The 72,089-nt window shown below is 37.3% G+C and overlaps 1 protein-coding gene across 1 annotated transcript; it reads left to right on the top strand.

The window, feature by feature from the left end:
* Nucleotides 1-18,084: 18,084 nt before the first annotated feature.
* On the top strand, nucleotides 18,085-64,746 carry LOC149791075 (uncharacterized). Its single transcript, XM_089973001.1, has 11 exons — nucleotides 18,085-18,286; nucleotides 19,179-19,221; nucleotides 26,388-26,543; nucleotides 48,530-48,645; nucleotides 49,800-49,926; nucleotides 51,811-51,986; nucleotides 53,290-53,340; nucleotides 55,573-55,684; nucleotides 59,573-59,725; nucleotides 60,092-60,163; nucleotides 62,737-64,746. Exons 1-11 carry the CDS (start codon nucleotides 18,176-18,178, stop codon nucleotides 64,023-64,025), a joined length of 2,406 nt encoding a protein of 801 aa, XP_089829127.1. The 5' UTR covers nucleotides 18,085-18,175; the 3' UTR covers nucleotides 64,026-64,746.
* Nucleotides 64,747-72,089: the final 7,343 nt, after the last annotated feature.

Raw genomic sequence — 72,089 nt, 5'->3', positions numbered from 1 at the left:
TACCAACCACCGCTAAACAAATTCACTTTGCACATTTTAATGTTAGTGTGCCAATGAAGTTCACCAAGCTGATATATTATTTCTGCCACACGATACTATTAAAATCCGAAGACGTCAAAACACATGCAAGTACGCCTTAACTGTAGTTGATGTTGCAAGTAGATACAAAGATGCGGAACCGTTAACGACAAAAGCAACATCTGAAGTAGCCAGTGCTTTTGAACGAATTTATCAACGAGGACTTCTACGATGGCCAAATCTATTACAGGTTGATCCTGGTAAAGAATTTCAGGGTGCAGTATCATCACTGATGAAACAACATAACGTCACCATCAGACGAGGGCATACTGAAATTCATCGTGATCAGGCAATGGTTGAACGATTTAATCGAACACTTGCTGAGCGGTTATTTGGATATCAAGACGAGAAGGAATTCATTCAAGATTAAAGATCACGCGAATAGGTCGCAAGATTACAAGGTGTGATAGCTGCATTAAATAATGAGATTACTCGAACAACCAACATGAAACCTATTAACGCAATTACCAAAAACATATACCACAACGACGTGATTCTTCAGCACAACCAATACTGCGTGATGTCACTGTAAGATATTTACATGAACCAGGTGAACTTGAAAAGGGTAAAAAAAGAGCGACTGACCCTATTTGGAGTGTTACCACACACAAGATAGCTAATATAACTAGATCTACTGGTAGACCAGCAATCTACAGACTCGATTCAACTGCTCCTCAACGTGGTTTTTTACACGTGAGCAATTACAAGTAATTCCCGAGGATACACAATTACCGCCTAAATCACTTAACTAGCACCACGACTTCGATTACACTCAAGACAGGTCAGCATCACATTTTCTCGTGTATGACCAAGACGATTATCTTTTCTATCTACAGTAAATTGTCTTGGATGTTTATCCGAATACTGCCATAACAGCATACAATTACAGCTTGCACAATGATTATTCTGCTGTTGTTTCAGTGTCATGATAAATTCAACATCAAGATCAAAATTGCGATTATTTTTTTTGTCACTCTGTTTATAACCGGTTAGTTATTTTCTGATTATATCGCTGTTGTTCTCATTATTAATTTCATCAGCCATTAACTCATCCAAAACAATCCTTCGCATTTGAGATATTCTTCTGACTCTGGACACAGCCAAATAAACTAAGTTTGACCACTCGATACGATCATCAATGATCCAAGCAACTGTATCAGAGATAGTTAGTCCTTGAGATGAATGAATCGTTATTGCGTATCCTAGCGTCCACGGGGATTTGTTCATTTTTAATGCATCTTCAATAACATTAACATCAACAGTAACAATATCATTTAATACTAAATTCTGTTTCTCAGTCTGTCCTGGTATATCAATGTCAATATTCTGTCGTGGTGTATCAACTGGTCTATAACACAATGGCACTGGCAGTGTTGGAAATTTCTCTTTGTGTAATCGAAATAACTGCCGTTGAAGTGTATCTCTGACTATCTTTCTACTTGCTAATATCAAATCGTTTGGTCTCCACGTTTTCCAAAAGTCGCTCAAAGAAGTTTCTGAAATCACCTCGCGCATAATTTCACACTGAATTTTATTCGGTTGCAGTCTGATTAATGTTTTAAATTCTTTTAATTCTGCATCGAGAGATCTATGATCATCAGTCACTACTTCGTAATAATCAACAAAATTCTTTGACCAATCGTGTGGGGATGGTCCAACAAACGGAGGTGGTTGACCGTGATCACCGCACATAACCACAACTGTATTTTTCAATAACAACCAATCGAGAAATGTTTTTAATGTTTCTAACGGCACTGTACATATTTCATCCCAAATAATAACTTTTGGAATATATTTCTCTCCCATTCGATCTGGAGTCCACACACCACCGCTGTATTTGACAAAACTATGATAAGTACTAGAATTAACTCCTCGTTGTTTCATCTCCCTGGAAAGTCTGTGTGTTGGTGTTAGTACGATTATATCCGATTTTCCACGAAATAATTCGATTACTCGAGTGGTCTTACCAGAACCCCCCACCCCGTTCAAGTAAACGGTTTTGTGTCTGGATACTTGATCATACACAGATGGTGCACTCAACATTTCTGATAATTCTGATTTACAATAACTCTCTTTAATCTCAACATCTGCGGATTCACAATAGCAGTGTAACATTTCTTTTTTTATTCTCCATGAACTCCATGATTCGTCATTGCTTGTGAAGCGAGTCAGTAATTCTGAATATTTTTTATCGATATAAAATGAATCCGTAGCAACTCTAACTGCAGTGTCAGGAAATCTATTTATCATCAATAGTAAATTTATAGAAACATAAGCGAGCATCGAAGATCTTAAATGAGTGTATTGAGGTGATTCTCCTTCGATGTAACTAACAATTGTACCCAATTTTGTTCCCTCAGACAAGTAAGCATCTTCCCGATTACAAAGTATATCTCTCGCAGTGGCATCATTAATTATAAAATCCAACTCAGCATCATCCATAATCAGTCGTGAGTGATGTCGTTTATGATCATATGCACCACCTTGAGTAAATTTACCGATTATTCTTCTACCGAGATCTTTTGCTGTTTTTCACTGTCGTTGAGTTTAATCTTAAAAATATCAACAATGATATCCGCGGATAAATCTGGATATTCTCGTGCACATTCTTCGAGACTGATACGCTCCGGTGTTGGTAACCAAACAGAAGTTTGTTTTCGGTACGATATAATTGCTTCACTGACAACCAACGATATTAATATTTTACTGTCAAGCATATATCGTAATAACACTATTGATGCCCAACGTTTCTCCGAGAAATGTCTGCCAAACCAAATATAAAAAATCGGATGAAGATTCATAGTGAATTCAAACGACGTTACACGAGCAAATCCTGTCAAATCAAAATCAGGTAATGGACCATTAATTGATGCTCTGACCATCTCATGACAAGGATGACCAAACCTCGCAAAATATCCGGCGCACTCACCCCTCCCAAGAAAACTTCCAGGATAACACGCGGTCATGTCTACGGAAATCATCTTGCTAGTATTATATTCGGTGTTCCACAAACCGCCGTGTCCATATTCGATACAGCTATCCTGGATATCTTCAAGGAACTCAGCGTGTGTCGGTCTCCATTAATTTTTTTCTTGAGCGGCATGGGCAGCAATTGACGGGATTGTAAAACTATTGGTTAATAACTGCTCAGTATGTTCTGAATATTTCTGTGCGAGTTTTCTCATTTCTTCGTGAAGAGGCTTTTTACGATATAATTCGCCGTTAGGTCTTACAAATTGATCATACTTACCTTCTTCGGAACTTTTAAACAACCACACTGACACAGGGTCGTTTTTGCTTATCTAATAGCATCAAATATTCCACCCCAAAAACTCTCTGACGAGTAATATCTCACAACACGATTTCGTGGAAATATTGTGACTGCGGAGGTCCAAGCGTGAGAGTTATGGTCAATAATTTCAATTGGCGTTCCATTTCGATTATATTTTGATTTATATAATACTTCCCCTGTTATCGTTGCAACGGTTATCGGAAATCAATGTTTTTTCTAACTCAGCAACATCGTTTATTGACGCTCCTGTGTCCTTAACCGATTCAGCCCATTTGTTTATTTTTTCACGTCGCAGATCAGTTAAACCGTTTCCACGCTTCGCATTTGTAAAATATTCTATTACTCGTTCGGCCACACAATTTAGCTTTTACAAAGTCAAGGATGAAAATCTCATCGGGGTAAGTTTATTAATGTTGGTTTTTTTTTATCGGATAAATTCCATAAATGACCGCTGTTACAGGATACGCTCGAACGTAATATGGTCTGTCAATTCCAGTCAGCATTCCTGGTTTGGAATCTTTACTTAACAGAGCGGTTTTTCCATCAGCAAGGACAGGGTCACGTTTGTCACGAATAATCCAAGTATCATCATCCGAGCGCACAATAAACTTTATTCTGAAAAAATATTTCTGATTGTCTTGATGAATATCAAGGTAATCGATGATTGTTTTCGCTCGTGCATCATTCATTATAGCATCAATGACTTCGTCGACAGAGTCAGTGTCAGGTATAATTTTGAATGTGGACCACACATGAGATGCTCCATCTTTACGAAATTCGTCTTTTGCATCTCTGATAATATCAAATAGATCAGTTAAAGCTCGTCTTCGCGAATCAAGGGTTAGTCTGTCAAGATCAAATCTAAAAGCTTTTCTAGGCTTGATTGCAGATAATCTCTCAAACTCCTCCATATTAAAAAAAATAAAATTCATATATCTGATGACTTAAATCCTGAAAAAATCATGTCTGATTTTGAAGCGTTATATGAAGCCACATTAGAAGGTCTTTATATTTTACCTGCTCAGTATAAATTTATAAAGAGAATACAAACAGCCTTGTATAAATCACTAGCAACGATACAAGAACAGCAACTAGATGAATTTGTCTTTCTGTCCCGTGCCTTGGAAAAAATCAGGTTAGTGTTATCTCAAGAGTACGAGCACAGAAAAATAATCGGTACGCGGGTAAGGCAGCTAAAAAAATTATGTCAAACCGTGAGTTAAATTCCTTTGATGAACTCAAGGATGAAATTACTGGGAAATGAGGTCAGGTACGCGGAAATGAAATTGAAAGTAGGCCTGGTACGTGGAAATGAAATCGAAAGTAGAAGTGTTGTACTGACAGAAAAAAATAATATTTTATCCGTATTTTTTTTTTTTACCCACATTAATCTGACTTGTATCAATCCGATAGGTTATTTTCACTAATATCCTCTGCATCTGGATTTGGATTAATTTGATCCTTGATTTCATCAAGAGGGTTAAATAGAATTTCTTTAAGCTAACTAAGTGTAATGCACGAATGCGCGTAATTTAAAATCTGATCTCTGTCACATGTGATCATACAAATACGTTTTTGCTGTAGTTCATCGAACTGTTCCTGCGTTAATAAAAAATCTTCATTACCAAACATATCAATCACCAAATCAACCGTGCTGACCCGGAATTGTACAAACACCTACTTGATGTATTTTTGAAGCGCTTGTTTGTCGTGAATAAAAACTTTCACATGCTAGTACATATATGATACTCGTTTGATTAATTAGAAATCAGGATCTGTCAGGAATACAATTCTTCACAGGTATTTTTCTTTTTTACTGAATTTGTGCAGCGGATGATTTTTATGATTCTGTCAGGGTAATTACCTTACGGAATTGAAAAATTGGATAATTTTTCATGATTTTGATAGGCATATTACCCTACGGAATGGAGAAATTGGATGATTTTCATGATTTTGATCGGTATATTACCCTTTCGCGTAGCAAAATCGGACAATTTTTCAGTAAAAAATAAATATCTTATAACTTTGTCAGGATTTTTTTAGGTGAAAATCTTTAAGATAAAAGTCTTAAGACTTTACAAGCAGATTAATATGCAGAGTTTCGTGTCTTAAATCCAGAAGATGGCCAGACTGGTCTGTTAGTTTGAAATTTATTCTTGATAACAGTGGATTATAACACTGCAGATAAACCTGATTGATCGGCTCTTGCACAATCAAATATCCAGGCGGGTCTTTCGGGGTGAATGAATAAAGAACAAATCCTTGCTGGGCTTGATTTGATACTGTGGTGTCTGTGCTGTAACTGCCATCGATGACATCACACACAAGATTGACCGCGACCACTTCGGTTATATTTACGATGCCCGGAGACACATGCCGGCCTGTCCCTTCTGAGTCATTATTGTGCCGGAGAATAGTTGCTGGTGGTAGTGTTTTTCTGTACTGTGCAAGTATGTCAGGAAAATATTCATCAATGATATCGCAGATTGATTTTTTTTGTTCGGGAATATTATACCCGGGAAATTTAAAATTCGGTAGTGTAACTCCTGTCAACCCGTATGTAGTTAAAAATTGTCGTTTAGAATTATTTTTATCGCTGTCAACATGATCGATTATCGCTTGAATTAATCGCTGGTTAAACTATTCCACATCGAATATAATCTGATTTAATATCTCAATTTGTTTAATGATTTCGCTGCGTGAACCAGTTATATCAAAAAGATGTTCTTGGAAATACTGCCGTAGTCGCCGCCGTTGAGTTTGATGATCCTGATCAGCAACCATAAAATATCGATCGATCACATTCAGGTTAATATTAAATCCCTGTCGATCGTGTTCATTAACAAAGAACCATTGGAAACCAGAACCACGAAGTCCAAATGTACTACCTAACGTTCCTTGTTGTAAATAATATAAAAACCCCTCGTATAATGGTTGAAATCCGTGATATGACTTATTATCCGTGATATAATCAGACTTTTCCGGTTCTGGCGGTATTGGTGGTGCCGGTGGTGGGTTTTCAGGCCATCCTAATACTGTTCTGATCGAACTCTGATATATATATCCACATCATAGTCTGGGGTGCTTATTTCCATCGTAGAAGAAAGGGTTGGTTCATGAGCAGTTATTTTAATCTTGGATTCTTTTCCTGTGATATTTTTTTATCCGACGCTGTAATTCCTCATTGATTTCTTCGATTTGATAAGACCCAGTTGGTATCCCAATGACATCCTAGTCGGGTGTACCATCGGATTTATTTTTATGTGCAAACACAAACGAATTATTCGCTGGTAATCCACCAAACGATTTTGATCTGATATTGGGCCAACTGTGATATACTCGTAATTGTGCAAGTTCGATTTCTTTTACGGGAATTGCAGTTGGAAAATTAATACTAAATTCAGGGTTAGTCGAACTTACCGTTATCATCGAAATTCTCTCCGGTTTTGTATTTTCGACTATATCGAGCAGAGCTCGATGAAGTAATTCTGTCATTATTGTTTTTGGTTGTTTTTAAAAGACGAGTGCAGTCTTCGTATATCTTAACCATTAACGCGAATTCGGAATCTGATATTGTTGTATGATCGATACTTGACGATATCAGCGACGATAATTTTGAGTATGCGGTTGTAGCTGTGTTTAATTGCATGACATAATCGTGGTATTTTCTGCTCGTGCACGAGGATATTTTTTTTCGCGATTATATTAAAAACTCCTGCAATGGCAGATGATGAAGAGACAATTGTTACTACGATTGTTACTGGTGTTAACGCTGATCATACTACTCCGGTGGATGCAACTAACGCGGATACAGAGTATACTAACGCATCAACGATGACTGCTCGTCGTTTATATTTTTTTACTTTTAGGTTGTATTTGTCGATGAGGGTTTTTAACTCTGATTGCCATTCCCGCACTTGATTGTATCTATATTGTTGCGCATCTAATGTTGTCGTTGATGCTGTTAAGGATGTCATTTATTATCTTACGCAATAGCCAATTGAGGTGTTTCAGCTACGAATTCCAAACACCACCAGTAAGATGTTGAGTTTATTGTCTTATCGTCTGCTTCTAGTATAAATTCCTCTTCGGTTCCCTTGTCTAATATGATAGTCACAACCCCGGAAAACTTATCGGTGGAATGTCTCCAGGGATACTTTGTAAATATCTCAAATTTTGCAGCACTGAACACAGAAAACCTATACACGCCAGTGACTGTTGCGGTGTATTTGATAGTATTAGTTTGTTTAGACCATGTTGCAAAATCAGATGATACCGTGTATACTATATTTTTAAAATGCCCGGGAGTAACTTCAAGTGGGATTTTAATCAAACTGGTTTTATTAACAATTTCAGGAATTCCCGCTTCGATGTTTTGCTGTGTTTGTTTGATCGTGTCAATGTTGGTTTTGATATCTTGTTGTGTTTGTTTGATCGTGTCAATGTTGGTTTTGGTATCAGAAAGATTTATGTCAACGGTGTGCGGAGTGCCGAAGAATCCTTCTGTAGTTTCATTAACTTTTTGAAAGTTTCTACGAAGTCTTGAAAACGAGTTTACGTGAACGTCAAAATCGACCCGTAACGTGGATATTTTATAGTCAACGACGCCGTAATTAACGTCAACATATTTTTTCGTTGCAGCATCTTCGTCGGATGTTGGATCCCTTAAAACAACTATTTTGTTCCCGTTCATGCTGAGTTCACCTGTCATTGTATCACCGGTATTTTTTAAGCGATTTGCTACAACTTTTTTCATCTCGTCTCTGATGGTTGTAAACGAAACACTTGAATCCCTGATTTTTCCGCTGTCAGTAAACACAGGGATGTTATCCGGGGTAGCTCCAAGAACCCTGCGAACTATGTCATTCCATTTGATATTACTGGTTTTTAGTTTTCCGTATCGGTCCTGAAAAATAACAACCTCATCTGGGTCTAACCAGGTTAACGTTAAAATATTGTCAATTTCATCTTTGGTCGCATATTCTGATAAATCTATATCAGTGAGTTTCATTTTTCTGTTGAGAAGAGATCTTCCGTAAATATCTACCATTATTCTCTTAAGGATTATTTAAATCGACTCGCGGTATACTCATGCACGACCTTGTGAGGTGGTTTGATTGATTTTGATATCGCAGTGAGAACATTTAATACTTCACGACCACATATCGGTGGATCGGTCAGTGTTTGTGTGGGTAGCGTTGAATACCAGACTGGGGTTAGAATACTTTGCACATATTTCAGGAATTCTACTGGCGGTGCTAACCCATACGAATCGAAATAGATAATTCCACGTGGATCGATCACGTAAGCAACCCAGTGAGTTCCTGGACCATCACTATTATCGAGATTAATAATTCCGGTTTCTGGATCATTTGGTTGTTGTGGTAGTTGGTCTCGCATAAAGACGCCTTTGAAATTTTTTATATTTAATTGTTTAGCAGCATCGAGCAAATCAAAATTTGACATCGGTGAAAAACCAGTGGTTTTCAAAACCGTTTTGGGTGCCATGAAGGCGGAGTTCCTGGAAGTCTGAGACCTCGTCCTTTTTTTTGTATCCTTTTCCAGTGGCTTTCTTTAATGCCATTCCAGCAGCTGTTCCAACAGCTCTCAACGCGGCTGCTTTAGCGACAGCTGGGGCAGCAGCAGCTATTAGCGCTGGTATCGCGGCCAGAAGAGGAAATATACCACCTGATTTTATCATATCCTTGATAGCGTTTGGAGCGAAATCAAGTTGAACTCCAGCTTTTGCTTGCTTCGCTTTATTGAAATGTTTTAGTTGGGTTTTAGTCAGCGATAACTTGTTTGGACAACCATTAGCGATTTCATCGTTTTTCAATGTTATCGTTGCCACACATACTTTTGCGTTTTTTGGATTGTAATTTCTTTATCTGACCAGAAGTCAAACTGACATTAACGTGACTATATGACATTTTATAATAGACGCGATTGATTTAATTGTCTTTGAAAACTACATGTTTTCTACTGGTGCATCAACGACTCTCATTCGGCCACTAATACCTTCAAGTATCATTGATTTATCACTGAGCATAACAGCAATTGCTCTGTAGTTTTCATTTGAATTTACCATAGCTTTAAAATGCACATCAACGACAGATTGCTTAACTAAATCGAGATGTTCCAGCGAAAAGTAATAAATTGGGTACAGCCTTGTAAAATCTTGTTGTGATATTTGCAATCCAGTATCTATGTTTTGATCGCGCCCCATAAATGTCATCAAGCGATGATATGCACGTGCTACTTGATTGTTTTCAAAATTCAATGCTATATCCTCAGATGGTTCTTGATGCCCGTTTATTCTTAAAGACGCTTCAGAGACGTTAATATTGTCAAATACCATTGGATTATGTTCTTGACTGTTTAATCAGTTAGTCAGCTGAAAAGCAACGAAGATATGTCTTGGGGCAGAAGCACCTTGCTGTGATGATATATGCCAGGTGAATAAACCGTTGACAAAATTTTGATTACTGACGGTAGTTACTGTTAACCACGACAATAATGATTTACCACCTTGATCCATAAAAGAAAGTAGACGCTGTTCCTCAGTGATTGATGGAGTCATTACCGGCATCCATAACGCGAGTTTAAATAATATTACTTTACCATCAGCGCCAGCTCCTCGCCAAATAGCATCATTATCATTTTCTTTTCGATGAAGAACAACTGTGTGTTTGGTTCCAAAAATAGCTTTTCTGACATATCTGCAAAATCCAAAGATATGAGATAGTGGAATTGCACATGAAAATCTTCTACGATTACCCTTTAACGCTAGTTTACGTGTAGCAAAACCTAAGTTGTAATTTGGATTGGCATCATAAGGCATCAAAAAATCAGCACCTGGTCTAGCTACCCCTCCAGCAGGTTGTGGGTCAACTGCGGTATTTTGTGTCACTAGTATCCCACGAAACGGATTGATATCAGGATGGTTAGAATTATACTTAGTAAACATCATGGTTGGACCAGCTGATCTGATGTAATCATCTGAATACCTTGCTAGGAATATAATCGTTGTAGCAATATCAACATTATCCTGAATTGTCTCAATTTCTTTTCCATCAATCATATAGGCGGCATTTTTAAATAACGCCATGATACCATTATTAACAAATCCAACGATAACATCAGCTCCGTATTCGGTATTAGCGACAACGTTTGTTACAAGTTCACCTGTGACTTCGATGAATGCTTCTGCGGGCAAGAAATACCTACTTGTATCCTGAACTCGTAATTCAATTCGTCCCCGTTGATTTGGCGATACTGCCTCATAAGAATAATACTGATAATCACGTTCTGACTCATCCTTGAGTACTGGTGCGTCCATGTCGAACGCTGGGTCAGATTGACGTTTAAACATTTTATTATAATCTATTATCGTCTAAAACGAAGACCACTTCCTGATATAAAACTTGTATTTTGTTCAACCCCTTGATTTATCAACTCTGCTAGTTTTTGATTTGCGGCTTGATTTATTACTTTGCTGACATTTGCAGGCATCACTTCGGTGCTTGGTAATTTCACCGGCGGTGGCTGGACCGCTTTTGGCCTGCGTATTAATCGTGCTAGACTGTCCTTGATTGCCAACAGCACTTTACTAGCAACGTTACCAACAGCACCAGCAGCTTTATCACGAACAACGTCAACAGCTTTCATTGATAATTGTTTTACGATCGGTATTGCTTTAGGAGCTATCCTCGCGAATAAACCCTGAACAACATCACCAAATCCATCTCCGTAAGTTATTTTGTATACTGGCAATCGTGAATTTACCACCCTGACCCTAACTGGTCTACGATGGGATTCGTGTATGATCATTTTATTTAATTATTCATTTATCTAACAACTAATCACTGTGATAGTCATCAGCTAGTTCATTAATAAGTTCTCGGTAGATACCAGTATCCATAATACCACCTTGAAATAATCGTCTGCAAATATCAGCTGCTTCATTAATTATTTCTGGTGAGTTATTTCCAGCTCGCTTTCCTCCTATGAGAACTTCTAGCCGTTGAACATCATTGATGATATTGTTAGGACAGTCAATAAAACCATTTCCTGAGAAACCCTCACCGGATTTTTTACCCGGGTCGGGTGACTTTTGTCGTCGTCTCCGTGATCGAGTTTTCATTGACGGTGTTTCAACCCCTTTTATTTTATTAACTTGATGAACAAAATCATCAAATTCTTGCTTTTGTTCTTTAGTGATGATTTTTGGAATATCGTTAAACTCACGAAATACTCTTGCGTTCCACTCGTGTTCTGGAGTATTAATAAATTGTGGCTTCAGTAGCTGACTTCTTAGTTGATATCCCACCGCCGCGAAATTAACAGGATCCTCTAGTATTTTCTTGTAAGCATCCTGAGTAAAATATCTAGTTTTTATTTCTGATGTAGGTAGTTGATCGACAATATTTTTAACATCATCGATTTCGGCGCGTGTTTGATTAGCAGCTTCTATAGCTTCAGCAATTTGGATTGGCAGGGTTTTGATAACATCTTGCGATGCCGCCGTAGCCTCCGCAGTTTTCTTTGATAATTGTAAAAGACACTCTTTGTCAGCCTCTCCCACGATACCCGTCACAGTTTTACTAGTGACTTTTGTAATGGGTTTAAATAATTGTTCCGTACTTTCTGTAAACTCAACTTGAGCTTCTTGTCTTGCTCGAAGTTTTTCCTTGACAGAATCTCTCACAGGAAGAAATTTTTCAAAATGGCTTTTAACCGCTCTCGAGCTAACTTGACGGAATGAGCTTCTCCGATATCAACCATTATTGGTTACAGAAATTTTTAATTGAGCAGCAGGGAGGGCGACGACAATGAATTTGGTTCATTTCGTAAATCGAAACGCCATTAATGAATTTTTCAACCAGAAACCGTATTTAGACTAACTTAGGAGGACCTCCTGGGAGGTTTTTCCCTCCAAAAGTTCCTCTTGAAACATAGTCGACGGTTTAGTTCTAGTTGAAACCCTTTTTTTGGAGGGTTTATTTTGACATTCGGAACCCTATAAAAGTTGTAGGATTCGCCCTCCCTGCTGCTTGTCTAGTTTTCGTCGATATCACACTGGGGTTGGTCAAGGAAACAGACTAACTTCACATGGTGTATTTTAAACACTATATTCAACCAAATGCCAATAACCAGCAAAACTTTTGCATATACTTTATAGCATGGTTTGTATGATGTCCATTGAGTAAAAACATGTTGCACTTGAAGGGGACAATCAACCTCTTAACAAATCCAAATACGTGGGGCACAAAGATAGAAAACAACATTCAGATATCAAAAGAGTTTACAAATGCTAATGAACATTTCTGCAAATGGACCAGAGCTTGGGGACTTTAACCCATACACAGCTATCAACTGCTGGCTTAGTACTGGTGCAGGTGGCAGACATATACATGGACATATTTTCAAATCCATCAGCTAAAACATATATACATGAACCTGAAGAAGCCAAATGTATAACAACCAATGTTTTTGAAAAATTAAATTCTTTTAAGAAATAATTATGTTGTATATCGGTTTTTTTTCCTATGGATTAAGCACTGTCGTCTCATCAAATCTCGGCAAGTGATTACCATTTTGGGACCAGTGAAAAATAAGGTGGAACTAGTGACGAGTAAGGTAGGACTAGTGAAGAGAAAGGTGGGACTAGTGAATTTTCTGAAACCACTTGTCCTGGACTAGAGGTTAAAAAAAAAATTTGCTCAGCCCTGTTGGTACAGGTATAATGATTCTTCAAAGTGTAAATGAACTTTTAATCACACTTACATCGTTTATGAAGTATTCCGCGATTTGCTTAGGGCTCAGAAACATACCGGAGGATATACTGGAGTGATTTGAGTAACAAGACGTGCCGGACAATGACGTGAAGATTCAATCAGAAACAGATGCAGATATCATTCTCTATGCTGTGTGGAACTAACATATAACCTTTAGCCTCACCGAGGGTATCGTAGCTAGGAAGGGTCAGAACAAACTCAGATTTGGGAGAATTGACGCAAGCCCGATTAAATTCCAATTTTCACTGGTTGCCATGGAGCAGGCCGGCGTGAATATTTGCAAGAAAAGAAGAAAAGTAGGCTATACACACAGTGGTTCAAAACCATTTTTGTCTGTGAATCTAAGTAAAAATGTATAGTTATATCCATCACATCGTGCTTTTCAGTGCCACAATACCAATCTACAGCTATTAACTGAGTACTGATACATAATACAAAGTGATTTAAGTATAATCTTACAAATGCGCAATCGGTAATCATTTGTGTGATTAAAGTAAAATTAAAAACAAATTAGTTGTGGTATTAACTCATTTTCTATATTCATTCAGTGAAGCAATGTTTGTCTTTTGACCATTTGTATTATAGGGGAAACAAAGACCTCAAGCCAGATGGATGCACATTGTAGTATTCGACAGTAATTATTGTGAATCGATCTAATTAATTAGCAATTGACGCAGAAAATTTAAGATTTTAAGAGTAACATTTAATTTCAACTTGTTTAGGAGATTCGGGAATATAGCATTCGAAACAAAACTATTGGGTCTGGGTGCTTGATAATGCTCTCAAAGACTTCAGAAATACATGGAATACAAACCAGTCAATTTATTCTTAAAGCTGAATGTTAACAAAACAATTATATATAACCATATTTAACAGATGAGATACCTTAAGATCTAGAGCTTGAACAACGTGCCTAAATACCACTAGTACAAACGGTAAACGGTGTGTGTGTTTGAATGCTTCGAGAGTATTTATTTAAAAAAATAGCATACTGATGAGACAATATTTTGATCTGCACACTCAAAATATGTAGAAAACAATACATTTCATATTTCTTATAATTCGAAAATAAATTAGCGCCTGTTGCTTGCTCATAATTTAAAAAAAAATTATCTGTCAGATTGTGCCAACCCGAATTGATTTAATTTTTAGTCTTTTTATCTCTCTCTGCAAAAACGATTTTGTTAAATAGACATATTTTTCATTTACATTAAACTGTAGACAATTTTACAAAAGCCATGGAATAGTGAATTGTATTCACTAGATAGGAGATATTGGGGCCAATTGCCAATTTCAGCATAGCTCTACAAGGGTAAAAGTAATATAATAAATCGAAATTAATATTGCAGTATAATCGTATGCGTAGGTTTCCACCATGGAGTTCCCTTTGAGTTCTTTGATTGTAATGGAGAATGCTTCTCTAAGAATGTAATGGAGAAAGGCCAGTTTGCGCCATGCTGTCAGGGAACCGGTTGCTGTCATTTTATTGGCTGTATTCAAAGTATGGTCACTGATTGCTATTTTATATTTATTCATGCACGGCTAGACGAGGTTAGCATGATTTATGTAAGACGCCTTTTAAAGTAATTGTAATTATTTTGTCTTTACAAGACGAAAAATGTGATCGTAAAGATTAACCAATTTATTTATGTACGTATATTTATGTGTGACCTGAAAAAAACATTGTGCAAACGTAGTGTATAGTTATACAGCGTTTTTCCGAGAGTACTTGAAGGAATAAATGACGAACAGAACTGATATCTTGCAGAATATATATATATATATATATATATATATATATATATATATATATATATATATATATATATATATATATATATCTGAAGATACCGCGATACGTACCAAGGTGTGCCACAATTATATTAGTGACACACTAAACTGGGAGTTTTTATTTTTATGTTCACATTTCCGGCTCTCAAATAGCTTGAAAAATATCTTATTCCAATTTAAAGCAAAGTAACAACATAATATCTCCAATATTTCAAAACAATATAATCATCTTGAGATAAAGGAAAGTAGAATAAATCGACAAAAACGAAATTGCAGCTCCCCGCCCCCAAAAATGAATGGTCAGTACTTCACACGTACAGTGGATGAATTTCCTATGTCTATGTTAATTGTCTCATAAGATGTAATCTAAAAACTGTAACTAAAAAGGCATAATTGATGCTGACACTATAACTGATGCCCTATGAAAGACCTTGTGTTTACATTAGAGTGTTTGTTTATATTATAAAAGTGTGTTGATACTGAAGTTAACACTTTACTAGTTTAAATTATTGATATAATAGGCAGAAGAAAAAAAACTTTGAGTGGGATGCTACCACATGAGACAAAACTTTAGCAGAGAGAGAGAGAGAGAGAGAAAGAGAGAGACTCAACAGTGACTAAACAACAACAAGCGATAAAATATTTACTAGAGTGGAGAAATTAGGTAAAGTTCAAACAACTGAAAATTTAAGATAGTTTATGGTCTCACAAAGGAATGCACACACACACACACACACACAAACACACACACACACTAACACTCGTTAATAAATAACGGCCATCAAGTTGGCATATTTGGCATTTGTTAAACATGTTATTAAATGTTTAAATATAATTATATTTGTAATTTTGAAAATAATTTGTGAAAAATACAACTATCTGTATTAAAAATGAATACGTTTTGGAATTATTTTGTCATGAGAAATGGTAAAATGCTTTTATCATAGTTCAATTTGTAACAAGATTACACGGAAATTTCCGTACTGAGGGAAACTATCAATGTACCGGTACAGTGAAAAAGTACTCTGGTACGCAGGATCAGAAATAAATACTGCGATAAACCGGTATACCCGTATTCTGCGCAGCTCTAATCTCTGTCTCTGAGAGAGAGAGAGAGAGAGAGAGAGAGAGAGAGAGAGAGAGATTTGTACCAAACAGCATCTTAATTTCAAACCTAAAAGAGACACATTTACATTTGTTTTAGTATGACCATCTTTTTATAAGACATTGTTGTTTTTAGGATAGACACACACGACGAAGGACGAATACGAAAATTATGCTTAATCCGTGAACATAGCACACTGACTACTGGCTAATGAGCGTCCGACAAACACTTGCATTCACCGGAACACTTCGGAAATGTTTATCAGATTCACGATTAACATACATCCTTTGTTTAGCCGGATAAAATCTATTACGAAAGCTCTTTAGTCGAAGTTAAGGAGTCTTTCCGGACACTGTCACATGTTATAAATTGGTCCTAAAACTGAGAGCTTCGTTACTGAATGTGGCCGCTATATCGACTTCTACAATAAATTCACAATAAATATACCATGCCGTTGTAGAATTTATGACGCTCTGTCCTTTCCTAACATGCATGAGTATATTGGAGCCGGTTTCAAAAATGTATTGAATGTATTGAAAGCCTTTAAAAATACTGTAGCGTTAAAAGTCTGCATCATTTACCGTAATTTTTAAACGTGTATACATATTACATTACTTCCGTTTAATTAACACGCTCATCGTAATCAGCATATTGGGCTAACAGCTGACTGCTATTTATATCTTAGGGCCGTACTTATATAACGTCACGATTTGTGTGACGATGATGGGGGGAAGAGATTTTGAAAGATGCGACGCCACAAAAACAACACCATCGCCATCTAAAGGAGAAAATGTGAAGCAGGAAGCATCGTATTATCACCATTGGCGGAAGAGAACATTGAGAAATAAATTCAAACGAGATGTGTGCAGTTTTATCCCTTAGATCCATAATTTTTCTTTTTGGTATAGCTTACTCGGATTTATCAAGGTATTTTATTTTAAAACAACGTATTAAATAACTCACAATGCAGTGTCGATTGTTTCGTGTTTTTATATACAAAGTGATTTCATACCAATTACATTTTCGAAAAATTGTATTTGAGTTGGGGGTGGGATGAGTTTTGTGACGAAACGTGATGATGGGGTGGAAGTAAGTCGTTAAAATTTTAAAAATTTTAGGAATGGCCCCTAAGCCACCGAATAAAGAAAATGAAGGTTAACGTATTGATTGCAAATGATAGCTGATTGATGAAACTGACTTAGAAAGCAATATTCGAATCTATATACGTCTATTATCTACACATGCTCAATTTTACCAATTGCAAACCATTTCACGAAACTCACACGTCCTCGAGGATTAGATTTATTTCACAAATGCGCACAATTTTTAAAATCAGTTAGTACCACCTCATTTCTTATAGTACGTTACCACAATGGCATCTACGAATATGTGCCATATGAACATAATGGTGCTTAATTGTGGCTATCTGGCTTTCCCAAGGACACGCTGAGGCGGCAGACTAAGACCAGCCTAGGCGGATACAGAACCAGCTATCTCAGGACACTCAGCCAGTGAAGTTAAATGTGGCTTCCGGCGGATGAGATGTATATCACAACGTGATTATTCACCCAGGTTTGGCGACGCACACTTTTTAAAAAAAAAAGAATATAAAGAATTCCCCAATTTGAAAACAACATCATTATAATTAATCCTTTTTGTTTTACCCTGCCCCCGACACAAAATTTAGATTTGTCGAAATTAAGTTAGTAAGATAATCAGAGTCAAAGGAGGCTATGAATACCTTTCAATAGAATGGATCGCACACAACTAACAACACTTGCTCAAGAAATTGGTCGTAGATTTGGAGTTCGCTTGTTCGAACATTTATGTCTGTCTGCCATTATCTCAATGTTAAAAGATTTTATCACATATGTTAGAGATAAGCGCAAATTTCGTCCATGCATATACACTTTAGTTTCCGTACCTTTCAATGTAATGTCCCGATATGTGTTCTGTGTGGGATTATTTTGCCACTTAACTACGTCGTACGTTAAGTCTCAAGTATAAACCACTTTACTGGCCTACATACATGACCTCCTTTGTACTACTGATGCAGCGGACAGCCAACAAATCGTATAAAGAGTCAGCATGGTGGCAGACGATACCTGACGTATGGATAAGCCAGGCATGAAAATATTAACTTTCATCGTATTTTTACATACGATGGTGAGTTTTGGCGACATGCCAGTAGGAGTACTAAATGGAAGTGATTGCTCAAGTCAAGTGAGTATAATTAAGTCTAATTAAGTGATAACAGATATATTTTCTTTCTTTTACTTTTATATGACAATAACTCGTGTGTACAGTGTAACATTACCACTAGATCTTCTGTATTCCACAAACGATTTTACTACTAGTCATTTGTTCTTTCTTTTATAATATTCTAGCTATGTTTTTTTTTTTTTTTTAAAACACACAAGGTATATTCCTGTCAAGAGTATCGGACATGTATTCATTCGGATGCTATACTTCATCTTGTGTCACACGCAATTACTTAAAATACAATGGAGACTCTTTGTAACGTATATGCCTAATCTCATCCATGCGATTAATAAAATATCTTACAAAAATAAAATACGTATAAAATCACCTCCTTAAATCAAGTTGACCACATGTATTGACTGTTCCGCACTTTATGCTTTTTTCGTTTTATTGATAGATATATTGGCGAATAACACAATGTGCGGTATTTCAATGAGCTAAATGTACATTGTTAAACAGAACATTACTTAATTTCCTTTAAAAATGTCTTGACCAATTTGAACATCTTGAAGGATGAATTACTTAAAAAATGCTTCGAAAAATGTGCAAAGTTTATCTACATAATTGTATATCTGAAGTAATTCGGTTGATGGATCAAATCATAAGGGAGTTTATATCAATGTATAAAAATCCTAAAATAACCATGTTGCAATTTCTTCAAAAATCACGAAGTTAGAACCACTTTCTAAGAATTATTTTGCAGCATTTTTATTAAGGGAAACGAAATCCTCGGAAACAATAGCTGTCATGAAATGTCTCCTTTACAATGAAGTCGATCGACTTGAATCGGTTTGAGTTTAGAAATTAGAACCGATTCTCTAAATGATTCGGTTCATCCTTTTTGTATTTCCAGGCAGCCGGTCTACCATGCGTTGCCTACAGAATGGAAGGTGCAGGTAAATATGTAATTAGAAGTTTGATAAATGGCTATTTAGATTACATTATGGTGGTACAAGTTTTGTAAGTACACAGCATTTCATCAGTATGTTCAATGATATATATTGTGCATGCCCAAATAGCTCTGCTTTTACCTACTTTGTCGTTGGCAAATAACCATGACTGTTGTTATTCTGACTTAGCTTGTATTCGTATTTTGTGAAGTGTACAAGAGTACATTTTGTGTCGTTGATAGCAATGAATCAAAACTAAAGTACTTGAGATGTTGATTGAACAAGTGATTTGCTGTTAAGAACATGAGAATTCTAGCGAGTAGACCCTAGTTTATTTTAGGAATTTGTCTTTACACCAACCACTCGTGAAGACTGTTTATAGTGCGGAATTATTCAGCATAGAACATTGATGCAATGAGCAAGTTAAAATCATAGCATGATTTCAAGCTGCATGATATATCGTAGTACACGGAAAAGGTGGCACGATGCCCAAGTTAAAATTCTAAGATAATTGGACTTGAATTCTACGTCACAATAAACAGAAGCAGCAACCAGTACAGTAGTGAAAATTATATATGATATTATTGTCGTGTTCACTAGGTCACAATGTTACAAAACTATGATGAAATACACATTTCACAAAAATAGCGACATAATTGTAAGCACAAAATAGTGAAGTGAAAAACAAACATAACTGAAGCAGAATTATAACAAAAGACTAATTAACGTAATAATAATGACAATAAGTATATAATTCACGGCAGCAGCTGTCACGGTTACGGTTTGTAGATTTCATTTTTAATGATACTGTACCATGTTTGAAGAAGCTCTCAATATACAAAATAGAGGGGCAATGGATAAACGACGTTATACATATCAGATTTGATCAGAAAAAAAGCAAACGCATAATATGTTCAATATGACTGAATATTTAATATTGTATATACGTACGTAGGAACCACTCAGATGTACTCCGTATATAGATTTGCCTGAATGGTTTGCTAAACAAATTAATTTATTGATTTGTTTTTCATTTTTTCTTTTGTGGAATCACTTTTTAAAACTTCCAAGTGAAGATTATTATGCATCTTCACATTAAGAATTAGACGTAAATTTTTGGAACAGATAATGTATCCGTAAATGTCCATGAAATATCTAACGGGGGGAAATGTATCCGTAAATGTCCATGAAATATCAAAGGGGGGAAATGTATCCGTAAATGTCCATGAAATATCAAAGGGGGGAAATGTATCCGTAAATGTCCATGAAATATCAAAGGGGGGAAATGTATCCGTAAATGTCCATGAAATATCAAAGGGGGAAAATGTATCCGTAAATGTCCATGAAATATCAAAGGGGGAAAATGTATCCGTAAATGTCCATGAAATATCAAAGGGGGAAAATGTATCAATGGAAATTGAGAGAAAGGACATGAAATTTGTTAGAAAAACTAGAATAAGCATTTGTCAATGCTGTAGTTCAACCCGCGTCCAAGATAGAATGTACAATTACAATACACTAAGCATATGTTCAGATTTTTCACGTCGGATAATCAAACGTTACGGAGGAAACTATTGTGTGAAAGAATTGTCCAGTTTTTCTAAACAGCAGACAAGGTATGAGAATACAAACCACGCTGTAAGTAATTGGACATATCTTTGGCAAGAAGTGGGTTCTGTTTTAAGGAACATAAACTTTCAGCATCAATTAAAAGTTGCCTATTGTATTATTGTGTTTGTCGGTAGGTTGTTTTGTTGTTTGTTTGGTTGGTTGGTTGGTTGGTTAGTTTTATCAGCACTTTTTAACGCACTATTGACTAGGAAATGACAGCTAAGATCTTTTGAAACAAATAACTCAGAGTTTACACGGCATGTATTGAACGCTCGACCCTTGAATGTTTACCTATAGAATGAGGACATAGAGGAAAACCATGCAATAACAACAAGACTTGGAAATAAAATGGATTTAAAATAAAAAGCAAAATTCTATTGTGAAAAGTCCGATGGTAAAACAGTTCAAATAGTAAGGAAAAGGCTAATACGAATAATGCGGACACCAAGCACTTGAGTAGACTAGACTGGAGCGGAGATGTTACTCACGCTGGATTGGACAAAACAAGGTAATTAATGAGTGCTACCTGTCGACGAGACGTTTCATATATATCGATTTGAACCTACTGCTGTTTAAAGTCAGCCAATAAAAGTAATCCAAGAATTAGAAATGGAAACAGTAGACCATAAGGAGCTGTTTTATGTGTAACTACTCTAGGGTCTTAAGCTACTGTTATATATATATATATATATATATATATATATATATATATATATATATATATATATATATATATATATATATATATATATATATATATGGTAATTATTGGTACCTGATTTAATTTATTTGTTAAACTTTATTTCATGGTTGTAAATTGTACAGAAATAGATTGATTTTGCCTAATTGACCTGAGCTTGTTAAGAGCATAAAAATTACACAGGATCAATAAATAGATGCTTACTTATGTGTTGACAAATTACATATATTGATTTTAATAATAAGACTTAATGGCGCAATTGGATTAGTTTTTCATATGCTTATGGGGTTTCTGAGTTTCTAGAATAATTCAGTAACTTCCCATTGGTCGGGCTAGGTCATATAAATAGGCAAGTTTGAGGCAAAATGAGTAGTAAGATCCGTTACGTGAGATGTATTGTGAAAGTCGCAATAGAAGTGTAATCACGAGAAAAATGCGCAATTAGTTTCATTCCCATTTTAGAGCCATCATCATTTCTTGTGTTCTTGTTGCAAGTCTGCAGACGTGTTCAATGTTGTACTTCGATATTGGTCGAGAGAAAAAACATTTGTTAGGACTGTTCAGTGGATACAGAAAATGCTCATTATTTGGACTATAATACTATTTTGGAATGGCTACGAATTATACGAAGAAGTTCTGGACGACGCCATATTGGCAACGTCATGATTCTTGGCGGACCAGTACATTTCAGGTTTTGAGATTTATACAGAACTTTTCATTTTAGAGAATGGATAGAAATTTATCAGGATTATTTTGGATTCACTTCAAAATACTGTAAGTGTATCTCACATTTTCATTTATAACTTTAATAATTTAATTCTTTGGTAAGTTTTACAAAACATGATGGTTTTGCTTCCTGATGTTACTTTGTTTAAGTCTATAGAGCTGTAACAGCTACCAAACAAGAGGGAACAAAACAAACAAATTCTGTATTGTAGAAAATATTAATTTATTTCCCTAAAATATAAAGTTAAAGAATTAACAATAACTTACAGTATGTTGAATAATTCCTAAAATCCAAAATGATTTATCAGTTTGAATAGATGAAAGTAATCCAGTTTTGTTCCAAATGTGTTCCAAATGAAGTCTTTACTGTACTGATGTGTCAGAAGAAATCATGATATAATCCAGAAATGTCTTTGAAGGAATTCACGGTGATTCCAATACTGCTATAAATCCGAGTGTCTTTGAATGTTTCACAGTAGTTCCGTACACAACTAGTATGTACCCAAACAGTCTTTAAATGAGTGCAAGAGCACTGCATGTCAAACTAATGATTAAATAAACGAATCAGTCCGTTTATATGACTGTTTCAAGGCAAATCGTACTACTAATGATGTCCAATTCATTTATTTAGAAAGGAAGTACACAATAGCGAAACTTGCAGTACAAGACTTTGAATCATTTATTCGTGGTATTTCGAAATATTCTATAGATAAACAAACCAACTGAATTACACTGGCTAATCAGCAAATAGGTCGGGAGTCCTTTTCCAAAACATCCGCGACCTTCATTCACATGAACCATGTCCTTCTTGGAAGACGTGATGTTTACCTGTACTTAACAGTACCACGTAACCTTGAAACTTATGAATGAATGAATCTGCGAATTTGATAAATGATTGATCACACAGTGAAAACGTCAATCACAGGATATTAGTATTAAAAATGACATTAACTACATGACACTTATAAAAACATTTTTATACAAATAATGCACATAAAACAGATATAAATGACATATGAACAGATACGAGAAAACTAAGCTATAATTAATGAACACCACGTACCAATTTAAAGCAGAGAGCTTCCATTTACAGCTTAAATGATATTTACTAAACAGGACAAAAGAGATTTAAGGCTTATATAAATACGGTAGACGCTGTAAAATCTAAGAGAAAATCTATTAAATCGGACGCTGAAATGTAGAAATCAGAATCAGACAGCAGGACTATTAACATCGTAGTCATTTTTCTCTACATATATGTTTCTTTTACTCTATCTTCTTTTGTTTTCATGTACAATTTCATGCCAGGGATTAATATCATCCTTAAGTTAATCCAAGATTAATTCAAGTTTAAATGTGTCTTCGGATTTATTTCAGTTCTTGTTGTGTTCAAAAATACATGACCACGCCACTCTGTAACAAGATAATTCGTCGCCATCACTACTAGAGTAGAGCTTCACTCTTGAGGCTGATGTGTGCTTTTGAAATCTTATGATGTCTTCACCCGAATTGCAGCTTTGATATCCCAAAACGAAGAGCTCTTTTATCTTTTTCACAGTTTCGGATACTGTCGAAACAGACGGTGCAAATAAATATTCAGTTTTGCACCCAAACACCTAATAAGGAGATTACCAAATCCTGTGTTTTGAGTTAACCTTGCAATAATTTCATCTGTGAAAATGTTAATATCGTAAAAGATATATCCAGCATATTTTCTCTGTTTTGCTGCACCGTTTATGGTTTTGCATGTCACTTTAACTTTAAAGAAAAGAAAACTCCATTTTCCATCATGCTAGTCTACAGATGAAATCTTATTTTTTTCGACCTTTGTTACGTTAAGACTTAGTTTGTCTAATTCAAGATACTATTGTGTGTAACTAACATGTATGTGTCTTATTCATGACCCAACAGTGATTAGGAATTGTTTTAGACATTTAATGTTAAATTCTTTGAAGTCTGGTTGACTTAAATGTCTTCACCAAGTAATCAAATAGCCCACTCAGCCGCTCGATCTCATAATTGAAAGAAAATGTTAAAGTTGTTAAATGCCAAGATTTAAAACTGTTGCCATGCGTACGACCCAATTTAATTCCTTCTGCTATGAATTTTTATTAAAGAATGCTTTGTATCTATTTACTGAATCGTATATATCAAATTGCAAAGTGTACATAGAAAAATCATTTTGTTTCGTTTCATATATTTTTATATCATTATATATGTCTGTAGCATCAGCAATGTGATTAAAATGTATCATAAAAGCAAGGAACTCTGCTTGTTATTTTATAAATCAAAGTCCATTATTTATTAAAACATGCCTTTATCTCATGCCAAAAGATTAAACCTTTATCTCTCTCATTCTCTCTCTCTCTCTCTCTCTCTCTCTCTCTCTCTCTCTTTGTCTCTCTCTCTCTCTCAGAAACACACAAGACAAACACACACACACGAACATACACACTAGCACACAAACACGAGCACACACACACACACACAAGTACACACACAGACGCACATTATTATCAATTACTCTACTGTGCTACAATTTCATTCTCTTTGATGTTGCACACTATTTACATCTGTAGTATGTTGTATTTAATTTTTGATATCTTGGATAAATTTTTCTATGTTTCGTTTCTAACATTTTACAAAAGCAAAAGATGCTGCCTTAGACATCGACCTTCACATAATCTCCCAAATCTGTCATTTTACACATCGAAAAAGGTATTGCACATAGTTCATGCGGTGTAAATACCAGAAATAACTAGCTTCGACTAATTACGTGGTAATTTGTTTCAACCAACGGTTCTTTTGTCGTAATAAATTTGAACATGGTAAAACAATGACAACGAAAGAATAATTACTTGATGGTGTAGTTGACATAATTGCCATACCGACTTTGATGTTTAAAACTAGAAGAAATATCCTTATGTTAATTGTGTGATTTTCGCCACATTTTATATTTTACAACACCACATGTAAAGGCTTGCAATCGTTTACGTTATATATGACTTTACATATATTGTTTGAATCAACGTCATAGTTTTATGCAAGCCAATAGGACGACCGTCTAAACCAGGTATTTTTATTAATTAGCAAAATTCAATGTTTCTTCAAACTGTTCAAACATATGATTAGTTTCAGATTTATGTTAAGATTTGTCATTCTTATAGCTGATTCTAAGGCAGCTACTACATGCATAGAGTTATCAGATTTGTTTATCTAGCGTTGCACGCCATAAATGATATATCTGTTTTACTAATCATTGTGGACTCACCATGTACAATTGTTCTGTGAATTAAGCAGGATATAAATCTGTTTTTACCTGCATCGAATAAGCTGCTTTTGATTCCTGTTACTGCACTAATTTAATAAAATTGTTTTCATAGCTGATGATGATCATTTCCATATAATGTTATCTTTAAACTTGCATCTTTTCTGAAACAACGGGAGACTATCTTTGTTATTTTTGCAATCTCCATATTAACACTTTTTTTTTCTCCTACGTGTTATTAACAAAAGTTGTGCACACACGTATCCAGTCAGAACTTGCAAACAAATAATCACTATCCTTTGACACTGATATTGATGAATGTATGCTGTCTTCTCTCTGAAAACTATTATATTACATACAAATAATCTGTATACAGTTATATATTCAAATAATGTAAAAATTATTATTTTGTGATTTTTTAAAATTTTTAATTATGTTCTATTTCTGTACGAGCGTGCTGGTGTATAAATGGTACTACTAGCAAGAATGTTAATATTAGTTTTAGTTTTTAGATGCAGCTGTCGTATGAGTGGTTCGGAGAAGGTACTAAAATAAAACAGGTTCCACTAGAAATCACTTGTTATAAACTACGTTAGCTAACTGGTTTGGATCAAGGAACCATGCTGCCTATATACATTCTGACACGAATTCAGCAGTGAATAATGTGTACAGTTTCTTAGGAAAAGTAGTTAATCCTTTGAGGATAACAATTTTAATTTTGGCGTCGTATTGCATATAGTTGTTCCATTATAAAATAATAAAGTAATGTGAGGATTTAATTGTAAGAAATTATTCTTTATTCTCTACTTCTTTGCAACGAGAAGCAAAGCGAGTTTAGCTCACACTGTTTATATCTTTCATTTAAAGAGTGCGCATTGCTTACTGTGAAATCTCCTGATCTGTATGCGGGCCGTTGGCATGTAGACGGACCATCAGAAATCATGACGGAACACTTTTGTAAACAGGACGACAACGGTAACAATATGCCAGGACTGAAAATTCGCTGGAAATTGCCTGATCATAGTAAGCTTGAATTTATCTTCCATCAATTATTCCTTCCTTCCTTCTCTCGTTCATTGACTAATTCTTCCCATCAATATATTTTCCCCTATGTTGTCGTTTCTTTCACCGTCTTGTTACTCTCTTTCTTCCTTATCTCCCTTGATAATAGGTGTTGTTGTTCTATTCCGGATGTCTCTCTCTCTGTCTCTCTCTGTCTCTCTCTCTCTCTCTCTCTCTCTCTCTCTCTCTCTCTCTATATATATATATATATATATATATATATATATATATATATATATATATATATATATATATATATATATATATATATATATATATTTATTTATTTATTTATTTATTTATTTATTTGCATACCCGACTTTTGTCCTAAATGTAAGTTGTAAACAAGACGGTTATTAAAATTTTATATTTCAAGGTATAATCTTATTTATACGTTAGCGAATCTTTCCATTAGTTTTCCAATAAAATCGATTTCGTAATCGATCAAGTTTAATATGTATAAATATCGGATTGATAAGCAAATTATTCATTCTAGTTTGATATCAGTTTTCGGGAATCTATGAACAGAGCCAGTAGTTGTCTTCATTTATAATTCTAGGGTTATTGTTTAAATTTAAATCATTCATTGGAGTTACAAAGTGCTCATTGTCATTGTATTAACACAATATTCGGAATTATTATTAATTAAATGAAAGAAATTCTGGAATGGATCAAGAATTCAAGACTTTTGAAATTCATTCGGAATATTCTATACTTTTGAACTTGTGATGAGACACTTAGAATTATTTGGTATTTAATTCATAATCGTGTAATTGTCTCTCTCAATTTTTTACTTTGTAACTTAGAAAAATGAATTATTTGTAGTCTTTACAGAGCTTGTTGGTTTCTTTTCTTTCTGTTACATAGTTTAAGACATAGAGTCGTAACGAGGGACAACGTTTGAAGAACAGATCATTTGTGGTTTGAAACAAATATTGTCTCTATTAGTTGTTAGCAAGAACTCTCTTACTAGCGAGTATTGTCACTGATAGTGGAGTAAATATGTCTTTTCTTGTTGGTTTTCATTTTCTTGTTGGTTTTCTATTTTTGGCTTTTCTTTCCTTTCGTTTTCCTTTGAAGATTCAAATTGTGCGATTCATGTGTTATTGTGTCCTAAATTACCAGACCAAACAAAGATAAAATACATGAAAAGAACGTAACGGACGTATTTTTGACCAAATCAATACAGTGAAATGATTTGTCAATCCATTCAGTGGAAGGATGAATTTCTCAAGATTCTTCGGTGAAATGAGCATGACGAATCAATTCTATTTTTGGAAGCAGTCGGATCACTTGTTTCATATTTAGTTTGAAAGAAATGCGTCCATATACATTTAAATGCCTATTCATGTCTGTTGATTTGTCTCCAAGTGACATTTAGCCAGTTCAGTAATAAAGATAAATCAGTATTTTAATCTTCTTCGGATCAAAAATTGTATTATACAGAAAGCCATTATACTATGAAAAAAACTACTTATAATACTATTGACTTTTCCTTAAACTAGTTGATCTCGCTTTTGTTGACGCTTTTGTATCCGTTGCAGAAGACTGCTATATTGGATAAAATGAAAAACTCTTCATTATATCTTCCATCATTATCTAAATGTCTGCCATACAATTATGCAAATTGAACCATTAGGATGGGAGTTTGCATATCCCTTCACTTTCTGTGTAGCAAAATGATGTGCATTAAATTCGTTCATAACATAATTATTTCCATGTAAGTAGTGAATGGGGCCACCCTAGCATCAATGGGAATTAGCATTACAGAGACCCCTGGGCCACTCTAGCCTCAATGGAAAATTAACATGGAGAAAAATCGTGGGCCACTCTAGCCTCAAGGGGAATTTAACATGGGAAATAGTCTTGGGCTACTCTAGCCTTAAGGGGAATTGAACATGGAGAAAAAACCCTGGGCCACTCTAGCCTCAAGGGGAATTGAACATGGGATTTTTTTTTTTAATTTTTTTTTAAATTTAAATTTAAATTTAAATTTAAAAAAGGGGTAGGCAATTGAATAAAGTCATTCTCTTTTCGAGAAATATGGCTGGCCCTGAAAAGGGCCTTTGGGTTTATGTTAATGTATCCATTAACATAAAGGGCACCGCATTGGTCTTCTTCTTGTCCTTAGGCTGCGTTTCACTGTAGGACCGTAAATCAGGACTCTTTTGAGGCATCCTTGTCTTTCTACGTAGATCCTACGTATTCACAGACTGGTGTTTGTCCTGTGGACAACGGTCCACTTGGATCGGACATACATGGGTATGTCCGTCCGGAACATCATATAAGACACAAGCGTAGAAGATTGCACATCGGTCCACATCTTGAAGCGACGAGAACAAGTGAATCAATGCACTGAACTGCGCTTATTTATAGGTAGAGGTAGGATTGAAATGGATTGAGTTCATTCACCAATCCAAACACGCGTTACAAAATTCAGTCAGCCCGCATCCAATCCGAAGAGATTAGTCTGTGACGTCAGTTGGTCTATATAGATTCGCTAGCGCTTGTGTGCAGTCAATCTATGCGACAGTGATTCAACATGACGGAAACTCAGAAAACGATCCATTGGGGTGCACCAGCAGGGGAGACCGCCCAAGGGAACCCTGACTTACTTTCAGAAGAGGTACATTGGGATTTTGTGGATTTTCTTACCTCGCAAGAATTTGTTCCGGAACCTTCGTCTCATTCTTCATTACCGCAAGTGGAGAATTTTAGACAGAGACAGAAAGAAGAATTGGAGAAATTTATGCAACGACAAAAGGAAGCGGAACAAGCTTTTCTTCTACAGCAACAGCAACAGCAAGAAGAAGAGGTAAGAAAAAAAGAACAGCAACAACAGCAAGAAGAAGTAGCAGCAAAGAAACAAGAGGGTGAAAATCAAACGGTCACGGTACTGTTGGACATTTTAGCGGAGTTAAGAAGTCTGAAACAAATGTATCAGACTTCTTTATCACGACCGAAGAGAATACGACCTTCCCGAGCTAAACACGCCAACCCTGTGACTAAGCCTATCGTACCACCCTTAGTGATTTCAACCCAATCATCAGAAGTAGGCCTTGGCCGTGGCAAAGGCTTAAGGCAGTTAAAGTTGATTGGTTAAACTCACTCCTACACCATAAAGAAAAAAGGCCCTTTTCAGGGCCACCCACATTTCTCGAAAAGAAATACAATTTCAATTTGCCAATAACTCAAAAATAAACCCCACCCATTTTACCCTTATAGTACGTGTCTGTGTATGAGTGCGTGAGTGTAGCTTCTTATTTTAAAATCAAAACTCAAAGACACTTACCTTATATCATTAATGTATTCTTTTCTCCATAGTTACAATCCAATTCACAATTCACAACAGAACACTTTAATTAAAAGTTCATTGACTTCTTCTTTCTCCTTGTTTAGTCTCTCTGTTTTTTTAATTTCTTCACCGTTTTTTCCTCATTTTCTTCCCTTCTTCTTTTCTTCTCCTGTTTCTTTGCCTCTTTTAAATAGAATTGTCTTCTTTCTTCCTCTTCTTCCTCTGAAGAATCCCTCTCTTCTTTCGAAGAATCCCTCTCTTCTTCCGAAGAATCCCTCTCTTCTTCTGAAGAATCCTTCCTTTCTTCTGACTCCTCTTGTTTCTTTTTTGGGCAATCTGGAGACCAATGTCCTTTTTCTTTACAATAATAACAGGTATCTTGACTTTTGTCTTTTTTAGCCCCTGTTTTTTTTTCTTTTTTGACGGTCTGAACACTCTGAAGACCAATGCCCTTTCTTCTGACAGATATAGCAAGTATCCTGACATTTATCTCGAAAGGAAGGAGAGTAGTCCGTAGGCTGGTCTGAAGAGAATTTTCTAATGACCCCTCGCAAAGCTCTGACGAAACGTTCCATCTGGGTAGTCTCTTCCATCGTTGTGCTCGGTTTGAGAGTGAAATGAATAGTGAAAGGACAAGACACACACCCTTTTATATACGCTGGTTTGTCATGACTATAAATTAGTCTATGGTGTTTAAACTTTAGTCATTTGACGTTTTTCACTCAAGATGAAACGATCCTATTCATTCGAGAAGAAAGAAGAAGAAGAAGAAAGTAAGAGGCAGAAACGTGATCTATCGCCTCGTACCAGGGCTGAAATCTTGGCACAAATTCATGCCAGTGATTTTGAAGAGGACATGAGTGAACCAGAATCAGAACCCTCTAAACCAAGTTCACCACCCTTAGTCAACCCTGAAAAGTACTATTCCATTCGAGAGACGGAAAAGCGCTCCTCTAGAAAATTTAGAACCACAGCTTACACCTACACAGTGAAGTTTAAAGATTTCAAGGCCGACGTACCATTGGAGAAAGCAGAAGGGTTTATCACCGAGATGTAGGATTCTTTGCTCACCGCACTCAAGCGACAATGTCAACCCAAAGAAGACGATCGCTTGACACTATCCATAGATCACGACGGTTTGAAATCCCCTGTTTGGATCGAGTTTAGCAGACCCGCAGAACTAACCCTTCCAAAGTCATGGACAAGATTCAACACGTACAACAATCTAATGACCAGTTTGACATCACCGATGGTAAAGCCACACTGAAAATGGCCCACGTCTCTCCTCCTCAAGGGACTGGACGCAAAAAGATGTTATTGGTGGACGACCTTCGCAACACCAAAACAAGACTCCTCCGAATTAACAACCCTCAAGACCAGATGTGTTTAGCTCGAGCCATTGTGGTGGGACGAACCTATGCCAACAAGAACGACACGGCAGAATGGAAAAGAGCCTGGAAAACTATTCGACAATCGGACGGAGCCAAACAACGAAACGAAGCAGAACTCCTGTTGCAACAAGCTGGTCTGTCCAAAGACACACCCTGTGGCATTCTTGAGATGCAAAAATTGCAAGATGCCCTAGCTCCACGCTACACCTTGAAAGTGCACCCTCAAGAAATGCGCGGACCTCTGTCGTTTCGAGGCCAAGACTTTAAGGACGGAAAATACATTCATGTTTATTATCACGATGACCATTTCGATACCATTACCACTATCACCGGATTCCTGCGATACAGATATTACTGTGAGAAATGTGATTATGGTTATAACAATCGAGAGCAACACAAGCATTGTGGATGGAAATGCCCAGGATGTTTGGCCTCTCCACCCTGTCTGAGCGAAGAACCAGTGCCTTGTTCGACTTGTCTGCGCACGTTTGTCAGCCCTACCTGTTACCAACAACATTTGAAAACACAAGGTTCACAGAAGAAATGTGCTTGTCAACTCCTGAGATTGTGAACTACGTGTAGACAAGGCATACGTACCAACAGTACCAAGGCACACGTATGTCGAGGAAAGAAAAAATGTCACATTTGTCACCACATCGTCGACTTGGAACACCAATGCTACGTGCAAAAATACCAACCTCCACCAGAGAAAGAGGACGGTCACAAGAAGAAAAGCAATTTCATCTTTTTCAATTTCGAATGCATGCAAGAGACCGGCATTCACATTCCTAATTTCTGCGTGGCTCATCGAGCGTGCGAGAAGTGCAGTCAAGAACCTATCTTCAGTCATTGCCCTCACTGCAGCAAGATTCCTGGAGGGCGTGAAAAAATCTTTCGAGGACCGAACACGTTAGCCGATTTTGCCCAATGGGTCTTAGATCCCATCGACAAGACGTGGAGCCAAGAGGACAACGAACGTTACGGAGATTGTCATCGTCATGCCACAGTGATGGCTCACAATTTCTCCGGATACGATGGACAGTTTCTTCTCAGATACTATACGGAACAAGGCACCGAGCGTCCTAAAGTGACTTTGAACGGAGCCAAAATCATTTTCATGCAAGTGGGACAAGTGCAGTTTAAAGATTCGATGAGTTACTTGGCCATGCCTATGAGTCGAATGCCTAAAACGTTTGGAATGACAGAAATGGCTAAAGGGTACTTTCCTCACTTTTTCAATACGGAAGCCAATCAACATGCCGTTCTACCCCATTTACCTGAAGCTCACTATTACGACCCCGACAACATGCATACCGAACAACGAGAAGCTTTCTACGCTTGGTACCAAGCTCACGCCTCGGACCCTTTCGACTTTCAGGAAGAAATGCTAAAGTATTGTCGTTCCGACGTGGACATTTTACGGCGTTGCTGTGGAAAATTTCGAGAACTGTTCATGGAACACGGAGGGGTCGATCCTTTGAAAGAAGCTTGCACCATTGCCAAAGCGTGTTCCTTAGTGTATCGACAACGATTCATGCCTGAAAACACTGTGGCTGTCATCAGTCCTCAAACGACCCACTTTGTCAAACGTCAATACTCGGTCAAAGCCCTACGTTGGTTACATAACTTGTGCGACAAGGAAGACAAGTGGATTCAGCATGCCCGCAACGGAGGGGGCGAAAAGACCATCGGAACGTATTCGGTCGATGGCTGGGACTTAGAAAACCCCAAGATCGTGTACGAGTTTAACGGTTGCTTATTTCACGGATGTCCCTCTGTTACCCTGACCGTGGCACTAAAAATCAGTTTTTGCGACGAACCATGGAAGACTTGTACCAGGCCACTTGTCGGCGGCGCCTAAAGTTAGAACAGGAAGGATACCAAGTGGTGGAAATGTGGGAACACGAGTACGATCACCGTATGAAAACCGATCCCGAGTTTAAACGCCTCGTGGAAGGTTACCAGTTCATGGACCCGCTGAACCCGAGGGATAGTTTGTACGGAGGAAGGACCAATGCCACCTGTTTGCTGTACCAAGCCGACGAAGAGAAAGGAGAAGAAATCAAATACTTGGACGTGTGTTCGCTGTATCCCTACGTGTGCAAATATTGTTGCTTTCCTGTAGGGCACCCGCAATTGTTAACGGAACACATCGACCTGAAAAACATTCGACAATACGAAGGCTTGATCAAGTGTAAAGTTTTGCCTCCCACGAACCTATACCATCCCGTCTTACCTCACCATTGTCAAGGCAAACTGATGTTTCCCTTGTGCCGTACTTGTGCCGAAACGTGCAACCAAGATCAGCCTTGTCAGCACACCCAGGAAGAACGGACCTTGACGGGAACCTGGGTCAGCGTAGAATTGTTCAAAGCTCTGGACATGGGATACCAACTGTTAGAAGTGTACGAAATTTGCCACTTTCCCAAGACACAACAGTACCACAAGGGTGACCCTTCTCAGAAAGGCATTTTCGCCGACTACGTGGATGCCTTTTTGAAACTGAAACAAGAAGCCAGCGGCTATCCTTCCTGGTGTCACACTCCCGAAGACCAAATAAAATTCAAAGAGAAATACTACGAACAAGAAGGCATCTCTTTAGACCACATCGAAAACAACGAAGGCAGGCGATCGTTTGCCAAAGTGATGTTAAATTGCTTGTGGGGTAAAATGTCACAACGACCGTGTTTACCCAAAACGGAATATTTGACAGAACCTTCCCGCTACTTCCAGATGATTCACGACAAAACCAAATACATGAAACACGTGGACGTCGTTCGAGAGGATTTGATCTTGGTCAATTACGAAGAAGATCTGGACTTTGTACAAGACGACCCTTTTGGAAATGTCATCATTGCGGTTTACGTGACAGCTCATGCTCGCTTAAAATTGTACGAAGCTTTAGAACTGTTAGAAGAACGCGTCCTGTACTTTGACACGGACAGTTGCATTTACATCCATCACCCGATTCAACAGCACCCTGACATCGAAGGAGACCGTTTAGGAGCCTGGACAGACGAGCATCCCGACGACAAGATTCTAAGTTTCGTCAGTGGCGGCCCCAAAAATTACGGCTACGAATACCGGGACAAACAAGGAGAAGTGCACACGACGTGCAAAGTGAAAGGACTGACTCTGAATTATCGTACCAGTCGAGTGGTCAACTTTGGGGTATTGAAAGAAGCCTTGCAATCGGGAGAGGATGGAAACTTTAAATTGACCACCTATCAACCGAACAAGATTGTACGCTTACCCACTCACCACATCGTCAGTCGACCCTTGGAAAAAGTCTATCAAATTGTATACCAGAAGCGAGTGCGACTTCCCAATCACTTTACGTTGCCGTACGGTCATGTCGGTATTGGTCTGTATATAAAAAGGAACCCTAGGCAAGATCGATAGTTCATTGTTCATTGAAGTAACTTACCATGTCGTTGATGAAGAAGAAACCAGATTGGTTAGGAGTCAAATGTTGGACATCACCGAGACCAGGGTTTTGAGGCTTGGACACAAGAAGTAGCCCAGTATGCACGAGAGTTATTCAAGGAAAAAAGTTACTTTTCAACCTGTGTTAGTGACGGTGCCAGAAGAAGCCGTCACCCAGGACAGGACTGTCGTGGACAGGCCTGAAAGACCCTTTCGGGAGGACACTTGTGTGACCTTACCCCCTACTATAGAACTGGTTAGAACTTTACCCAAAACATGTGGTTGTTGTACAGACACTTGTTTTTATTCCACGTTCATGGTTATCATGTGCCTTTTATTCTTGTACTTAAGCCTTTGGCTTTTATGTATTTTTGTCTTTCGTATTCATGTCTGAAAAAAAACATTCAATAAACGTGTTCTGAAAAAAGTATATAAACTCTTGTCTTGTTTGTTTTCGTGTCACAAGTGACATTTCTCACACTATGGCTACCTCTGCTGTCTCTGCTCCCTCTTCCTCTACTGTGAAAGTCATCGACGAACACTTAGATCGTGCCAGTTGGGAGGCTTTGTATCTTCGCCATCCCTTTAACATGCTCATTGCTGGACCTAGCGGTTCAAGCAAAACCGAATTCGTCAAACGTTTGATCGAACATAAACATCATTTGATCGATCGACCCCCTCAACGAATCGTGTGGTGTTACAAAGAGTGGCAATCGGCGTACAGCCTCTTGCGAGAAAGTCAAGGCGATTCCATCGTGTTTGTGGAAGGCATTCCTAAAGAAGACGACGGCATCGTCTCTGACTCCCGTCTAACCCATTTGGTCATTTTTGACGACATGTTAGGAGAAGACGAAGAAGAAATTAAACTGTGGTTCACGCGCAAAGGGCATCACCGTAATGCCAGTGTCGTTTACATCACCCAAAATTTGTTTCAACAAAGTAAAGCCCATCGCACCATCAGTCTCAATGCGCATTACGTGGTCTTGTTTAAAAGCCCTCGAGATAAATCGCAAGTGCAAGTCTTAGCCAAACAGTTAGGAACGCCTTGGCTGACTCAGGCGTACGACGATGCCACTCAAACTCCACACGCCTATTTACTCGTCGATTTGAAACCTACGACCCCCGAGTATTTGCGATTTCGTACCCACTTGTTTCACCACTGGTGCCAAGACGGAGGGCCTGTCCTGTTCACGTCTCCGTCCTCGACTTCATTTCACTCCACATAAAAAATCTATAAAAACCTCAGACCCTTTTTCGTCTGTCTCACTCTCAGTGCGAACATTACGTCCCTTCAGTCGCATCTTCCCGTCAAATTGATTCGTGCCTTGTATGGCATCAGTCGAGAAAAAGATCCACAAACACGAGCTCGTGTCTTAGAAGCTAGTCTCAAAGAAGTCTTACGATGGTTCACGGTGACGGCACGTCAATTACTCCAAGGAATCATTGAGATTCCTCATCAAACCAAACGCTTTTTTGATCGAAAAAAAGTCGCTTTGGTCCAACTGGCCGATCCCCGCATCGACACTCAAACCAAAAAACAAATCATTTTGAAACCTGGAGGGAGCGGTACTCTAGGAGGGATCATCATTCGCTCACTCTTAAGATGGGATCCTAATGCCCCCAAAGTTATACCCAAGACAAAAGTCCAACGAAGCCCCAAGAAGAAAAAGACCAGGTCCCCAAGGAGAACTTCTCCAGTGGCGGGACCCTCCTCTGACCAGACACCACCCCGGAAAAAGAAAAGAAGTCCCCAGAAAAAGAAACAGAGAAAAAGTCCCCAGAAAAAGAAAAGTCCACAGAAAACTAGTCGCAAGAGAGGCACTTCGGCCAGGACGCAACCTTACACTCGCAAACCACGATCTGCCACGGCGGTGACTGCGTCTCCGGCAGCCTCACGTTTGTCCACTTCTCCGTTAATGACACCAAGAACTGAAGAGTACATGGAGACGTTGATCACACCAAGAACTTCTCCGTTGATGACCCCCAAAAGAACTTCCCCAGTGGCAGGACCTTCCAATTTAGTGGCAGTGGCTGCTGCTCACAAAGTACCTTCTCCCATAATCAAAGTTCAAGAAAGATCGGGCATGTTACAAAGTTTACTGGATTTGTCCAAGCAAGAACTGGCTCGATTTAGTCCGTTACGTACCCCTGCACGACGTGTCATGCCTGTCCTCAAACTAATACGACGTAAAGACAATCAGTGGCGACGCGTTCCAGTATAAAAAAGGCCTGTGACCAAGTCGGTTATCAGTGTTTTTTGGTGCTCCTGAAGACTCAAAGAAAACCCCAGGGAAAGAAAAGGAAAGGACTGCCACCACGTTTAGCCAAACATGGGGACATGTTATCTGTCCTGTCCAAAGTTTCTCCACCCCTACGAAAAAAACTCATTCAAACAGCCTCCAAAGAGGTCATCGATACCGTGTGCGAATGTTGTTTGAACGTTTTGAAAGGCACGATCCCTTTGTCCAAACACCAGAAACAATGCTTAGGCAAACATCGTCACGTTCTTCGCCAAATGGTTCAAAAGAAAATTCCCATTCGTCAAAAAAAGAAGATGTTAGTGCAACGTGGAGGTATTTTACCTCTCTTGTTAGGCCCCATACTGAAAGGAGTCTTGGGAACCATGTTGGGAGGACTGGTGGGAGCAAGATAAAAAGGCCTCGGAAGTTCCAAGATCTCAGAATCGACCCCTGACAACCCCATGGAAGGACGAAAACTAGCTTTAGTGCCTTACAAACGATGGATGGAATACCATCGGTGGCAAGAACAACACACCCCGCATTTACCTCCCAATCCCAATTTGAGCGAGATGTCCCAGTTACAACACGAATTGCAGTCCTTGATGGATCGCCAAGATTTGTCCGAAACAGAAAAATCGCAAAAGTACGGTCAACTCTTGCAACGACTGTAACTCTTTCACCAGAAAGCTTTAGACGAAACCGGTCTACCCACTCTTAAAGATTTTAAGACCATGATGAAAAGTCCAGCACCATCACCAGTACCAGTACCAGTACCAGTGACCAAGACAGAAAAAGGAAAAGAAGAAGAAGAAGAAGGGTTTCAAACTCCACCAGAAAAAGTACGCAAGTCAACAACACCACCTACCTCCAGAATTGGATGGATTAAAAAGATGATGGCCACCCCTTCTTCATCACAAGAGAAAAAGAAAGTGAAGACAGAAGTGAAGACAGAAGTGAAACAAGAACCGATATCCCCCGCTCAGACATCCTCCTCCTCTTCAACACCTATTGCCGGTCGCACACGCAAAGCATTGCAATCCAAGAAAATACCCCAAGAGAAAAAGAGTAGCATCCTCCAAGAGTGGGTGCCTTATTAACACACCAAACAACACAAAAAAATGGAAAAAGTCTTAGCCAGCATTTACTACGATCCCTCCCATCCTGCAGGTTACGCAGGAGTTCAAAAATTGTATCGTGCTCCAAAACGCGACTGAAAAGTCTCCGTTTACCTCAAGTGCAACGATGGTTACAAGAACAAGCTACCTACACTTTACACAAACCCATTCGACGCAAGTTTGCAAGAAGTCGCACCCGAGTGGAAGGCATCGATCATCAATGGCAAGCCGATTTAGCCGATGTCTCTCATTTGGCCAGCTACAATTGTGGCTACAAATATTTGTTTTGTGTCATCGACGCCTTTTCCAAATTTGCTTGGGTCGTACCCTTGACTTCCAAATCGAGCAGCGAGTTAGTACGAGCCCTGCTACGGGTGTTGAAACAAAGAGGTCGTCACCCTCTTCGATGGCAAACGGACAAAGGTACCGAATTTCTGAACCAAGCTTTCCAAAAAGAATTAAAGAAACCTGACATTCATTTTTTTACCACCGAGAATCCCGAAACCAAAGCCAGCATCGTGGAACGTTTTCAACGCACTTTGAAAGAACGCATGTGGAAATATTTTACGCATCACCACACTCTGAAGTACATCGACATCTTACCGCACCTGGTGCAAGCGTACAACCAATCTTACCATCGAAGCATTGGACGTGCCCCGCAAGACGTGACTCCCGACAACGAAGTGTTGGTGTTTGAACGCCTGTTTGGTACGTCCCCGACGAGGGCTGTCCCCAAGAAAGGTGGAGACTTGGCCGTAGGAGATTGGGTGCGCATTGGCAAAACCAAACGCACTTTCGACAAAGGTTACTTACCTAACTGGACGACCGAATTGTTTCGCGTCACTGGACGAGTGCATGGCCGTCATCCTGCCGTCTATAAATTGGAAGACATGAACGGAGAAGTGCTCAAAGGAACGTTTTATTTGCCCGAGTTACAACGTGTCACCAAAAAAGAAGACGACGTGTACGACATCGAAAGCATTCTCGAACGCAGAAGCCGTAAAGTGGGCAAACGACGTGTCAAAGAAGTCAAAGTACGTTGGAAAGGATATCCACCCAGTTTTGATTCTTGGATCGACGCTTCGCAAGTCATCGACTATAAAAAGAAGTGACCATCATGCCCTTTCACAAAGCAGACGCAGCTACGTCGACCACTCCTCCTTCCCCTAGTTCTTCTGTGCAAGATTTACAAAAACAACCCTTGTGGGTGTGGTGTGGAGAACGTGTGCCTAAAACGCAAATCGTCTTTTTCTGCCAAATCTTCGTGGTGTATTGTGTCATCGGAGCAGCCATCGCCAATTTGAGTTTGCAACAAGGAGACAAACAATTGTGGACCATTTTATTGAGCAGTTGCATCGGTTACCTGCTTCCCAATCCCTCCCTGAAATTCTCTTCCAACGGGAACCTTGTGTCCAGTGCCAGTGCCAGTCACCACTCCAATCACCACAATCAGAACCCCATTTTGGGCGGAGACACGCCTCTGACGTCCAGTAACCCCTCGGACAGCCACAGAACTCTGGAATTATGAGTCACCAAAACTAATTTTACTTAACCTTACCCAGTGACAGTTCCATGGAGGTGTTTCCCCACAACACGTTTTGCTTTTACACGGCCAAATTACCTCAGGCCATCCCCTTAGATCACGAAGCCCATTGGGAAGTGGCTTTAGTAGAAATGATTCACCCGACTCAAGTCCTCAATGTCCTTCCCAATCAAAATTTTTTTGATGTGGAAGTCCATGACGAACAATTGCAACAGTGGATGGATAGCAATGTCAAATATGACAAGAAAACCCGTACACAAAAGTACACCACCTATCACTTGTTCATTTCCCCAGGCTATTATTTTAGTGGTCAACATTTGGTCAGCACCATAGCCTCCAGGTTTAATGTCGTGTTTCTGAAAGCTTTGGAGCATGTTAACTAAAGTGTCACCATGGAGTACCACAAAACAGCTTGTCGCTTCTTGATGAAATTTGAACGGAGTAAAATCCTGTCCATTTTATTTTGTCCTGAATTGTATGACATGTTGGGCGGAGACATGAACCTGAGAATGAGCATGATGAAGAAAAGCGAATTACCCATCGTTTACGACAACGAGTCTTTTAGCAAGTTATTTCGTGCCCCGGTAGAACTGAACCAAGGACTGAATTTGATATTTGTGTACTCCGATGTGGTGGAGTATAACGTGTTGGGACACACATCCGTACCGTTACTGCGTGTCATTCCTTTCAAAGTGGATTCTGCCACGAACACTGACGAGGAAGGTGGAAACACTTACCACGTCCACCGCGAATTTGTACATCCTCACTATTTGCCTGTCAGTAAGTCGTATTTGGACACGGTCAACATTACTATAAAAGGAGATTTGGGACAAAATATTCCATTCACCAATGGAAAAGTCACGGTGAAACTCCATTTTCGAAAACGGTTTTCTCACGATTCGTAAGTCATGTATCCAGTGTACCGAGGGGTTGCTCGACAGCGAGGACACGGTTTAGGAGATATGTTAAAATCGGCCTTTCGTTCCGTGGCCCCGGTGTTGAAACCGACGGTGACACGCGGATTGCACGCATTGAAAGATGCGGCACTGACGCAAGGCAAAGAATTTCTCCAAAATGTCATCATCGACAAACAAAACCCTAAAGAAGCCTTCATGAGGGCAGGCAAAAATGTCTTGCTGCAAACGGGCAAAGACATTTTGGGTCACCGAGAAACACCTATAAATGCCCTGCACGCTACCGAGTCAGGCATTCAGCAAGGACAAGGCAGAAAGAGACGACGAAGAAAACACCCTTTCACCAGACTTCAAGCTAGAAAGGCCAAGAAAAGAAGAACCGTTCGAGACTTAGACGTTTTCGATTATTGAGAAAGAACAAAAAAAAAAATGATGCACCGAGAGTCTTGCGCTTGTTCCAAGACGGAACTGGATCTGTTTGACATGCCCCCCCCCCCACGATGATGACCATGCAAGAATCCCAGTGGGTGGAATTTCATCCCGTTTCCTCATTGGCCGATTCCGCTCCCATCGAGTTTGAAATCAAAGGACAGCCCGAAGATTACATCGATCTGAATAGCAGTTACTTGTACCTGAAAGTCAAAATTCTAGATAAGACTGGAGGTGCTATAGACGATGAAGCATTTGCTCCCGTCAACAATTTCATGCATTCCTTGTTCAGTGGAGTGGACTTGTACTTGAATAACAAACTGGTCAGTAGCAGCATGGATACTTACCCTTATCGTGCCTACCTGGAAAATCTCTTGACGTACGGAATAGATGCGAAGAACACTCATCTCAATGCCTGTGTGGTATGGGAAGCTGACGAACCTACCAAGTTTGAAATATTGGAAACTGATGAAAAGAAAGACAACAATGATGGATTTGTAGAACGAAGAAAGAGAATCACGGGAGTCGACACAAGGTTAGAACTGATGGATCGTTTGCATTTGGACATGTGGTTGCAAGAAAAGTATTTGCTGAACGGGGTGGATGTCCGCCTGAGACTGAATCGTAGCAGTGCCGCTTTCCATTTATTGGCTGATAGTGACGGTTACAAAACCAAAATCCTAGAAGCCAGACTCTACGTACGCCGTGTGGAAGTGTTACATAAAGTGGGAAACGACATCAATCAGACGTTGAGCAGAACGACTGCCAAGTATCCCATACGACGCGTGGAAGTGAAAACCTTCACCATTCCCAAGGGACAGCGATCCATGATCGAAGATCATCTGTTCCAAGGACAGTTACCCAAACGTTTGATCGTTGCTATCGTCGAGAATACAGCCTTCAACGGAGCTGCCGAAAAAAATCCTTTCTACTTTCAACACTTTGGCGTGTCCAAAATCGAAGTCAGTCGCGATGGCAAAACCTTGTGTACCCGACCTTTCGAACCTGACTTTGCCAAGAAGAATTACTTGAGATCGTACTTGTCCCTGTACGAAGCCACCGGCCAGTTAGGAACCAACACCAGTCACGGCATTAAGTAGGAAGATTATGCAGGAGGCTATGCTTTGTGGGCTTTCGATTTCACTCCAGACCAAGGCAGCGACAAGGGACATTTCCACCCTATAAAATCCGGCCAGATTCGTGTGGAACTTCAGTTTAAAGACCGAGACCCTGATAAAACGGTGAACGTCATCCTGTATGCAGAATTCGATAATACGATAGAAATCAACAGTTTGAGAGAAGTCATCCTCGATTACTAGAAACCATGGAAGACTGTTATCCCTCTTTACCTAGTGGAGAAACTGTGGACATGAAATGTGAGGAGACCGTGGAAAAAGAAGAAGTGATCATGATGAAGTCAAGATGGCCAGAACAAGAAGCCCATTTAGTCTCCTTTTTTGCCAAACACTTGGTCGACAAAATGACAGAATTGATCAAGAAAAATTGCTATGGATGTCAAAACGATCATCGCAGTCAAATTCAACACGATAAATGCCTGATGTTGAGTCAAGAAGAAAAATTGGACGAGTATCTGGACGAAGCTTGGAGTCTCATCTCGAACAAAGACGTGTTGCATCAGTGGTATAAAGACTTGCGTAAACATTCTTGTCCACCATTAACCACTCAAGAGATCCATCGTATCGAAGCTCTCCTGAATCAGAGTGAGGAAGCAGAACGAATAACCGTTTATTCGTCAGACATTTTCAAGCAAAAAGTCAGGATCGAATTGACGACTTATTATTACCTGTGAAGAAGAACAAAACACACACAAATCAATGGATACCTGGGAACTTTATTACCTTTTGAACCACAGTTCGTATACGGCTTCTTGGAATCCTGTCGTCTGTGCTAAAGATGAATTCCCTCATCGCAAACCTCAAGACCATCAAGCTTACGTGATCAACACGGACGACAGTCATCTCCCAGGAACCCACTGGGTAGCCGTCTACTTTCCTCAAGAAGGATGTGTGGAATATTTCGATTCGTACGGATTGCCCCCTTTGGAAGACGATATCATCGACTTTATGAGAAGAAATGCTCAGACCACCCGATTCAATAATGTGAAATTACAAGGCACAGATTCCTTGGTGTGTGGACAATATTGCGTGTATTTTCTGCATCATCGAAGCCTGGGCTATTCCTTAGAACATTTAGTGACTCATTTTGATCCTCGTTCTTCTTCAAGAAATGATGTGAAAGTAGATCGATGGTTTTGTGACCATTATGCTTATCTTTTGTCTCAAGCTAGGAAACGTAGTGTCCATCAATGGCCTAATGATTTCCAACAGTGGAAATCACAATTTCATTCACAACGTTGTCAGCCCTGTTTAAAGTAGATTGTGAATTGAGAAAAAAATGTTGGTGATTTGAAAAAATTGTTTGATGTTATAGTGTTGGATTATTGTTAAAAATGTTAGAGTTGTTGTTGGTTAGTGTTAAGTGATTTTTGAATAAAAATGTTGTGTTTTGAAAAAAATGCCTTTGTCTTTTGTTTAGCCATAAGAATGTTGGATTGATGCTCTTTGACTTCTTACTATCCCTCTCATGACACTCACTGTACATTGCGACTCGAAAGCCGTGCGGGGGATGTTTTCCTTCACGTCCGCGCTTTGACTTTAAGAACCGGGGTTGTTTCCAGTCTAACCATCCATTGTCGACTCATCCTCCTAAGAAGATGTGTTCCAAACTAGCTAAGCTCAACGAAGCCTACGTGAATTTGCATAGGGTCAGACACAGTCTGATACCGAAGCCAGAAGAAATAGAGAATGTGAGAATGTTAAAAATCACTGAAGACCTGATAGAAGAGCTTTTCAGAGAAGAAATGAACAGGGAAAAAGAAGAATGGACAGAGAAGTACAGACTTCAGAGACAGCAGCAACAGCAGCAACAACAACAACAGCAGCAACAAGAACCTGAAGCTGACAGAGGCTTTGTCGATTGTCGTATCGACACCAAAGAGTTCTTCTTCTCTTTCCGAAGAAGCAGACCTACCGCCAGAAAGTCCATCCTCAGAGGACATCGCATTCTTAGAAACTAAAAGATTGCCATAGCAAACAAAAAAAACAGCCCTTTTCAGGGCTACCCTAGAAAAGAAATAACTATCCATTTGCCAATGTGTGTAGGTAGAGTAGTGTGAAAATAAACACTAACTCTTTTTAAAAAAATGTGAGGATATGTGTTTGTGAGTTTGTGTTTTTGTAAGTGATCAAGTACGTTGGAGTGGATAGTAGATTAAAATGATGTCTTTATTTGGTGTTTGAGGTGTAGATTTCGGGGTTAGATTGGATTGCTTTGAGTATGTGGATAGTCAATTGAAGTGATTTATAAAATATTTTGAAATAGTGATGGGTAGAATAAAAAAGGGAGTGAGTGTTTCTTTTAGGTCCGCGCGTTGTTGTTTTTTTTTTTTGGTCATGATCTAGGTAAGATCAATTTTATGTTTTTAGGGGGATGTTTTCCTTCACGTACTCGCTTTCACTATAAATTGAAACTCGTTCGACAGTCTAGCTACCCTTGTTGATTGATCAACACAAGAATGAATAGTAGCAGAATAAGCAAACTTCTTGAACTCCAGATACATCTGGAATATGTCAGGCGCCTGGTAAATGAAATGGCTGCGGAGGCTATAATAGAAGAAGAAAGAATAAAGAAGGAAGAGGAGGAGAGAAGACAGAGTGAAGAGGAGGAAAAGAAAAGAGAAGAGAGGATGTCGTTCAATATTCCCGAGACAGAGGATTGGGGTGCTGAAGCGAATCATCCTCCCTCTTCGCTCCCCAGAAGAAAGGTGAAAGGAGACTGGGAAAGAAGATGCGTGTGTGGCGCCAGGCCAGGAAGGTGCAATCATTAGATAGTTGCATCTGGAGTTAAAAAAAACAGCCCTTTTCAGGGCTACCCAATACTCTAGAAAAGAAATAACTATCGATTTGCCAATGTGTGTCTGTGTGTGTGTGTGTGTGTGTAGGTAGAGTAGTGTGATTATAAACACTAACTCTTTTTTCATAGTGCGAGAGTATGTGTTTGTGTGTTTGTGTTTGTAACTGCTCACGTATGTTTGTGTGAATGGTAGATTATGGGTTTCTTTATTGTTTCTTAGCGTATGTGGAGAGTATAGTTTGGGTTTTGTAACCGCACACGTACGATTGTGTGGATAGTAGATTATGGATTTTGTTTTAATGATTTGCGTGTGTAAATAGTAGATTTGGGGTTTGTTTATTGTTGCTTCACTTATGTGGATAGTATATTATATGAAATGAGAAAAGTAGGGGATGTTTTCTTTCACGTCCGCACGATGTTAGGTCATGATCTAGGTAATATCAATTTTATGTTTTAGGGGGATGTTTTCCATCACGTACGCGCTTTCACTATAAGAACCCACAGTATTCGTCGTTCAAACCATTCTACAAAGAAGATGGCTTCTAACCAAATTGACAAAATGCAAACATTGCAAGACGTTTTGGACAATTTAGGAATGATGGAGCAGATGTTAATAAGACTCGTTGAAGACCACTATTCCTATAGTCCCCATCGTGTAAAGATGGAAATTAATAACTTAAGAAAGGTAAAGGATAAGATAAGTGGTGTAATGAAAGAGATAAAGGAGGAGAAGGAGGATGAAGAGGAAAGGATAAGAATACGCAAATGGAACGAAAAAATTGAAAAAGAAGAAGAAAATGAGAAGAGGAAGAAAGAAGAGGAGGAAGAGAAGAAGAAAGAAGAGGAGGAGAAAAAAAAGAAAGAAAAGAAGAGAAAGAGTGTAGGAGAGAAAATAAGAAGTTGGTTGAGAAAAAGAAGAAATTAGAAGCAGAAGAAGAAGAAAAACCAAAGGCCCTTTTCAGGGCCAGCCATATTTCTCGAAAAGAGAATGACTTTATTCAATTGCCTACCCCTTTTTTAAATTTAAATTTAAATTTAAATTTAAAAAAAAAATTTAAAAAAAATCCCATGTTCAATTCCCCTTGAGGCTAGAGTGGCCCAGGGTTTTTCTCCATGTTCAATTCCCCTTGAGGCTTGAGTAGCCCAAGACTATTTCCCATGTTAAATTCCCCTTGAGGCTAGAGTGGCCCACGATTTTTCTCCATGTTAATTTTCCATTGAGGCTAGAGTGGCCCAGGGGTCTCTGTAATGCTAATTCCCATTGAGGCTAGGGTGGCCCCATTCACTACTCATGTACCTAGTCAATCTGTTGATGCAGAGCCTCCTAGTGGATAACACTTTTTTAAGACCTAAGAAACTGAATATCGTGAGAAATGTACAGACATTAAGCTATTATGGAATAATATGAACAGCTTTTATTGTTCATATACTCATTTTATGATTTTACAAGTGTTAACCGTCTTGTCTCTAATTAATGCAGACGTTGACTGAATTATAATGACGTGGCAATGAGAAGCAATCATAGCGCAACGCAGCATCAGCGAAATGTGAAAATATAAGATGTTTGCAACATTTTTCGAGTAGTGTAGATATCACAGTCTGTGGAAACTTTGTTCTGTTTCAGGAAGTTTATATTACCATTTTGTGCATTGGTTTGACAACACAACGGGCACGCCCTGTACTGTTGTCTAAATTTTGTATTATTATCTATTGTAGAGGTACCAGAACACAACTCGCATGTCTTGTACCATTGTTTAACTTTTGTATTACCATCTCGTGTAGTGGTATGAAGAAGAATCAATAAAGACGTTCCGAATGAAAAATTTCTTTCATAAAACAACAATAACACAGAACACACTGATTTCTAACGATAAAAAAGAAGATGTTCCAAAGTTACAGCTTTGGCTTGAAAGAAACAGTGAGCAGTTCCTTGTTATATAGGGATATTATTATACCGTTTTAAATGTCTGTAAAAGAACAATATGCTATGTTTGAAATTGCACATGCGTAAATGAATTCATTAACTAAGATGAACTGAAAGAACGGTTAACAGTAAAATCTAACTACACATTAAACAAGCACATAAAATAAAGATTTCTATAAAGGGTCTATGTAAGCTACATCAGTGACAAGTGGCTTGATATATTAACTCACAAACATATGAGGCAAACAATAATGGATACAAATAAATTTTGATAGTGATACCTGTGTACGCAAAAACAGCCTGGACCGAGAGAGTGAATATGAAAACAAAATGAGGTGACACACGTGACGCTTTTAGAAGAATTTAGGAAGAGAAAGACTTAAAACGGTAATATTGGATAAGAAAAAACAATTGTACAAGAAGAAAGTTAAAGATTTGTTAGAAAATGAAAACACAGAGAAAGCTTAAACTTACTTTGAGAAAGGGGAAAAGTATCTTTAGTGGGAAACTTAAACAGAAATCCGAAGACTGGAATTTGGAATTATTTTTCACAATATGAAATCAGAAAATGTGCAGACGTATCAATAAAGCAAATTTATACATCAATAACTCTCGTCACACGTCATTAGACCCGTCTCCTGTTAAAGCGAGCAAGTTAGAAAACATATAGATGAAAATTATGGACCAGTCTATTCTGTTCATTAACAACCGGTACATTTTAAAGTTCTTAATTCAATGTTGTTTAAAGAGAAACATTTATAAGACAAAAATCTATTTAGGCAAAAAACCATTAAGAATATCCATAAATATCAGCCATCTGAAATGAAACAAGATATTATAGAGATTGTTTGAATGTTTGTTTTTCTTATCTTCCCGCCAAAAATCAGTCCTTATTGCCCTAATAGGAATATTGATTTAGTCACTTATTAACTGACCCTAAACAATGGTATTAGGTGAAGCTCATTTCACCTTTAAAATAGAATCCCTAATCTGGACATGAATTGCCTCAACAAAACCAAATGTTTCAAATCGCCATATAAAAATATTGTCAAAATTATTGACATATCAAGATACGAACGAATATTTATTGGTAAAATTAGATTTCTAGCTTTCTTTCAAGTATAAAATATAGCTTTCCTACCTTAGTGGATGAGATCGACGTACGCTTTATCGAAGTAACCTTTAGCTCAAAAGTACGACCTAGGTACTAAAATCAGTTTCCAGTTGACATAGTTGCTCACTGTATGCAAAAATAGAAAACTTCGTTACCTATTGACTTGGAATATACACTACATGAATTATTACTGCATTTGCATCAAGTTGCCAGGTCCGACAGCCAAAATACATAGATGGCTTTAGCTGCTGAGAACACTAAACGAAATAATACTGTACATAAGCAGAAAGTAACAGGTACATTTTAAGACACTTCTGCTGTGAGCTGCATCACTATCAGTCAAACAGTAGTAGAGAACAATTCGAAAATATCATTCAAGATATCAAGATTAAAATGATTGAAAGGTTTCTTTATAACAAGAATCAGATTGGTCAGAACATGGCAAAATTGCAGTTAGCCCATGTTTCTTTGGTTTTCAAACTTGTCGTCTTTCACGATATAGACCCTGTTGTCACCTCAATCGAATAAAGAACGTCAGAATGCTGGATTCTAGCTACCTCAGCTGTGACTGTGAGTTTCTCCAGCAAACTTCAACATGTTTCGCTTGCTTATGTTTTTTGCAGGTGGCATGAGGGACTTGAAAGGATTTGAGATCATGATAGAAGGAGCGGCCGAAATGTGTATAGTCGAAGATCTGTCAAATGCTAATATCACAAGGGACGTCTTTCAATATGGAGAAGTATGTAATATTTACCCGACATATTCAATTTATCTGAACTCGTCACACATTAGATTAATTACTGCATCGCAGTCTAACGCCCTCCTTTAGATACGACAGCCTCCGATAGCAAAATTCATTTCCTAGAAAACCTCAAAGCAAACTGTCAATATTCTTTCAAACAGACACATTTTATCATGACGCCAGTGTTTCCGTTTAAAGAAGTTGTTTATGAGAGAAAAGAAGAAGATAATGTTGATAATAATGATAATGACGATGGTGATGATGGCACATATTTTGCACTATACGATATGAAGGTATATTTCCGATCTTTTTATTTATAATTTTATTGTTTTTGTAAAGTATATTACTTTATCACATCTGCTTATAACTAATTGACCAACGTTCAGTGAATGAACTACACACAGATATGGACATTTACAATTTTGTATCTATTTAATTTTTGTAAATATGGCAGGTAAATTGTGAAAAGTTAGTTTTATAGCTGCCGTTGTAATCACGAGAAGAAACAGCTCGACCTTTTTATCTCTTAGGAACGAGTTAAGCATGCAAGGTGAGAACAAATGTAGAAGTATTGATGATAATAGACGTTGTAATTGTGATGTAGTAGTGGTAGCTGTGGTGTGCGATAGTGGTGGTAATAATGATGACTCCATTCATACTTGTTGGGTGGGGCCGAGTGGCCGAGTGGTCTAAAGCGCTCTCCATTACGGATCACTGCCATTTCACCTCTGTCTGCGCCGGTTCGAGTCTCGGATTCAGCCAATGTGGTTATGTGAGAAAGCTTGCCAATAGCTTCTCTTGGGTCGATGGTTCTCTCCAGGGTTTTCCCGGGTTCTTCCTCCACCTTTAATACTGGCCGCCACGTATAGCCTATCGTGTACTGAAAAATGGTGTTAAACCCCACAACAGCAGCAACAACAACATATTAGTGGGAGTGGTCGTTGTAGCAGAATTTGATCAAAGGTCACTTATGCGATTTGTGGTGCTAGTATTTACATTTCTCCTCATCGTCAACATCTTCTTCTCTTTGCTGATGATGATGATGATGATGATGATGATGGCTTAAGCTGTTATAGTAGTGGTGGTTGCTGTTATTATTATTATTATCATTATTATTATTATTATTATTATTATTATTATTATTACTTCAGCTTGAATTTGAACAGACTGTTTACCCAATTGAAGTTGGTAGCCTGTATATCGTAACAATTCATAGTCTACCAAAGAAGGTCACTTCAAATTCCCGAACTCACTTCTCGTCGAGCATTTCCTGTAAAGGTAAGTAATCACTCATTGTAAATTGCTTTCTTAAGAAAGATTGTCTCCCTTAAGGTCTTTTGTCGGTCTTTAGGCAGGCCTTCAGTACTGTGTCTCGTATAGCAGTTAATGCAAGCACACGATTTACTACGAGAAATTCAGGTAGTCTCGCGAGACAGAGAAGTGTCTCAAGTACTGTGTGTATATTTATATAGAGTTTCATGGCACAGTAGGATAGTATGGGTCATTTCCAGCAAAGAAAAACCAAAACTGGCAAACGCTCATCTTTTGCGAGACCCTTCAGAAAGACAAAGACATAAAACCAAAGGTTAATATACGTGATGGCAAAATGTAGCAAAGACTTCCAGAAAGGCAAAAAGAAGATACGGACATTTAAAAGAAACGGAAATAGTAAAATCCTTCAAGTACAAGGTCAGACTTTTCCTAAATCATCCGCACTCTTTAAAATTCAAATTCAGAAGTAAACGGAAATTAAAATCCCAAATATCACAGTCGACCAGCTAAATGAGATGGACTAAGGTACTGTGGAAATGTAATAATCTGCAGAACTTGAATCGGGCTTTAACCAGTCGAACCAGGTGTTGATTGTATTTATCAAAAGATGGACTCTACTAATTCAGTCTTGGGAAAGAATTTGATGCATTGTGCTTTTTAGGCAAAAACCTTAGGAGGTCTTAGGGTAACAAAACCACGTATGGTTTGTGCACCTAGTTTAGAATAAAATGGTAGGTGTATTTGCATTTAAACTGGTTACATCTATTAGTCACATTTCTTATATGCCCGTAGGGGTCAATGTACAATCATTCAAGCAATAGTGTATACAGGCCATATGGTCCTATTGAACACAAAACTATATATGTTTACCTTTCATTGCGACCGCAATTGGTTGGCTCCCTTAGTAATCGTTATAAATGGACTTGACTGCACTGTTTGCAAGCATAGGCTCTTAACTAGTTCAAATGATAGAAAAACAGAAAGAAAACAAACAAAAGAATTGTGACCCTCTCTAACCTCACCTTTAATTACATATCTTTCACACAGTTTTTTTAAAACCTTTCCATTTACATGCAAATGTATTTCGTCCGCGGTCAAGTCAACCGTGGAGAATATTTTATTTACAATATATTACTACAAGGCAGTTAATAAAGGGAGACAATAAACAAATGATTTAGTTCACTCAGTCACGAAGAATGATAGTTATATTTAGTTTTCATATCTAGGGAATTGTTAAGGAACAAGAAAATAAAATACACAATTTGAATGTGAAGATTTAATAGTAACAATAAGTATGTAACAACAAAGCCAACAAAAGCAGTAATAATAGTAAATTACCTATACCGTCATTAAACTTCACAAAACTCTTATCTGTGATAACTTTGAATGTGCGACAGTTCATCCAAATTTTCTAATTATAATTTTGCAAAATCAAAAAACATTTTCAAGTTCATAATAACTTCATATAGGAAATTTTGTATACTCAAGGATTAAACGTAAGTCTAATGGATCTGTCTTTTGTTTCTCGAGAAAATGTTTCGCCATTGGATGGGAATCGCTATGTTAAATTTCTCTGTTAAGCACCAGTGATACGAGGCAATATTTTAACAATGTCCAATAACTCACATTTAAGGAACCAATACTTTGCACAATTAAAGCACTTCTTTTGCATCTCTTTAAAACTCGGGTTCTTCATTTGGCTTCAGTCCGTGCAATGACAACTGGTCACGCATCCAACGTCGGTGTTGTTGTCCAGGTCCTCCTTTATTCTAAACAAAAAAACTTCAACATCACCACTAAATCAAAGTCGTCAAAAGAGTGTTCGTGAAATATGGAAGAGATTTATGTCCACTAAATAAATTTAATTTTCCATTACTCAACACTTTTCAGATGCCTCAGCAGCGACTTGGGTCGCAGGCCTTAAAATCAACAAAGATTTTATGAATCGGACGATACTTGTGACATTCGATCCTCCACCGTCAATATACGAGTTTACAAGTTTCACGTACCAGCTAAAGAGACAAATTGGAAATAACGTGAGCATCGAGGAAAGGCGTCTTAATTCAGTAAGTAATGAGCTTCACACAAGCACACATATAATCACGTGCAACTTAAAAATGGACGGAACTAATTAGGTGAACTTATCTCGCCTCACATTGACGCATATAATCAAGTAGAACTTTTGACAGTATCATTAGTTTAACTATACCAAAGGGAGGCAGTTTTGTGATCAAGGTTGTTACGATACATAGTTTTGTGATCAAGATTGTTACGGTACATAGTTTTGTGATCAAGGTTGTTACGGTACATAGTTTTGCGATCAAGATTGTTACGGTACATACATTAACGATCTAGCTAGAAACATTCAGTATACCCCATCCAACCTATTCGAGAACCGTGTAATATGTATTTTTCCCTTCCACTGTCTATTAGACCATGCGCCCATGGCCGCATGCGTGCGAGCGTACGACTGTCTGTGTTTCCTGTATAAGTTGTAACATATTTCATTACTCCTATTTCGACTATTTTTTCTTTTTATTGGAATGAGGAACATAACAATCTACTTTACTTGACTTATTCAATAAAAATTTAAATACGAGCTGGTGTTCCATTGTCTTAAGCCAATGCAGGTATATCTTAATATATTGGGGCGTGGAGCAGAGAGTCTGGGTTTTTGTGACATGCTTTCTAGAATTCATTCGAGGTCGGTTACAAATCGTACTTGGACCCTTATTGCTCATCGATCCTGGAACCTAAAGAAATTACGATTTTTATGAAATGTTCATTATGGAATAAAAATGCATCACCCTCTAAAGTTGAACAACTGTGACCTATTTACCGTTTATTGCTTACTTCTAAATGCATCGCCTCTCGTCATCAAAAGGTATACGCTTATATCTATCGCGCGACTAAGTTCAAAATTATCTGGGCAGAGTTATGTGCGCATTAATAATGTTGTTGTTGTGTAATGATGAATCTGCGCTTGTGTAATTAGTTTGGAATACGACATACATTTAGTTACTTTGGTTCTTGTAGTGTAGTTTGTTATTATAATTAAGCATTAGAAAGAATAAGAAAATGAGCATATAATCAAAAGGTTACTGCATTTGTATGGGAAAATATGAATTCATTTTGTCGGATGGATATACTTTTTAGGTCGTGCAAAAAATTCCATGAAAAATCGTTCATATTTTCCTATACAAATGCAGTAACCTGTACGTATAGTATAGTATAGTATAGTATAGTATAGTATAGTATAGTATAGTATAGCATAGCATAGCATAGCATAGCATAGCATAGCATAGTGATGGGATACAAGTACCATGAAATTTGAAAGAGACATTCGTGACTTCTTGATTTCGATTGCAGAATTACTGCAGATTTGGAAACCTTACGTCTGCCGAGAAGTATGAAGTTATGGTAAGAAAAATATTTTGGAGAGAAAATTTAGTATTAAGGAAACAAGATAATCCAATACTTCTGCTTAGTATAAAATGATTTTTAAATGGTAGCTACTTTGTTTGGAATGACCAGGGTCCAATTTTGGATAGCAATAATAAACATCCAATACAGAAGAGTGCTAACACACGGCTTGAATTTTCATTCAAAACATCATCAAAATGTCAGTGTTACGAGGGGCAAAATGATATGTCAATAGAGAAAAGAATATTTAATTTATATCATATTATCTGTACACTTTAAATATAGCGTGTGTAATTTAATAGTTTTGATACCAAGCACGTTAACATATCATTTTACGAGATTGTGATTGGTCCAAATACCCCGATGAAATTCTTTGGCAGTAGTATCTTTACTGTATTGGCTGCGGTCGTGGCAATTTTTTTTACCCCGCCTTAAGGAACTTTTCTTTTTGCTTATACTATGACTACTTTTGGCTGTCATTTTTCGAATCGATTGCCCAAAGGGAATGGAGGAAAAACGTCACGAATTTACCTCAACAGGTAATCGTTATGCTGCTATTAAAAATGGCGTAAAACCTAAAGAAAAGAACAGCAACAAGTAAAACTAAGGGTATTGCTCAGTTGATAGAGGGTGTAGGGGTTGGGGTAAGTTGTATGCCTGTAACAAGGAGACCACCCTATATACAAGTGTTGTTTAGATGTTAACATATCTAAATAAATAAACTCACCCCTGTTCACAGAGGAATGTGGATATAAAATGGTCTCACAACTGATAGAATTTTATCCAACCACAACATGCTTTCATAGTGAATATGTAATGCAATTTCGATTCTAAATAAAAGTTGTTTATGTCTCCTGTAATCTTCTGTTCCAAATCAAATAATGCAAGTATCTGGTTACAAATATATTTAGTAAATATGGGAATGTATGCACCCAGTAATCCTACTTTCACATGGATATCACAACAATGTAATGTTTAGTTGTGAAAGTGACCCTATTGGTTAAACATGGATCGTCTACTGTACTCTAATCAGCAGTGTATCAAACAATGTGACATCAACCGCTTTGGACATTCAGTGTTGTAAAACGATTTTGTCTGTTGTTGTAAAACGATTTTGTCTGTGTACAATTATTTATTTATTCGGAAGGACACGTGCTCGTTGATTTATAATTTGTAAAAGAGTGTTATTTTTAATGGTTAATACTTTTTATACTTCGTTTGGGATTATATTGTACGCACAAGAACAGTCGGAATAAACGATATTACTTGTTCTTCGTTCTATCGAAATAATTTCAACTGAAATTAAAACTATTTGATAAAAAGAATCTCTAATTGGTAGCGATTTAATATTAAATTTCTGAAACGCATTAAACTATTTCCAGTTTTTTTGCTCACCAAAGCTCTCAAACTTATAATGTTCTGAAGCGAACTCATGACCCTCATCCTGGTCATTATATTGTTTCTTAGGTTTTTATATAAGATTGTGGGAAACAAAAGTATTCATTCCTAGTTTAAGTTTCGTCTTTGGAATCATTTCCTGTTACGTTCAGACAATTTGAGATGAATCATTTATAAGCGCTGATTGATATTTTGGACTATAAATCGACTTTCGTATTATTGTGAATTCATTCAAAGACATCCTGGATCATATCTTTGTGACGCACGATGACTGTTAGTACGTCAACATATTCAAGACTAATGGTAAGCACATTCGATATCGGAATTCATTAGGAACACTCTGTACTTTTGGAAGTGTGAGAGAATATTATGATTATTGGTAATTTAATTCAAAATACCGTAAATTCATTTTAAAAGTTTCACTTTGTAGCTCAGAGAAATAAATTGTTTGTTAATTTTACTAAGCTTCTTTAATTAAGCTGCTTATTTTTAGACCACATTGTCTTAACACCTTAGTAATTTTGATACTGAGATTATTGTAATCCTTTAAGCAGACTTCACAACCTGGACATCTCATTATAAAAATAAAAGTATGATACAACGCTCCTTTCCAGATTTCGATTGAATGAAGTATTTACAATATAAAATCGATTTACAATTAACGTTACGTCATTTAATATTGTTACTTTAACTCTTGCTAAATAAAATGTATTCATATCTTTTTGATCTATGTATATAGTTTGCTGTTTTCTTGTAATAGTTACTTTGTATATCGATCGTTAGTTTATTTACTCCATTTCTATACGTCACAGAAAAAATCGTATTCTACAGGTACAGCCATATGACCCATTTTGGAATGATCGAAAAAGGTGCAAATGCAAAAATATTGCCAAGGTTTGCGATACCTGTACGTGGACAAGGACGGGGATGTTCACCTTTAATAGTAAGGAAGATTTTAGTTTATTTTTTATTATTCAGTCTCCTGTAGTGCTACTCTGTGACATTTTAGCAAAACTCGTAAATCATATCGGTACATCCAAGGTGACATCACTCATGTTACTATAGTTAAGACTGTACATGGATCTAGAATATGACCACGGGACACGATTCACGCTTTTTTGTTTACAGCATAATAATGTTTGACCTAGAGGCAAAAACATCCAAGCCTAAGGGTAATAAAAGTGTAACACAACATGCCGTTCGATGAATGAAAAACGGCTTGCTTGGGCGTACTATAAGTGAGAACTGCATGCATGAATATTAAAGGGGAAACAAATTCGTTTCTAACATCCTCCGCTTCTGGTTTAATTTCTGGTACGGGCACATCCGATTATATATGATCAGCCATATGGGGACGATGTTTTTCTTCTGAATTCTTTTATTTCTTCCTCCTAAAGGGGAAAATCACTTTCTTATTACCCCCTACTAAAGGGGCAACTCAGTACTTGCTTATTTCCCCTCCTAAAGGGGCAAATCACTTTCTTTATTCTCCCTCCTAAAGGGGTAAATAATTTCTTATTTCCCCCTACTAAAGGGGCAACTCACTTTGTTATTACCCCCACTAAAGGGCAACTCACTCTCTTATTTCCCACGCCTAAAGGGGCAAATCACTTTCTAATTTCCCCCTCCTAAACGGGCAACTCACTTTCTTATTTCCCCCTCCTAAAGTGGCAACTTACTTTCTTTTTCCCCCTCCTAAAGTGGCTACTCACTTACTTATTTCCCACTCCTAAAGGGACAACTCACTTTGTTATTTACCCCTCATAAAGGGGCAACTCATTTTCTTATTTCCCCCTCCTAAAAGGGCAAATCACTTTCTTCATTCCCCTTCCTAGAAGGCAACTCACTTTCTTAATTTCCCCTCCTAAATGGGGAACTCACTTTCTTATTTCCCCCTCCTGAAGGGGCAAATCATTTTCTTAATTCCCCTCCTAAAGGGGTTTTTCTCTCTCTGTTTTCCCCGTCATAAAGAGGAACCTCACTTTCTTATTTGCCCCTCCTAAAGGGGCAACTCACTTTCTTATTCCCCCTCCTAAAGGGGAAAATCACTTTATTAATTCTCCCTCCAAAAGAGGCAACTAACTTTCTTATTTCCCCCTTCAAAATGGGCAAATCTCGCTCTCAACTGGGTCATCAATTGTATTAGTTTACTAATTGTGTTTGTTTGTCTCTGATCGCCTTGTGATGGGTCTAATGTCAGTCATTTAAATCCCAAATGAGAAGTCTGAATTTGCTTAGTGCCTAATGAACCTAACGTCGGCCAAGACGATTTGCTGAGGATTTATAGCAAGGTAAATATAAATAAACAACACTATTAAAATAAATTTTTAAAAAATTGAACAAATCAGCATAATGTACAATAGCATTCTCCCATTTTAATGTAATTGCATATATTCAAACACTGTATAACTTGTGTAAGACAGTCGCAATAGCTAAAAGTTTGTCATTGCAAAAGACGTTTTATTCAAGACTTTTACAGGCGGCCTTAGAAAGGGATGTCATACACAAAAACATGTTTTATACATAACTTTTACAGTGAGCCTTAGAAAGGAATGTGATGCCCAAAACATGTGTTATGCAATACGTTTACAGACTGCCTTAGAAATGGATGTCAAGGCCCAAAACATGTTTTATGCAGGACATTTACAGACGGCCTTGTAAAAGTATGTCATGGATAAACTTTGCGTCCGTTTCAATGGCAAGTGGTGTATTTTTTAAAGCCTGCCTCCGCTTACGGAATACATTACGGCCTCGATCGGTAGAATGAGAATTCTTCCTTCTTCTGCGACAAGTACTTTTATAACGATGTGTATCTTTCCCCCTCTATATTGTTTAGTCACTGCCTAACAAGCGGCATACTTATTTCCCATGCTTAGTGGCAACACTGTACTAATTGGGACACGGTTATAGGCATCACTGTTCTAATTGGGGCACACTTATAGGTATCATTTTACCGACTGGGACACTTATGTACATCACTATACTAACTGAGACACGCGTATAGGCATCACTATACTTACTGGGACACACGTATAGGCATCACTGTTCTAATTGGGGCACACTTATAGGTATCGTTTAATCAACTGGGACTCTTATATACATCACTATATTAATTGAGACACGCGCATAGGCATCACTATACTTACTGGGACACACGTATAGGCATCACTATACTAATTGGGACGCACTTTAGACATCGCTATACTAATTGGGACATACTTATAGACATCTCTATACTAACTGGGACACACGTATAGTCATCGCTATACTAACTGGGACAATCAACTGTGTTTCCAACTATATTTCTCTAACTGTTCCTGGAGATTTGCTAACATGTGTACAATGTCACTTGCATTACATGTAAGGGAACATTAAAGCCTAAACAGAAATCAACATGTTCATTGAGTTCAGTCTTATGGATTTACGTGAGATGACAAAGTACGCAGGTGAGGCTGGCTCGTTCAGGAAGGTCACTCGCACACAAATTTATAAAACTGTTTTCAGAAAATGGAAGATACCTGTGTAATCTTTTACTTTTTATATGTATTGTCCAGGTTAGTGTGTAAATTAAACACGATTTTCTTGGTGCATCAGGCTTGAATGTCGCCAAAAGAAATATGATATATTTAAATTTAACTTTAGAATCCAGTGATTTGATTGACTTGAATTTAAGTCCGATTTAAGATTAACCGGTTAAATGTCTTAATTATAGACTTGATGTAAGACATGTATTCGTGACAATTTGATCTGAATTTATAACTCAAGCATTTGATTTTTTTGAATATAGAAAAATGAAGGAAATGTATAACAAGATTAATACGTATCGCATTACCTTTCAGTAAATGATCATGCTTCACGCTTAACTGATGTTGTCAGATTCCTTTTGCTTGTAGCATATATAATTGTCGCATGAATGATGTGAAAGATGAACGAAAAACGAGGAAGAATATTTACTTTTAAAACTGATTATAGGATATGAAATGTGTGTGTGTGTGATTTGGATTTTTAACGTAGCTTTAACAATTTTTTAGTCATATCGCTACGATGTCTGCAGTGTGACAGTTTATAGTGATGTCTAGCACTGGGGCATCATTCCGCAGATATGTAGCATGATGTCCCACCCAGTAACATTATCCTGACACCAGGCCGACCAGTCCTGACACTAATCTCTTAATGCTGAGCGCCAAGCGAGGTAACTGTTAGTACCATTTTTGTAAGTCTTTGGTATGACTCGGCCGGGGATCGAACCCACGACCTCCCGTATCCGAGGCGGACGCTCTAACCACTAGACCCGCGGAGCGATAGGATATGAAGATTACTTAACTGTATGAGGTGTAACACATCGAAATATCTAAATACATAATTCCTAATTATTATTATATCGTCTACTGGCTTGTTTACAACAACCTAAACTGAAGTCTGGGTTTATAATTAGGGCTTACTTCCAATGGCCTGAATTATTCACAGAAGGAACTTAATACTTGCCTTGAACTTAAATTAAGAATCCAATGATCTGATTGGTTGAAAATTAATCATGAATTATCTCACGTCTTAAAGTAAAAATCTATTTTAAGAATTATTTCGGTGAAACTATGTTCTGATTAAATTAGCATTGACTAATCATATGTCTCATGTCCAGAAATAACGTATAAATGGCAAAGTTTTGGGGCCTAGACAATGAAAAGAATTATGTATTATAATTGTTACTTTATTATCTCTTGTTCCATGTACAGTTATTTATATCTGGCTCGTATCGTAAGCCCCAACTGCATATTTTCGACTCTCTTTGTCATTTATTTTCATTTTCATTTTCCTTACATGTATTTTACAGACTCAAAAGTCCGACGAAACAATGTCAGCGAACTGGCGATTGAAAGTACAACAGTTACACATGACCTTAAAACAGATGCTATAATTATCTCGTCCGTGATTCCATTCAGCGTCTTAATTGCCCTGATTGTATTCATTGTCTGGAAGAAAGGAGGTAGACAAACTAAGAAATAAATATTTCTGTCCTCTTTCTCTCCCTCACAGACCCATTACATTCTCTGTTCATAATGTTTATTTGATGTGCCCGAATCTTTCATTACGCGTTACAGCAAGAATTGTAGTTACAAAAGCACTAAAAATCAAAATAAACAACAACAACAACACTAACAACAACAACAACAACAACAAATGATAATAATAATAATATAAATAATAATAATACACCTTATACTACTACTACTACTACTACTACTAATAATAATAATAATAATAATAATAATAATAATAATAACTAATTTGATGATGATAATGAAGATCTTCTGCAAACAAATCGTACTTCATTTCTCTTTCTTACCCACAGGATTTCGAATGACCTCATGGTTTGTACCAAGCGAACAAGGTAGCATGCCATTGGATTTAAAACGAAAGTCAGGTATGCGTAACTCTATGAATAAATAGTCAACTACCTATGATAAGTTCTTTGCTTGTTTAAGAGAAACAACTACTGCCCCACATGTATTAGAGAGAATTTAATCGTTATATAACAAATAATGTTAAGAGGACACAAACCTGATTTGATCTGTGGACTAATATGAACATGTATATACATGATGACTTTCGAAATGATGACGAAATACCATGGAATTGCATATTGAGAAACGATCCGAATAATTCAAATTTAAATTGTCAATGTTATAATGTCGCAAATCCACTAAATTTTTGTCAACGTTACAAATGCAAAATGTACCGTTATCGACTTAGTCCTTCGGGTGTATCTATCTATATTTGGTTCAAAACAATTTGTTTCTCACTGGCGTTTGAGTTACAGTTATTTTTATTGTTCAAGTTATTCCTAGAATAACTGAACAACTAAGCGACTCGTGAGTCCCACCTATACAATTTATAGAAGTGTTATCAGCGAACGCATTTTTCAATTTGAAAAAAAAAAAGAAGAAAATATATCCACTGATACTCCGAGAAGGTAACATAGCTATCTATATTATGCTTCTGACTAAACATATATTGTGTCCACTCTGTTCTCAACTTAATCGAGATTTATGTGACACAGTTTTGCTCTCCTTCCGCCAGCCGACATAAAAATTGCTATATTAAAATTCCTTTTCTCGCCCATTTAGAATGAATTCCGTCAAAGCTGGCTCCTTCGGTTCCTACCATCCACTCTTTTTGCCTTTGGTTATAGATTGGTTTGTTTGAAAGTATTTTCAACACATTGATGTCTATATCATTCTGGGTAAATGGGATCTGAGCGCATTACCAAGGCAGCCTACCCTGGGACAGTATCTAACCCAGAACCCTTGTCTTAAGAGACCGATGCCATACCAACTTAGCTTCCGCGGTTACTGTATGACAATCCTCTTACAACGTAATAATGATTATGACCAGCTTGAGCATTGCACAGTCGATGAGCGACTGTTATACCGTTATCTACACAGTTGTTGCAGCTAAGAAAACATAAAAATGTTGTACAATAAAACCCAAGCTACTTGCATGAAATGATGGTGAATTATTCAGCCTTTTTCATAAACTGTATATCCAAATGAACTCAGAACTAAACCACTTTTATCACATGTAATGATAATAAAACATTTGGCCTGTTTCATTAACTTTCTATCTGATGAACTCAGAACGAAACCATATTTATCACACGATTGTATCTTTGCTTTCCTAAATCAGATTGCTGTATGAAGTTGTCACATTTTCTTTTCATCATACAGAGTCTTAAAATATGGCTTGATAATAATGCCGCTAATCTTTATACCCAGTTGCATAAAGTCGCTAATCAATATGCCCAGTTGCAAAAAGTCGCTAATAAAGATACCTTGTTGTATAAAGTCGCTAATAAAGATACCTTGTTGCATAACGTCGCTAATAAAGATTACCTTAATGCATAAAGTCACTAATCAATATACCCAGCTGCATAAAGTTGCTAATCAATATACCCAGTTGCATAAAGTTACTAATCAATATACCCAGTTGCATAAAGTCGCTAATAAAGATACCTTGTTGCATAAAGTCGCTAATAAAGATACCTTGTTGCATAAAGTCGCTAATAAAGATACCTTGCTGCATAAAGTCGCTAATAAAGACACCTTGTTGCACAAAGTCGCTAATCAATATACCCAGTTGCATAAAGTCGCTAATCAAATACCCAGTTTCATAAACTCGCTAATAAAGATACCTTGTTGCATAAAGTCGCTAATCAATATACCCAGTTGTATAAAGTTACTAATAAAGATACCCAGTTGCATAAAGTCGCTAATAAAGATACCCATTTGTATAAAGTTACTAATAAAGATACCCAGTTGTATAAAGTCGCTAATAAAGATACACATTGGTATAAAGTCGCTAATCAATATACCCAGCTGCATAAAGTCGCTAATCAATATACCCAGTTGCATAAAGTCGTTAATCAATATACCCAGTTGCATAAACTCGCTAATAAAGATACCTTGTTGCATAAAGTCGCTAATCAATATACCCAGTTGTATAAAGTTACTAATAAAGATACCCAGTTGCATGAAGTCACTAGTAAAGATACCCAGTTGTATAAAGTCGCTAATAAAGATACTCAGTTGTGTAAAGTCACTAATCAAGATACTCAGTTGTGTAAAGTCACTAATAACGATACTCAGTTGTGTAAAGACACTAATAAAGATACTCAGTTGTATAAAGTCACTAATCAAGATACACAGTTGTATAAAGTAATCATTGAAGATGCCAAAATTGTATAAAGTCACTAATCACTATACCCTTGTATGTATAACTAATTAAGGTACCCAGTTGTATAACGTCACTAATGGATGATGTATATAGCCTCAGTTTTCGCATGCTTACTTTTATGGAGAGCACGCTAGCACCTTGGCTTTTATGAGGCAAAAAAAAAAAAACAACAAACGACAATGTGCTCGAAAGAAACAACAATGAATCAACTTATTTTAGTCGATAAATATTGTAATAACTCTGTTTTCTTTGCGTTAATTTCAGATAAAGATTCCGACACGAAAAAGTACATATGCCTTGTCGTAAATGGGGAAATGGAAAACTGCGTCTGCCTTCTTTCTTCGCTTCAGTATCTCATTCAATCAACTGGTCGGTGCATTACCTGGGTTTGCGATTGTTCTTTCTCTTCAGTACAGAAGATGGTAGATGAAAAAATATCCGACAGTATAGTACTCGTCACGGTTCCTGTTTATACCAAGCCAGTTACAAATGATGTGAATTACGCAGAGGAAGGACAGGATTTCTTGGAATGCATACAGTTAGCACATGAAAAATCTGCAAAAGGAAAAGTATTTCGAGAAAAGTTGGTTCGTATTACATTCCATGATATAACTTCTGGAGTTACTCAGTACTCGTGTGTTCGACAGTTTCAATTGCCAAATGATTTGGTTCCTTTTCTGGTAGATATTGGATGCATCCAAGCTGCCTTAACAAAAGATTTTGAATTGCAAAGGAATATGTGCATGAACAGAGATTTCAAGAAGGCGTTTGATACTTTAGTTGCTACCTGTCAGACGATAATTGGCAATAATCGCGTTGAGAATACTAACATCCCAAGCAGGGAAAGATGTGAGCGTAACATGAACACTAAAGATTATCAAGGCAAAATAGAATTGGAAATACGGCCATCATCATGTCCACGTGACAAAGATGGCACTAAACCAGATGACGTATATACGCAGGGTATAAAACAGTTTGAAAAGGACTTATCAAAGAACGTGTCGTTTTCAGCTTACCAAAGCCAAAATACGGTTCAGCCATTAGAAGATTTGACGAACAAGAGTAACGATGGTTCTTGCAATTGTCCTACACACGAACAAATTTTAAAATCATCACTGCCTTTGTCATATAGAAATGATACGAGAGTGATTCGAAAGAAATATGATCATGATATCAGATATGGAGATCTTGAATTTTCAGTGGTTAATCACAAGGCTGAACTGAAACAGAAACAGCCAGCTTCTTTCGATGGCAAAATAATGGAGACATTATTTGACCAGAAAAAGCTAAAAGTCACATGGGACTGCCAAAATGGAGAGGAGGACTGCGTCACTGATGAAATTACCGTTCCTGATTCTGGATTTTTCGAATGCATGTCACTTGTTGGGACTCAGTTTTTAGGGGTTTCAGATATTAATATTGCTGACATTGATGAAACTGAACAGGAGGACATAATCAGCAGAGATATGTACTTGATTAATAGACGTTATGATGACGTAATCAAACAGCTGAATAAGGGAGAAACGATTTCTCTCTCTGGAAATAGCGTCTAAGCCAAATAATTTTCGATATTGACTGAAAATTGAGGTTTATTAAACATCAGGGCAATGCAGTCGGAACATCCTCTGAAATCGTTGTTAAGATGAGGAAGAAGCCTTCGATGTGTTTCGCTGCCATCGAGAACTATATTTAGAACTACTTTTTGTTCACGTGGTACAATATGGCTCCGGAAGGAGATAAAATCACAATCAGAATATTGTTGGATTTTCCTGTTGCAACATTGCAACATATGTTGTGTACACAGCCAGAGGCGAATCATCAAACCCGTCATAAATCAATGTGTATAACTACGTCCAAGGATATTTATCGACTTCGTGTTAATGGACGAGCGATGTTCTGATTGGAGAGCAGTGGTGGCTGTTCATGATAAACTGCCCTCCGAAATTTTCTGTGCATATTGGCTAGTATATACATACATGAATGAATGAACGAATGAATGAATAAATAAATGATATAACGAATGAATGATTGAATTAATGGATGGATGGACGGATGGATGGGCTGACTAATGCATGGATGGATGGATGCATTGTGGGTTTTATGTAAATTATTAAGAATGTAAGCACCATTGCCTCACTGTCCATTGTTTTGCTTTCTTCACGCATACGTATATATTTCAACTAATACTAAGTATATGTGTACATTCTGTTCAATATAAAGTTTTCTCTTGACCACATGTATTTTGCTTATTAATAAAGTTTGTATTTTCTCGTATTATTATTATTATTATTATTATAAAATTATTATTATTATCATTATTGTTATTATTATTATTATTATTATTATTATTATCAGGATAATTCATTTAAAGCAGTCTAGTTTGTATTTAGTTAGAGGCAAATTCGATTCTTTCAGACAAGTGCTTACCTGAGGTGAAGGTGCAAGTGTAATCCTTATACAGGTCGCCAGGGTCAGCTTATTCGTTCTCCTCGTCTTGTGTGCGGAATGAAACTTAAAATAGTGTTTCTGCCAGAAGTAACTAATTCCCAAACCAACACTTTGAAACAAGAAGAGAATCCTCATAAGGTTAAAATGTACATTACATTTTTAAACATCTAAATAATTTTGTTCATTAATATCCGTCAGTGTTATTCAGTAGTTTTAGTTTCATTATGTACAAAAACTTAGAACTGATTACGTCAAATCGTATTGCACACAATGGTAGAACTGATTGCGTCAAATCGTATTGCACACAACGGTATAACTGATTGCGTGACATCATATTGCACACAACGGTAGAAATGATTGCGTCAAATCGTATTGCACACAGCGGTAGAACTGATTGCGTCAAATCGTATTGCACACAACGGTATAACTGATTGCGTGACATCATATTGCACACAACGGTAGAAATGATTGCGTGACATCATATTGCACACAACGGTAGAAATTATTGCGTCAAATCGCATTGCACACAACGGTAGAAATGATTGCGTCAAATTGTATTGCACACAACGGTATAACTGATTGCGTGACATCATATTGCACACACCGGTATAACTGATTGCGTCAAATCGTATTGACACCACGATAGAACTGATTGCGTCAAATCATATTGCACACAACGAGATAAATGTTTGCGTCAAATCGTATTTCACACAATGATATATCTGATTGCGTGACATCGTATTGCACACAACGGTATAACTGACTGCATCAAATTGTATTGCACACCACGGTAGAACTGAATGCGTGACATATTGCACACAACAGTAGAACTGATTGCGTCAAATCGCTTTGCACACAACGGTAGAACAGACTACATCATATCGTATTTTATTACATGCTCATTTTTCCCCCGTTAACTTTACATTATCAGAATCGTGCAGTATTACCCGATATTGAATCCGCGCGACAATACACATATAGCATTCACGTGCATAAAGGAACTACTTTATATTGTAAACAAACAAAGGACGCGTAAGAGGCTCTTTACTTTGTTGTTGTTTAAATTTGTTTCTGAATGAACTAAAATAGATGTTTCGTGGACTGCCACATACCTGCTGCTTTGGCACATTTCGCGTTGATACAATGTTACGGATTTAGGCTAGCTACAGTACAAAACAGACACAAGATAAGGTCCTTACAAATAGCATACAAGTGACAAGTCATATACGCTCTTCTTTAGCTGGTGATAAGAATGGCAAAATAAAATATACTTAGTTTTGCATTCTGAATTTCCTCAAAATTTATTTTCTTAATTCTGCAAATCCGAATTGCATCAGCCATGTCAGAGGTTTTCAATCTGGATTACACATTTCGAAATTGTGCTGTAATTTCGATGATAAGTGCAATTGCATCCTCCTTACTGCACTCAAAATAAAATAAGCATTAAATTCCATAGCGTCTTTTTGATAATTGCAATTGAAAGACTTCATATTTTTCCCACATTATGATTTCAAACATTCAATGACAGAAACAGAAACATATTTGCAGATGTAAACACGCCTTTTCAATCTCAGGTATTTCACGTGGAATTGTCACATTCAAATCCAGTCCATAATCACGAAATTTCCTAGAATCGAGAAAAATACTAGAATCTATTCATTCCAGATCAGATGGAAAAGTTGTTGCAATGCACATTCATTCACAATATGACTCCGAATTTCAATTTTAACTAGATACGCCATTTTCTTTCGAAAGTTATGTCGAGCACGCGACTAAGTTCAAATTTATCTGGGCGGAGTTATGTGCGCAGTAATAATGTTGATTTGTGTAATGATGAATATGCGCTTGTGTATTTCGTTTGGAATGCGGCATACATTCATTTACGTTGTTCCTTGTAGTGTATTTTGTTTATATAATTAAACCTTTGGTAGAATAAAAAAATGAGCATATAATAAAAAGGTTACTGCATTTGTATGGGAAAATGTGAATTCGTTTTGTCTAAAGGATATACTTCACTCCCAAGGTTGTGCAGTATTCCATCCAAACACTCGTTCATATTTTCCCGTACAAATGCATTAACTTATAAGTAAACAACGGCAGAACTGATTGCGTCAAATAGCATTGCAAAAAACGCAATATAACTGATTGTATCAAATATTATTGCACACAACAGCAGAACTGATTGCGAAAATTGTAATTCACACAACGGAAGAACTGATTGGGTCAAATCGTATTGCACACAACTGTAGAGCTGATTGCGTAAAACGTATTGCACACAAGGGAAGAACTTATTACGTCAAATCGTATTGCAGACAACGGAAGAAATGATTACGTCCTGTCTTACTGAACATGAAGGTATAACTGATTACTTGTACTGCGCACAATCTGAAGTACAGTGTAACATGCCCTGACAATGATGGAGTAATTTGGTTGCTACAGACGATCGTTTAAGGCATAACATTAAAATCAGAACACAGTTCTGTCAAGTCCGAGTTTCCTCTGACCTTTGCCACTCCAATTTTGATATTTGGAAATGTATGTTTGGGTTTAGGGTCACAGTCCACTGCCTATCGAAAAGTTTCGTGTTGGCATAGGGTAATCGCTTTCTAGCCGGCAGAGCAAACCTGAACGACCTTTCATCAAAATATACTTGCATGAAACTGACAGTAATATGATTTATTTTCTCAAAAATCGCGAGCACAGCATTCGTCATGTCCTTAATCCGCTGACAAACGAGACGAAATTACGTCGACTGAAATGTAACCTGGATCTCGCGATTTGCATTCCCTGACAAAATTACATTTTTATAGATAAAATCATTTACCAAAGGTTACAAAAAGTATACATTTACATGAAAATAAACACGTTTGAGTTGCAAAAACAAAAACCAAACATTTAATTTTAACTTCACCTTTGCAATAATTAATTTAAACGAATACATTTAAGTATTCATCAATCGGTCGGAAGAGAGAGAGAGAGAGAGGACCCAGAAGTGCGACTGATGCAGTATGTTGTTGTTGTGTTGGGTTTGACGCCAATACTCAGCGCAAGAGGGGCTATATATGGCCCATATCTTGGTGAACCATATAACATATTATTCCAGTTTTGAATTCATTATAACTTCCAATAAAAAATTTTATCCACAAATTTCGTAGGACCACTTATGTATTTCCAGGGAAAAGAATCACTTGAAATTCAATAAAATAAAATTTCTACTCAAACTGGTCACAACATATGTTTGAAGCCAGACTGAAAATCCTTTATCATAACATGAGTTATAAGACTAACTACAACGCAAAACAGATGCACGGATGGGGGTCAAGAGCTCATCTTTCCAGAAGGAATGGAAGTATGCTACATGATAATTATCACTTCGTTCATGTATGGCCTTGACGTAACTTAATAATTCTTACTCTGAGAAAGAATTTAACGAAATTCAAAAGTTGTTTACTTAAACTATCACTGGTTCTGAATCAAAATCACAAACTGGATACAGTGTTTTTATTATCAGGTGTTTAGCAATAACAGTCAGGTCAAACAGAACTGAACTGAATTTCTGGACAATGTCAAATCCAGTAAATAAAGTTACATTACAATAGCATGTAATGGAATAAAAAGATTAAAACTAACAAACAAACAATTAAATTAAATCAAATATACATAACATAAATAATGTGTTATATCGGCTAACAAACAATTAAATTAAATCAAATATACATAACATAAATAAGGTGTTATATCTGCTATTTTATGACATTTCAATATTTTTTGCCAGGGAAGGTATTGTGAACTGTGTATGACATATTGCCGACCTGCAGCGTCCTTCTGTACCAGATGCAAAAGTTTCATGGAGTGAAATATTTTCTAGTCACTTGCAAACTGGCAAACACATAAAAATGTTGATAGGTGCAGTTTGAATCGGACAGAGAAAACTATTACAATTATTCATTGACATATTGGACGGATAATGCGGGAGGAGTCTGGAAACATAATGGTCAATAATGCCAATCAATTGTGCATATTTCTGTCAAACACTTGTCCACCTAAATAATTCGAATTGTTCATTGAAATTCATTGACATAATTATGAGCATGTCGTTTTAAGATGACAAAAATGTCGACTTACGTTAAATCTAAAGCAGCATTTTAATTTCTTTTTGTGGATGTAATGGCAAGATAATTTCACCAAAGAATGTGTCAATGCCCACTGCATCCATCATAACGGCTTATATCATTGAAATAAGTAGATATAATATTGCAACAGGTAGATATGGTTTATACTACTCCTTTGTCAAGTAACGAGGTTTTACTATTTACAAACTTTACATGACCGGGAATTTCAACAAGGAATCTTCAGTCTGTGTGTCTTTTTCTCACGTGGCTTGTCACGGCAGCCACCTTTAAATCCTTGTCATCGCTACTCGTTCTCAATACAAGGGTCTTATCTGTATAGATATTTCACTGAAAGACTTCGTGTGATTTCCAGTTGCTTCTAAATGATAATGTTGCCTATAAGATATTAAATATGGCCGCTACAGTATCCTTCTTGAATTTTTTTTATTATTCTTTATTTGTCATAAATGGAATGTCATATCCACATAGGAATTTCGCTAGAAGACGTTTTACTATGTCTTTATTATGTCTAGTTTGATCCAAAATGAAATTGTTTCCTCCAGGACAACCATTATGTCCACCACAACATTCATTTTGAACATCTCATTATCGCTACTCTAAATAAATGAATACTGTATGATGCGAAGAAGCGATTTTGGGCGTACCATTGCTTATCGTCTCAAGTTGCGCTGATTAGATATCAAATGTGGTAGTCACAATGGTCATCTTTAAAGTCTTATCGCTACTCCTCCTAGATGGAAAGTCATGTCAACACCGAGTTTTCAACATCTGACTTGTGTTGCATAGTTGGTACTAAATGAAAATAGTGCCAAAATGACATCCAGTATGGTACCTATAGTAGCCATTTTGAAATTCCTGTTATCGATACTCTGACGATGAAAGTCATGTTGATATGAGGTGTTCATTTTAAGACCATTTATGATATATAGTTGATCCTGAATGGAAATGACTCCAGTTCGGGAAATAATGTCAGTAAAAAAGGTAAAAAGAACAACCGAACGATTTCTTTCCCTTTTATTTTTTATTTTCTTAAGATTTTATGTTTTTACATCATTTTTTTAGAGTGATATTTTTCGTTCAGGATGTTAAAAATGTGGTCAACCTACTCTTCATAAACTTTGCTGAGCTGTGTAGGCAAGAAAAGGTGTGGTATTGATATGTGACGTCATTTGCTCTTTATCATTATGCTGGTTATACATTTAGAAAGATTATGAGATTTCTTGCTTCTCTGTTGCTGTAATGGAAAGGTTGTTTGTAGACCAACCTCTAAAGTATATATACAATTGTGCGATAAATCAGATCCCCAAATCTGTACTGATACTGATGAAGGATATGTGGGCATGATGTTCCCTAGTTATTACATTTGCACATTTTCCTGAATGCATATTTCTCCGAAACACACCCGCGTACAATTTAGACACTTCCCGGTATTTGTTAACAGGCCTGTCTAGTGAGAAATTAAAAATGGCCACAATACAGAGGGTTGTGTTATCTACTTGGATTTACACGTCGACAAGTATAGGATTTGATCTGGAAATATTATATACATATCTCCTAAATAACCCTTTAGGCCACGGTAGTACAACAGCCGCGAGAAATACCGGTAAATATATAAAATATGCACGGATGTGTGAAGACAAGAGTAACAGCAGATTTTTGCAGGTTGCAATGAATAGGCAATATCAGCCCCTAAATAACCAGTCAGTATTATTTTCGGCGAAGGGCTGGTTTATCGTTCTATAGCTACAATTATTTGGCATACAGTGAGGAATTACCTTTAAAATAAACAAAGAAAGACTGCAAACTAAGGCCGAGAAAGGTGACATACTGAGTTCCTCGAAACTCTCGAATTGACGTATGCGCCTGGTTCACTTCCTGTTTTGTCTATTATCCAACTGGTATCACGGCCTACTGGAGGAGTGGACAGCAAAGGTTGCTAATGCCCTAAATAGGTATAAAGGACACATTATCCTATTCACGCCTATATTTATTTGCAGGCGGCCACTGAGTACAATTTTATTTATCGTGACATTTTAGTATGCTCCGAAACACTACCCAATACAAATAGACACTGTATATGGAGTCACTTTTGTGCTTGTAGTTTCAAGGCACATCAGCTCATGAAAGGTGATATTTTTTAAAAGCTTATGGAGTAAATGTGCATTGTATACTACACAAGATGAATCTTTATAGCATGAACAATCATTCGTATCTGGAAGAAACTGTACATGCAGTTTTACATGAACTTTCTTGAAATGGTCGAAGTATTTGATATCGTGATTTGAGAAAGCCATTCTTAGTTTATCGCGATCTTGTGACTTCCTATGTTTTCATGCAGTTGGCTTTGTCAGTTCTCGGTGCCAAACGTTTATTATTTAATAAAAGGCATTGGATATGTAGAATCAAATAGTACGATAAACGATCACGTTATTCCATACACATAGATCGTTGGGCCAAACTTAAACTTTAAGATATTTCTGTAAATGGATTTATTGGTGACTTTTTAAAACATGTGTTTTAGTCAAAAGCGTTTGATTCAATCAATAAGTCCCAATATATAGCCAGATTTTGTCTTTAATTACTTTCAGGAAAATGGTGTAGTGATTATGTTGATAACGGCTGACAGATGTAGAGAGTATTCATTAGCTCGCACGCTTAAATATATTCTATATTGGCACGGCTGGGATCCATTCCAATGAATGTCGAGGTTTGCTGTGTCATCAATACGAAATACAAGAATCGAAAGTTTTTGGTGATGTTTACGCAACATATGGTGGTAGCTGGACAAATACATTTTCAAATACTTAGTACATGTTGGATAACTGTATGATGGAGATTCTTATAGTAGGAGATGACCGAAATTTCAGAGTGATTTTCCGATTGATAACGACAGTGAGTTGACGAAGTAAAATACGTAATTTGCAGAGTCGAAATTTAATATCGATACGACTCTTAGAGATAAATTATGAAAGTTTCCAAACGCCTTTGTCCTTCGTACTACGGACATAATACGGACATATCCAGGATACTCATTCA

Source organism: Sinohyriopsis cumingii, chromosome 10 (assembly GCF_028554795.1).
Source record: "Sinohyriopsis cumingii isolate HCF-2022 chromosome 10, ASM2855479v2, whole genome shotgun sequence".
Lineage (NCBI taxonomy): Eukaryota > Metazoa > Mollusca > Bivalvia > Unionida > Unionidae > Sinohyriopsis > Sinohyriopsis cumingii.
This window is presented reverse-complemented; position numbering and strand designations above follow the sequence as displayed.

Bases quoted from the DNA above. Each gene is read 5' to 3' on its own strand.
- LOC149791075 (XM_089973001.1), top strand. From the start codon at position 18,176: ATGGATAAGCCAGGCATGAAAATATTAACTTTCATCGTATTTTTACAT. The intron at 19,222-26,387 runs GTAAATATGTAA...TTTCATTTAAAG, and splicing joins CTACAGAATGGAAGGTGCAG to AGTGCGCATTGCTTACTGTG. The intron at 53,341-55,572 runs GTAAGAAAAATA...CGTATTCTACAG, and splicing joins CCGAGAAGTATGAAGTTATG to GTACAGCCATATGACCCATT.